This window comes from Rhinolophus sinicus, linkage group LG11 (assembly GCF_036562045.2).
Source record: "Rhinolophus sinicus isolate RSC01 linkage group LG11, ASM3656204v1, whole genome shotgun sequence".
NCBI classification, from domain to species: Eukaryota; Metazoa; Chordata; class Mammalia; order Chiroptera; family Rhinolophidae; genus Rhinolophus; species Rhinolophus sinicus.
Genome location: NC_133760.1, coordinates 4953411 through 5022526, shown reverse-complemented (window position 1 = coordinate 5022526; position 69116 = coordinate 4953411). Strand labels below are relative to the sequence as shown.

At 48.6% G+C, this 69116-nt stretch overlaps 5 protein-coding genes and 3 non-coding genes across 16 annotated transcripts in view; 4 read left to right on the top strand and 4 right to left on the bottom strand.

The window, feature by feature from the left end:
• Nucleotides 1-1737, top strand: part of CLEC11A (C-type lectin domain containing 11A) — a 2500-nt gene extending 763 nt beyond the window's left edge. Inside the window, exons 2-4 of the mRNA XM_019741546.2 lie at nucleotides 1-119; nucleotides 426-617; nucleotides 1089-1737. The exon at nucleotides 1-119 is cut by the window's left edge and continues 71 nt beyond it. Of these exons, the coding sequence (XP_019597105.1) occupies nucleotides 1-119; nucleotides 426-617; nucleotides 1089-1522 (745 nt within the window). The 3' untranslated portion in view covers nucleotides 1523-1737. The remainder of the gene's footprint in view (nucleotides 120-425; nucleotides 618-1088) is intronic.
• A 21760-nt stretch (nucleotides 1738-23497) lies between these two features.
• LOC109452496 (putative G-protein coupled receptor 32) lies at nucleotides 23498-24521 on the top strand. Its single transcript, XM_074315874.1, is given in 3 exon segments — nucleotides 23498-24109; nucleotides 24111-24191; nucleotides 24276-24521. Coding segments are annotated over 3 exon segments (939 nt in total).
• A 4617-nt stretch (nucleotides 24522-29138) lies between these two features.
• Nucleotides 29139-33042, top strand: LOC109452495 (putative G-protein coupled receptor GPR32P1). Its single transcript, XM_019741451.2, has 3 exons — nucleotides 29139-29482; nucleotides 31135-31374; nucleotides 32081-33042. Exon 3 carries the CDS (start codon nucleotides 32094-32096, stop codon nucleotides 32820-32822), a length of 729 nt encoding a protein of 242 aa, XP_019597010.2. The 5' UTR covers nucleotides 29139-29482; nucleotides 31135-31374; nucleotides 32081-32093; the 3' UTR covers nucleotides 32823-33042.
• A 7610-nt stretch (nucleotides 33043-40652) lies between these two features.
• Nucleotides 40653-44729, top strand: ACP4 (acid phosphatase 4). Its single transcript, XM_019741469.2, has 11 exons — nucleotides 40653-40763; nucleotides 40833-40937; nucleotides 41011-41097; nucleotides 41860-42006; nucleotides 42288-42386; nucleotides 42478-42573; nucleotides 43235-43367; nucleotides 43446-43528; nucleotides 43976-44100; nucleotides 44296-44474; nucleotides 44550-44729. The coding sequence occupies exons 1-11, from the start codon at nucleotides 40653-40655 to the stop codon at nucleotides 44663-44665; spliced, it is 1281 nt and encodes a 426-aa protein (XP_019597028.2). The 3' UTR covers nucleotides 44666-44729.
• Nucleotides 44730-46615: 1886 nt separating this feature from the next.
• LOC109452604 (Friend virus susceptibility protein 1) lies at nucleotides 46616-52287 on the bottom strand. 9 transcript variants are annotated; one of them, XM_074315570.1, is made up of 5 exons: nucleotides 52196-52215; nucleotides 51129-51395; nucleotides 50343-50386; nucleotides 48365-48399; nucleotides 46616-47962 (listed from the first exon to the last, which is right to left on the bottom strand). In XM_074315570.1, exons 2-5 carry the CDS (start codon nucleotides 51231-51233, stop codon nucleotides 47085-47087), a joined length of 1062 nt encoding a protein of 353 aa, XP_074171671.1. In that variant the 5' UTR covers nucleotides 51234-51395; nucleotides 52196-52215; the 3' UTR covers nucleotides 46616-47084. The 9 variants fall into 9 exon arrangements, with proteins under 9 accessions (XP_074171671.1, XP_019597238.1, XP_019597242.1 ...); XM_019741679.2 differs by lacking the exon at nucleotides 51129-51395 and having other exon boundaries at nucleotides 46616-47967; nucleotides 52196-52287; XM_019741683.2 differs by lacking the exon at nucleotides 51129-51395 and having other exon boundaries at nucleotides 52196-52287.
• Nucleotides 48080-48170, bottom strand: LOC141567785 (small nucleolar RNA SNORD88). Its single transcript, XR_012490614.1, has one exon. It is a non-coding gene; the product is annotated as a small nucleolar RNA SNORD88 (small nucleolar RNA).
• LOC141567732 (small nucleolar RNA SNORD88) lies at nucleotides 48482-48571 on the bottom strand. Its single transcript, XR_012490568.1, has one exon. It is a non-coding gene; the product is annotated as a small nucleolar RNA SNORD88 (small nucleolar RNA).
• LOC141567733 (small nucleolar RNA SNORD88) lies at nucleotides 50457-50548 on the bottom strand. The gene has a single exon (XR_012490569.1). It is a non-coding gene; the product is annotated as a small nucleolar RNA SNORD88 (small nucleolar RNA).
• Nucleotides 52288-69116: the final 16829 nt, after the last annotated feature.

Below are 69116 nucleotides of genomic sequence, written 5' to 3'. Positions count from 1 at the left end.
AGGGGCCTGGGGGACTGAGGAAAACCTTCAGGGAGAGGAAGAGGAGGAGGAAGCAACGCCTACCCTCTCCTTTAGCCCCAGCCCCTCTCCCACCCCTGAGGACCCTGTCACTTATATCCGTGAGTTATCATAAGCTCCTCCTGGCTTCCACGCCTCCGCCGTCATTTTCACAAAAAATGAACTGTCCTCTCACTGCCCGGGGGCCTTTCAAGTGCTCACCGCCCGCCTGTTGCCTCCACATCTCTAGGAGCTCAGAGTCCCCGGCCTTGCCTCCTAAGAGCCCGGGGCCACCGACCTTCTTGGACTCCCGAGTCCTTCTCCCCAACTCCGCCCCCAGAAGCCCTAGATCCCTGTGGCCCAAGACCTCCGGCCCCCCGGTTCCACCCTCAGGGCCCCGGTCCAGTGTGCGCTCTGTCCGTCCGCAGTGGGCCGCCTGGCCAGTCTAGACGCAGGTCTGCACCAGCTGCACGTCCGTCTGCACGTGTTGGACACCCGCGTGGTTGAGCTGACCCAGGGGCTGCGGCAGCTGCGAACAGCAGCGGGCGACACCCGCGACGCAGTGCAAGCCCTGCAGGAGGTGCAGAGCCGCGCTGAGCGCGAGCATGGCCGCTTAGAGGGTGAGTTCGCACTGTGCGGGGAGGGAAAAACCGGACGATCTGGGTCGGGCGGGGAACTGGTGGGAGGTGGGGGCCCGGAGAGGTCTGAGGACCCTAGGGATGAGGGGGTTCCTGGAGACTTGGGGTGTTTTGGCTGAAGGGGAGGTTAGAGTAGCCGGGAGGGTGAATGCCCAGAGCAGGCGGATGGTGGGGAACGCGCGCTCCTCACCACGTGGTGGAGTCGACCCCACTCTGGACGCGCCACGCCCCCTACAGTCGGGTCCCCAGAGTCTGGCACCGCTCTGGCGGCCCTGACTCGGCCTCGGTGCTCCCGGGGATTCTGACTCCTCCCGCCCTGCCTCTGAAGCTCTGACCGCGCCTTCTCCCGCCCCCGGAGGTCCTGACCCCGCCCACCCGGCTCTCGGAGGACCTCACCCCGCCCCCGAGGCCCTGTCCCCGCCCTCCGAGACCCTGACCCCTCCCCGCCCGCAGGCTGCTTGAAGGGGCTGCGCCTTGGCCACAAGTGCTTCCTGCTCTCGCGCGACTTCGAGGCGCAGGCCGCGGCGCAGGCGCGATGCGTGTCGCGGGGCGGGAGCCTGGCACAGCCTGCCGACCGCCAGCAGATGGAAGCGCTCACCCGCTACTTGCGCGGGGCGCTGGCTCCCTACAACTGGCCAGTGTGGGTAGGCGTGCACGACCGGCGCTCCGAGGGCCTGTACCTCTTCGAGAACGGCCAGCGCGTGTCCTTTTTCGCTTGGCACCGTGCGCCCCACCCCGAACCCAGCGCCGCGCCGCACCCGCTCAGCCCCAACCAGCCCAACGGCGGCACACTCGAGAACTGCGTGGCGCAGGCTTCGGACGACGGCTCCTGGTGGGACCACGACTGCGAGCGGCGCCTCTACTACGTCTGCGAGTTCCCCTTCTAGCGGGGCCGGTCCCCCGCCTCTCCACTCCATGCCACCACCGGCCCTTTGCCAGCGTTGTGCACTCCTACGCCCTTCCCTCCTTCCCTGGTTGGGCGATCCCTGGGGTTGGGAGGGTGGGCTCCTGAGGGGCCGGGACCCGTTCCTTGCCAGTGTTTTTTTCTGGGAGTCATGAACACCAGGTTAGTCCGGCGAAAATAAAGCCTTGTGGGATCTGACTTGAGGGGTAGTGGTGGCACTTTTGGTCTTTATCTCACTGCGTGACAGTGAGGCCTGGAAAGGCAAGACTGGCCTTTGGATGCCTGTCCTGTCCCGCTTTTACAGGTATTATTTGAACCCCGTAATCAGAGTGACGGAGAACACATGTGAATATGTATGTACACACGGTCATCCATTCCTGTACACAGATGTCTGGAGTACGTGCGTGCACACACTGCTGATGCCTTCACCCCCATCATGCCCCACTCATCGCCTTTGGAACCCAGGACCTGTCAGTCATTATCCCAGGTCTTGGTCCTGGTCAAAGAGATCTGGGAAACACAAAGGAGCTAAGGCTCTTGTTCATTGTGTCTCAAACGTGTTTCACCAGATGGTACTGTAACATGTAAAAAGATCTGGCACTGCCCCACTCCCTCTCCCCCCATCCCCAGGGACATGTGTTGAGACAAACTTGAGGACCTACCCAGCCTGGAAGTTTAGGCTCCCTCCCAATGTTTCCTACTCCTTGACTGAGGCCATGAGCCAGTTTTTCCTGCTCTGAGCCTCAGTTTCCTCATCTGAATATATGGGCACAACCAGTCCTACCTTGTATGGCTCTCGGAATGTTTAGGTGAGCCCAGATATGTGAGCACTTGGGAAACGGTGGAATATGAGCCACCCGATACATTTCCTTCCCCATCATTTTTCATACCTTTATATCCTGGGGCAATGAAGACACCCAGGAACTACCCCCAGTGTCTCCCCCAATACTGGCATGGTCCTGACACTGACACCATCGTGGAGCCCAGAAACCAAAGTGTGACCCTGTCTGTCTTTACATCTCTGCCCCTTCCCTTCCTTCAGCCATGGCACCAGCAGCCTAAAGTGTCACCGTTGGATCCACTGGTAGGAGGAACAAGCCACCTTTGTCATCTCCAAAAGGGGGGAGCACCATGTTCCCCCCCAGGAGTCATTTTGCAGCCCCAAGCCGCCATAGGAGGTGCAGAATGAGAGACTGGAGGGTGGTCTCTGTTCAGGAAGGCTTTAATCTGGACTGAAGACCTTGCTTAGAATTCTTCCCCCTGAGCTTGTTTTCCAGGGTGAATGTGGGTCAGCTGGATGTCTTATGAGAAGTAAACAGAAGGCAGATTAGGCAGACATTGATGAGTATGTGTTATTGCCCAGGCAGGGGCCACCCTCACAGACCTGACATTCTGGAAAGTAAATGGATGGGGCAGTTCAATGGTTATACCAGCCTGGATTCTGGAGCCAGATGGCCAAAGTTCTAGTCCTACCTAGGCCACTTACCTACTGGTCAAATTTGCGCAAGACCTCTTCTGACCCAGCACTGATCAACCAGACTGGGGTGGCGGGGCAGGGCTGGGTATACCTAACTCCATTTCCCCAGCATCCCCTAGCACGTGGGGACCCTTTGAATAAAGGAAGATGACTGTGTGGGGCCAGGTTGGGGACCCTGAGATGAGTTGGACCTCTAGCTGCTTCTCTTCCTCCCTGGCCTCCCCTAGGCTGCCACGGGAGTCCAGGCTTTCCCCATCACACCCTTCATCACTCTAGGTGCCATACTGTCTGGTCAATGTCTGTCATACCAGCCAAGGGACAAAGAGTTGTCGGCAGAGGTCCGAAATGGCGAGTAGACGGCATTTGCAAGGATTGTTTACGAATCAGATCAGCATTCTGGGCTGATTCCTGACTCAGGTATAGCAACCCTGCCCCCTCCTCCAAGAAGCCCTCCCAGGCCTCACAGGGGTCAGCATTTGCCTATTCTACTTCCCTGGCTCTCTGCGGAGCATCTGCGGTTTGAGAGCTCGCAGCCGCGGACCAGGAAAGCCTCAGCAGCTAGTTGGTATCGATGCGTTAATGAATCCCAGGTAAGTGGTGGAGGAAGGGTGGAAGGCCTGAGATGACCCAGCCAGAGGAACAACTACGGGCCGTGGGGGTGGGGGTGGGGTGGGGTGGACGGCGGAGAGCGCATGGACTTGCTAGGACTAAATCCCCGGCGGCTGAGCGACAGGCCCTCTATCACCTTTTCAGAACCACGTTTCCCAGCAGCCATCGGTTGTCTCACGCAGGTCCTCCCATAAGCTCCGCCTTCTCTTTCCACGTGAAGAATCGCCTACGTTTCCCAGCAAACTTGGATCCACGCCCTTCGCAAAACGACAGAGCTCAGCAGTCTCCAATCAGAGCTTAGACCCTCTTCTCCCCACCCAGCGGACGTGGACCCGAGTCACTTTGGGAAATGTAGTCCGGTCACGTGTCAACCGGTAGGAAAACCCGAAGCCACAGTCTAATATTCATTTAGGCTTATACTGTAAAAGGCGCTCAGACTTTTTCAAAATGCGGGTGAATTTCCACGGGTAGATCATAAACCATTTTTTAAAAATGTGAAATAAATTCATAGAAAATATCAGAATGCATAGAAAATCGTTAGAAATAGTTCTCAAAATTTCTAAGTGTGTACTGAATTACAGTACGAAACAACAAAAATTTTTCTTTTGCCTGCAAAAAGTTTGCTAAACACTGGTCCGAACCAACTTAACTTAAAAAAAAATCTTTATTTGGAAATAATTTCAAACTTACAGATAACTTGCACAAATACAAGTAGTATATATCCTTTACCAGGCTTATCTATTGTTAATAGTTTACCCTTTGCTTTAGCTTTATCTCCATCCATCCATCCATCCATCCATCCATCCATCCATCCATCTTCCCCACCCATTCATTTCAGTCAGGTTTACTGACCCATTGCAATGAAGGAGACCACATCTCAAAGGAGGAGCTGTGACCAAGTTATAGGATTGGTGGAAAGAGGAATTTGGGCGAAATTTAAGTGAAACAGTGTTTTGACAGCTTCAGAGCAAAGCAGAGGTGTGCATAAACGAGTCAACATCAGGTCTGGACTGCAAAATCGAATCAGGGTCCTGTTTCTTTTGAAACTACAAAGTTAAGATAAATGTGGCATGTTGTGTCCAGAAACTCTATCTAAAACTCTGCATCGGGGCTGCAAATTGAGGCTTCTTGTCTGTGTCAAAGTGCCTTAGATCTTCCAGGCAAGAACCGGATGTTTCATTCTTATGGATATAATTTCAAACAGCAAAATTTCCAAAACCCCTGATTTTAGAGAACAAAGTCTCTCAGTGAGCAAGATAACAGTAGTCGCTCACAAAAGTGGGTCGTTAGAACACATTACAGCTGTGGTGTGTTCCTGGGAAAGGTTTCCTGTTAACTTTGCAACTGGCTTTATCTGTGTCCAGAGATGGCTGGCAGGCAGATTTTTACAGTCCTAGTTGGTTATTGTTTCTCTATCTCTCTCCATATATATCAGAAGTGTCTGGACGCTGATGGTAACTACTTTGAGCACCCCTTGTAATTGCAGAAGTTGATAAAAGTGAACTAGCATCTTAGGATTAACCATAGAGCTGGGAGGACTATGGGCGGAGCTGGGTCCCTTGTCAACTCTCTAGTCCTGATTTCCTGTTAAACTTTGTGGTAACTTCCAGGGGAGGGAGGGATAGATAGATAGATAGATAGATAGATAGATAGATAGATAGATAGATAGATAGATAGATAGATAGATAGATTAGATAGATAGATAGATGCCATCTTAGGAACTCACGCTGCTCTCCTTTTGCACGTGTGCAGCCAGTTGGACCTCCTGCCTGAGGTGTGCTGTTCACACACTGCTGGGGTGGTCTGGTTTCTTTTTTCTTTTCCTGAATCAACCACTTTTTGGTGGATTTACTGGAGAATTATTTTGGCCAGTCAACAAAATAAAACATGACTTGTATTCATCTTTTGTTATTGGTATATATTAATACAGTTTTTTCCTTTCTTAAAATGTGTATACATTTTTTTGATATATGTATATTATATATATAATATTTATATAACATGTAATACCATATATATATATATATATATATATATATATATATATATATATATATATTTCTCCTGAAGCATGTAAGATGTAAGGGTTAGTTACACACATCATGGCCCTTTACCCCTAAATACTTCAGTGTGTATTTCCTAAGATTGGAGATATTCTCTTACATAACCACAATAATCAACCTCAGTAAATGTAATGTTTACATAATTCTTTTAGCTAATCTAGCAGTGATATGCCAGTTTTGTCAATTGACTCAAATGATGTCTTTCACACCTCCCTTCTCAGTTCAGAATCCAGCCCGGGGTTTGGTATCGCATTTAGTTGTCATGTCTCCTTGAATCTGGAATATTTCCATACTTATGATATTGACATTTTGGAAGAACAACTCACTGCCCCTTTTTTAGAAATAGAAGTTCCTCACTTGAGTTTGCCTGATGTGTGCTTGTGATGATTAGTTTCAGGTGACATATTCTCCACCAGAATATATGAGGTAAGGTGTGACCTTCCGCTTTAGGGTCTGTTGTACGAAACGTGTAAAGCATGGAACAGCTTTATTTTGTTGTTAAGTCATTTTTTCTGTTGTCAATAGTTCGCCTTGAACATGACTCCTTCCTGGGTTTTACAGGTTTTTCCTGTGCTAGCCCCATGTTCTTCATTCTTTCATTTGAACAACCTCTCTGCTCTGGCACCAAGCCACCACCTCCTCCTAAAATGCCAGCCTCATCATTGCTAGCAGCAACTTGCTTCTTTTCAAAGCACAGGTGTTTGTGTGAGCAGGACCCTGTGTCTGTGTGAGGACGGGTTTTGGAAATTCCTGTGGGGAAGCGAGTAACTTTCCCCTCTCAATCCCTCTTTCCACCTACTCGAAACACAACTGGACTTCGGGTTTTGACCCTGAGCAAGTGACAGCTTCTGGCAGCCTTGTGAGCAAGAAGCCACAGGTGGGGTGGAGTTCAGGGAGGTGGCAAGAAGTAGAACACCAGCTTTGCCTTAAAAACAATCTTTTTATCAATTATTAATATCTGATACATGTAAAATATGTGTAGATATTGAGGTATAAAAACACCACACATTAGCCCACCACCCTATCCAGGAATAAGGCATTACTGTTAAGTCACCCTTCCTTACCCCATTCCTCATCCTCCCTTCCTCCCCACAGCTGCCATAACAAAGGACCATAGACTGGGTCGTTTAAACAACAGACATTTATTTCTCACAGTTCTGGGGGTGGGAAGTCCGAGATGCAGGGGTCGGCAGGATTGGTTCCTTCGAGGGCCTCTTTCCTTAGCTTACAGATGGCTGCCCTCTTGCTATGTCCTCTTTCTTTATGCTTGGGCGTCCCTGGTGTCTCTCTGTGTGTCCAAATTCCCTCCTTTTATAAGGACACCAATCCGCTTGGAATAGAGCCCACCCTAATGGCTTCATTTTAACTTAATCACTTTAAAGGCCCTTTTTCCAAATACAGTCACATCCTAAAGTACTGGGGGCTAGGGCTTCAGCATATGAATTTTGGGAGGGGGCCACAACTCATCCTGTAAGTACATCTTGCTGTATGTCGTCTGCAGCTATAGCCTGACTATTAAAGTTTGTTTTTAGAGCAGTTTCAGGTTCACAACAAAATTAAGAGAAGAGTACACAGATTTCCCATATGCCCCTGCTCCCATACAGGCATAGTGTCCCCCACTGTCAACATCTCCCACAAAGTGGCACCTTTGCCACCGTTGATGAAACTATATTGATACATCATCATCACCCCAAGTTTACATAAGGGTTCTCTCTTTGTGTTGTACATTCTATGTGATTGGAAATATGTATAATTACGTGTATGCATGATGATAGTATCATACAGAGTAAAAATCCTCTGTGTACTCTCCCCCAACCCCTGGCAACTACTGATCTTTTTACTGTCTCCATAGTTATGCCTTTTCCAGAATGTCCTGTAGTTGAAATCATACAGTACGCAGCCATTTCTGACTGGCATCTTTCACTTACTCATATGCATTTCAGGTTCCTCGATGTCTTCTCATGATTTGATAGCTCAGTTCTTTTTACACTGAATAATATTCATTGTCTGGATGGACGACAGTTTATTTACCCACTCACCTCCTGAAGGACATGGCAATTATAAGTAAAGCTGATATAAACATCTGTGTACAGTTTGCAACTTGCTTTTTAAAGGAAAACTTATATTACAAAGATTCGGTCATGTTGGTGCCTGTAGCTGTAGTTCATGAGTTGTCACCGTGGTACACTGTCCTCTGGGAGAGCCTGTACTTTGTTCCTGCTGACATTTGTGCATTTCACAAATGAGCATTTGTGTTTCCATTTTCTGCTGTTGTGAACAATGCATCCTTCCAATTCTCTATGTCATTGTCAACTCTCAGTACCATCAGGTGTGAGAGCTTTGCCAGTCTGGTAAGTGGAACATGGTAGCTCAATATGGTCTTAATTTGCATGTCCCCAAACACTGATGAGGCTGGGAGTCTTTTTATCTGCCTATCTGATATTCTCATGTTCTTCTCTGAAGTACCTGTTGTAGGGTTTTACATATACAATTTTAAATACATGTGGAATTTTTTTATACTGGGTGTCTTCTTCTTGATAATTGGTAGTCTTTCTATATTCCACATATTAATACTTTGTTGGTTATGCGTTACAAATCTGTCACCTGTTCTTTTACTTTCTTGATAATGTTGTCAATTGATCAGAAGATCTTAATTTCTTTTTTACAATAATCTTTTTTTTTCTTTTTTCATTCTATTGGGGAATATTGGGGAACAGTGCGTTTCTCCAGAGCTTATCAGCTCCAAGTCATTGTCCTTCAATCTAGTTGTGGAGGGTGCAGCTCAGCTCCAAGTCCAATTGCAGTTTTCAATCTTTAGTTGCAGGGGCGCAGCCCACCAGCCAATGTGGGAATTGAATCGGCAACCCTATTGTTGAGAGCTCGTGCTCTAACCAACTGAGCTATCCAGCCACCCCCAGAAGTTCTTAATTTTAATGCAAATTTCTGAGTGTTTGTACTGGGTCCTTTTTGGGACTCATTTAAGAAATCCTCTCCCTGCCCCAAGGCTATAAAGGCATTCTCCTTCATTATCTTCTAAAAGTTTTTGAATTCCACATTTAAGTCTTTAATCCATCTGAAGTTGATTTTTGTGAGGTGAGAAGTAGAAATCCAATTTCATTTTGCCCCCCATAGGATGACCAATTATTTCAACAGCACTTGTTGAATATTTATCCTTTCCCAAGTTCTCTGTGGTCCCTGCTCTGTCATACTTTAGGATTTGTGGGTCTTTTTCAGATTTGTGGTTCTCTATTTTGCACATTAGTTTATTTGTCTAAGCCTTCACCAAGACCATACTGTCTCAGTAACCATTGCTTTATACAAAATTTCATGCACAAAAAAATTTTTGTATAAATTCTCCCAGAGATTATAAAAAGAAATAATATTCCCTAACTCATGTTATGAAGTTACTGCAATGTTAATAAAAAAAAAGTCAAGAACAGCTTACACAAGGAAAATCACAGTCTATTCTCTCATGAATAAAAAAATCCTAAATACAATATTACCATCTGATGTCATCAATATATAAAAATAGGATACTTGATGAGGTTATACCAGATATGCAAGGTTATTTAGCATTAGAAAGATCTATTAATTAATTCATCACATTAAACAGATTAATGGAGGAAAACCAGATGACAATCTTCATAGAGAAAAAACATTTGATAAAAACTTTATCCAACAATTTTTTTTTTATATAGAATGACCTATGCATCTAACTCAAATGGTTGGAAAACAGCAATAAATCAAATCCAAGAAACAAGAGCAATATAAATGATAAAAAAAAGTACGGGCAAACTAATTTTTTTTTTTAAGGTATGTGCAGAAGTCAAAGAACTGAATGGAAAAAAAGAAGATTAAAAAACCAAACAGCTATTTTTATTTTTGAAAAAGTCATTAAGATAAACTGACTTTTTTTTTTTTTAAAGATTTTATTGGGGAAGGGGAACAGGACTTTATTGGGGAACAGTGTGTACTTCCAGGACTTTTTTCTAAGTCAAGTTGTTGTCCTTTCAGTCTTAGTTGTGGAGGGCGCAGCTCAGCTCCAGGTCCAGTTGCCGTTCTCTAGTTGCAGGGGGCACAGCCCACCATCCCTTGCAGGAGTTGAGGAATCGAACTGGCAGCCTTGTGGTTGAGAGCCCACTGGCCCATGTGGGAATCGAACTGGCAGCCTTCGGAGTTAGGAGCACGGAGCTCCAACCGCCTGAGCCACCGGCCAATCCCCGATAAACTGACTTTTGAACAAAAAATAATAATAAGGAAAAAGAGAAAGACCAAGTAAACACAAACTGTAGAAATGAATAATTATAGCCAGGGCAGAGCTATAAAAAAATAATGAAATAGTATTATGATTACTTATGTGCTAACGTTAAAAAACCTAGATGAAATAGTTAAATTACGAAAAAATATATAAAATATTAAAAATTGTATAAGAATCAAAGAACTTGAATAAATCAATAAGTACTAAAGTATTTGAAGTTATAGTCAAGTATCTCCCCTCTGTCTCTTAAAAAAAATATCCACAAGTACAGATGGTTTTCTAGGTGAGTGATAACAAACACTCAAGGAATGTTTAATTCTTATCTTATACACATTGTTCCAGAAACTAGAAATCATGTAAAATCTGTCTAGCTTTCTTTTGGAAGCTAATGCAATGTTGGTTCCAAAACCAGATAAGGAACAAGAAGAGGAAATTGTAGGTCCATTTCACTGTGAATGTGGGTGTAAAACTCCTAACTCAAATAACAGCCTATGAAATCCAACATTGTGTCAGAGTTCACATGGTCAAGCAGGATTTACCCCTGTAATGCAAAATGGTTCAAAAATTTGAAAAAATGCTATTTCAACGTAATTCACCGTATTAATAGACCAAGGAAGAAAATGTAATTATTTTAATCCATGTGGAAAAGTAATTTGGTAAGGTTTTGCATCTATTCATCATTAAAAATTAAGACATGTAGTAAACTAAGAAAAAAAGGAATTTTCTTCTTAAAGCTTCCAGCAAACACCACAGAAATTTGAATGCCTTCCTTTTAAGATCAAGAATAACATCAGGGGGCCGGCCCGGTGGCTCAGGCAGTTAGAGCTCCATGCTCCTAACTCCGAAGGCTGCCGGTTCGATTCCCACATGGGCCAGTGGGCTCTCAACCACAAGGCTGCCAGTTCAACTCCTCAAGTCCCGCAAGGGATGGTGGGCAGCGCCCCCTGCAACTAAGATTGAACATGGCACCTTGAGCTGAGCTGCTGCTGAGCTCCCGGATGGCTCAGTTGGTTGGAGCGCATCCTCTCAGCCACAAGGTTGCTGGTTCAATTCCCGCAAGGGATGGTGGGCTGCGCCCCCTGCAACTAAGACTGAAAGGACAACAACTTGAAGCTGAACAGAACCCTCCACAACTAAGATTGAAAGGACAACAACTTGACTTGGAAAAAAGTCCTGGGAAAAAAACACTGTTCCCCAATAAAGTCCTATATAAAAAAAAAGAATAACATCAGGGTATCATAGCTATTGCTTAACATATATTGTACATAAATCCTGACTAATGCTTTATTAAAAAATAAAAAGAAAAGGTGTAAATACCAGAAGGGAATAGAAAAAGCTGTCATTATTTGAACATGATATAATTATATACCCAATAAGACCAATAGAATGAACGAACTATGAGAACAAATAATAAGAGATATCAGCAAGGTCCCCAGTTACAAAATTAGCCTACAAAAATCATTTTCATTTCTCTACACCAAAAGTAAACAAACAAATTGTAATTAAAAATACTATTCACAATCCCAACAAAATCTAGAAATCACCTAGGAACTAGCAAATAAGAAAACATAAGATTTTGTGGAAAAAATTTAAAGTCTAATAAAGGACCCAAAAGATGATCTGAATAAAAGAAAAGACATACTTTGCTCTTGGTTGGGGTGAGTAAATATTATACAAATGTCAATACCTCACAAATAATTTATAGATTTAATACAATTGCAAGCAAATTTCTATCTGGATTAGTTTAACAGTAAAGTGTGCAATTTAGTGGTACTTAGTATATTTGGATATGTGCAATCTTCACCACAGTCAACTGTAGAACATTTTCACCATCTCAAAAAAACTGCATGCCCTTTAGCTACCCCTATCTCCCCTTCTGACCCCAGCCCTAAGAAACCACCGATCTATTTTCTATCTCTATAGAATTGCCTATTATGGACATTTCATATGAATGGAATTATATAATATGTGGCCCTCTGTGACGGGCTTCTTTCATTTAGCATAATGTTTTCAAGGTTCATCCAGGTTGTATCAAGTATTAGTACCTTGTTCCTTTTTATGGCTGAATAACATTTCATTGTATGGATCGACCACATTTTGTTTATTCATTTGTCACTTGATGGACATTTGGGTTGTTTCCACCCTTTGAACAATGCTGCTATTTCCACCCTATGAACAATGCTGCTATGAACAAGTCTACAGGTTTTTCTGTGGACATCTGTATTAACGTCTCTTGGATATATACTTAGGAGGAGAATTGCTAGATCATGAGGTAACTCTGTCTGGGGAGCTGCTAGTCTGTTTCCCAAAGCAGCTGCCCTATTTTACATTCCTATCAGCTGTTTATGGGGGTTCTGATTTCTCTGTGTCCTCACCAACATTGTTACTATCTGACATTTTTATTCTAGCCATCCTTGTGTGTGTGAATTGGTTCCCCACTGTGGTTTTGATTTGCACTTCTCTGATGCATAATGGTGTTAATATTTTCATGAGTTTTTTTGGCCATTTGTATATCTTTTTTGGGAAATGTCTATTCAGATCCTTTGCCCATTTAAAAAACTTTTGTTTTTTGTTATTGAATTGTAAGACTTCTTTATATATTCTATTTTTTAACATTTAAAAAAATTTTTTGATTTATTTGTGTTTTTATTTATTTAAATGTGACTCCAAGTCAAGTAGTTTTTTCAACCTAGTTGTGGAGGGCGCAGCTCACAGTGGCCCATGTGGGGATCAAACCAGCAACCTTGTTGTTAAGAGCACCGCACTCTAACCATCTGAGCTAACTGGCTGCCCCTACATATTCTATTTTTTTAAAGTTGTTTCTTTGGAGCTTACATATATGTTTGAATTGAGCAGAATCAGATTCAGATTTATACTAGCTTAATTCCAACGAGATAGAAAATCCTTACTCATATATAGCTCTACTCCCTTTTCTCCCTTTCTGTGGTATTATTGTTATATATGTATTAATGTTTCAAACCCCAATACACATTATTATCATTAATACTTTACCATCTGTTGTCATTCCTTAGCCCAATACAGCTTTTCTCTCACCCACCTTCTTTGTGTTGTTATAGGTAAATATATTACAGTAAGTAATATCATTGATAGATTCTGTGACTTTAAGCCAAACAATATATAATGAAACCAATTTTGCCATAAACTAACTGATATAAAAAGAGTTAAGTTCCTATGGCATCTCATCAATGTTATAATGAATGACCTGCCGTACATGTCTACGTGTTATAGGCCCAACAACACATTTACGTATATACACACTCATATAGGGTGCCAAAAAAATGTATACACATTTTAAGAAAGGAAAACACTGTATTAATTGTAATACTCAATATATACCAATAACAAACGATGAATACAAATCATGTTTGACTTCTGCAATTACAAGAGGTGCTCAAAGCGTTTACCATCAGCATCCAGACACTTCTGATTATAGTGAACTACTGCTTGAGCATAGATAACATCTCTTAAAATGTGAATATATATTTTTTGGCACCCCCGATTTATATATAGATATATAGATATATATAGATTTATATATATATATATATATATATATATATATATATATATATATATATATATACACACACACAATTGCTTTTAAAAGTGTTAAGAGAATAAAGGGAAAAAAACTGTGCATGTATACTTTTATAATTACATAATAACCTTTGCTAGTTTTTTACTATGAATTTGCATTACCATCTGGAATCACTTTTCTTTCAGCCTGAAGAACTTCCTTTTAGTATTAGTTATAAAACAGATCAACTAGCAACAGAATCCTCTCAGTTTTTGTTTATCTGGGTATTTCTTTATTTTGCCTTCACTTTTGAACGATAGCTTTGCTAGGTATAGGATTCTTGGTCAACACTTTTCATTCTTTGAGCACTTTGAATTTGTTATACCACTGCCTTCTGGCCTCAATCTTTTCTGCTGAGAAGTCAGCTATTTATCTTATTGGGGTTTCTTTGCATGTGAAAAGTCATTTTTCTCTTTTCTGCTTTCAAGATTTTCTCTTTGTCTTTGACTCTTCAAAGATGTGTCTGGTTGTGGGTCTCTTCATATTTATTCTATTTGAGCTCATTGAGCTTCCTAGATGTGTAGGTTAGTGTAATAAATTGGGATGTTTTCAGCCATTTTTTCTTCAATTTTTTTCCTGTTCCTCCCTCTCTCTCCTCTCCTTCTGGTACTCCCATTATGCATATGTTGGTCTGCTTAATAACAGCAATAGTTGCTACCAAATGATGTATAATGAAACCAATTTTACCATAACCTTTATTTGTTAGAGACCTCCTACACATGGGTTCAATATTTAAAAATACAGAATGACTAGGAGAAAGCAGTTGCTTATTTATCATGTCAATTCTTTTAGCTTTCCTATGTTTTAAAATACTTAAAGTATAAAGGGGTGCACGGGAATTTTTGGGTTATGAACCACTCTGTGTCTTGGTTGGGATGGTGGTTATGCAATGTATGTATTTGTTAAAACCCTAGAACTGCACTGAAAAGAGTGAATTTTTTTTGTATGCAGAAATCTTAAAAATAGTTAAAGTAGTTTTTTCCTTTTTTTCTCATATTAAGGATACAGATTTGACAACCTTAAATTTAAAAGCTTTGTGTATAAAAAACAACTCACACTAAAAATAAAAGTGAAGAAATAGACTTGAGAAAAATTGTACCTCATGTGACAGAAATAGCATTAATAATGTCATCATGTAAAGTGACAGAAAAGGGAACAAAACTGTTGGGTTCCAGGAGGCAAGTAGGCAAAAGACATGAAGAGACAGTTCACAAAAGAGGGAATATATAGTAAGTAACCAACGATTCCAGGAAGATATTCTATCACACAGGAAATCAAAATCATTCCAATAAGTCAATAACCAGGGGAAATTTTTTTTAACAAGAAGAGCAAAGCTGGTGGGTGAGGCTGAGATGGATTCTCTCCTGCCCTGTTGTACGTCCTCGAATCCTCAGGGTCTTCTTTGGGGTCCACTTCTGGGAACCCAGAGAAGTAAACCTAAACATGGAAAAATAAAAGCCTTATCCCCAAAGGAGTCATTTGCAGCACTACTTATAATAATAAAACATGTGGTGGTGGCGGAACAATTTAAATTGGTCCTGAGAAGGAATTGGGTAAGTATGTCACAATTATTGTGTTAAGACACACAAACCCAGGGAAAGGCGCCGGGACTGGCAGGCAAAGATGTAAGAATGAGGCTGGCCAATCCAGTCTGGTAATTAATGGAGTTTATTAAAGGAAACTTACATATGAGGCATGTCTTGGGCAGCTGCAAGATGAAATAGATCGCACGCTGCTTAGCAGGAGATGGAGAATTACATAGGGCAAGGCGTGGTAGTCACAGGTACTAGTCCGTAAATGCCAGCAGGTACGGGAAATTACTTCACATGCTTGACCAGGTCAGGACAATGTCCAGAAACCAGTATGTAGCACAAGACAGAGGCGGGGTGCTGGTTTATGTCAGAACGAACATGACTATCATCAGACAGTCTCTAAGGGGGGTTTACAGTAAGCAATCTCCATTCTGGCCTGGGTCCAGCTCACGAGTTAGAGGCCATGTCATGGCACAGTCTCTCCTCCACATAGTGCATGGGGTACTATGATTTTTAAAGGTTGAAGAATATGTAGCAGCAGGGGAAGTACTTAATTCTAGAAATGAATTATACAAAACAAGGCTACCTGCTTGAGTATACCATTTAGGATGTCACCACTTCAAGAAGCAATCCCAATATCTAAGTAGAGCATAGCCTGGTGAGGACGTTTATCATTTTACTAGCTGCCCCCAGTATTCCCCTTAAAAAAAGGAACTGGCTTTGATAAAGGAGGGCATCAAAAAGGTAACATATTTGATTTGGTCAATTCTTAGAAGTACATTATCCCTCACCTTGACCCCTCTGAAACTGGGTGACCTCTCCCAATGGCTGGCACTGCACCAGTACCCATGGTGAAGCGTGAACACCGGCAGAGGGGGTGTCTGCAGCCTAGAAGAAAATCCTGCAGATGAGAGTGGGGTACCTTGAGTCCCTGGGAACAGACTTGGTCTGCATGCGGCGGAGGGATTAGTGGTCGATAAGTTGTGTTTAGAAATGTTCTGGAAACAGAAATCAATAATAGGCTAGGGCACGGAATTGCAACTTACTGAAGAGCCCAATCGTAATGATTTTTACTTCTCACATGTCATCTTTAAAGAAAGGCTGCCTCACCACAGCTAGATCAGGGTCTAGTTCAAGGTTGGAAAAAACATGGCACATGCCTGTTTCTGTACAGCCTCTGCATGTAAAGAATGGTTTTCACATTTTAAAGTGATTGAACAAAAATCAAAAGAACAATATTCATGATGTGTGAAAATTATATAAAATTCAAAATTCAGTGTCCATAAAGTTGTAGTGGCACACAGCCATACCCACTCACCTGTTATCTATGTAATTGCTTTCCACAATGCAGGATTGAGTAGTTACCATACAATTTGAGTGGCCCACAAAGCTGAAAATATTTATTCTCAACACTTACAGAAAAAGTTTGCACACCCCTGATCTAGATGGCACCCAGGAGGGTATTGTTTAGAAATATATGAACATCAATGATTCGGAGTCAAAAGTGATCCACCCCTCAAAACATTCTAATTTGTGGGGCTGGCCCGGTGGCTCAGGTGGTTGGAGCTCCGTGCTCCTAACTCCGAAGGCTGCCTGCCGGTTTGATTCCCACATGGGCCAGTGGGCTCTCAACCGCAAGGTTGCCAGTTCGATTTCTCAACTCCCTCAAGGGATGGTGGGCTCCGCCCCCTGAAACTAAAGATTGAACACGGCACCCTGAGCTGAGCTGCCTCCCGGATGGCTCAGTTGGTTGGAATGCGTCCTCTCAACCACAAGGTTGCCGGTTCGACTCCCACAAGGGATGGTGGGCTGCGCCCCCTGCAACTAGCAATGGCAACTGGACCTGGAGCTGAGCTGCGCCCTCCACAACTAAGACTGAAAAGGCAACAATTTGAAGCTGAACGGCACCCTCCACAACTAAGATTGAAAGGACAACAACTTGACTTGGGAAAAAAAAGTCCTGGAAGTACACACTGTTCCCCAATAAAGTCCGGTTCCCCTCCCCAATAAAATCTTAAAAAAACACACAAAAACATCCTAATTTGTAATATATATATATATATATATATATATATATATATATATATATATATAAAATAAATAAATGCATTATATAATACAATACATAATATATGAGACAATTACAAATGTAAACACTGACAGAATTTATTTTGTGTGTATTAAGGAACTATTATTTTTAGGTATGATAATGCTATTACACATTTTAAAGTTCTTTCTTTTAGAGATGTAAGTCGAAATACTGAAATAAAATGATACATCTGAAATTTGCTTCCAATTTATCTGGTTGGGGGAGAATGCGTGGGAATATAGATGAAACAGGATCGTGGAAGTTGAGTACTAGGTACATGCAAGAGTTATTACACTATTTTGACTATTTTTGTATGTGTTTGAAGAATTTTCCATAGTAAAAAAAATTTCTAACAACAAAAAAGCAACCAGGAAGAAAGTTTTCAAATACTTTAACCTATTTCACTTACATTTTCCTTTTGAGCATACACAAAATTCATCTATCGGAGATCTTTTAAATATAAAGTAAAACTCAGAGTGGTAAGAAGCATTGTGTTATGTTGTATAGGTTCTGCCTTTTCTTTCTTCGTGGTACCCATAAAAATGGTATGTCCTAGAGTCCGTGGAATGCAGCCTTTGAAACACTCTGCAGAAGAAACCATCCTGTTAAATACAAGAGCTGACCAGTTTGAGCACCTATTGTATGTCAGGCACTGTTGTAGTGCTTTGCATGTATGAACTAATTTCATCAACACAACAGCCTTGGCAATCTCAGAAAGAGAAGAGAGGGGAGTGGGGAGACAGGATTGAGGGCCCTGCATGCCAGGGACGAGCTTGGGGCTTTTTAGGAGCAGAGTCCCATGTAGTTCTCCCACAAACTGTCTTTGCAGCTCCCTACATCCTCAGTTGTATGAATCTACAGTGACCACAAATTCAAGGGCCACCAGCATGATCTGTGGGGCGATGAAGACTTTAAACATTGAGCTGGGATAGTCAAAGCTTAATTCATTACTGCCCTGTCTTAGTCCATTCGGGCTCCTACAACAGAATTCCACAGACTGGGGACTTAGAAACAACATAAATGTGTTTCCCATATTTTTGGAGACGGGCAAGTCTAGGATTAAGGCAGCTGGCAGATTAGGTGTGTGGTGAGGGAATCGAGGGGATAAAAATGTTGTATATCTTGATCATAGTGCTGGGACAGGGGTGTATAAATTGAGCAGAAACTAAATGAGTGTATGTTTAAAATGGGAAATTTTTATTACATGTAAATTATATCTCAATGAAATTGATTTTCTAAAAATTGGGGCCCTCTCAAAGCTGACTTCTTGGCTTTCTTCTGTGCAGATAAAACCATTTCACGCTCCGTGTTGTCTATTTGCTAATAATCCCTTACTGAAAACCTTCTTCCCATATTCATGAGAGCTTTACATATCTGTTGTTTTCTTTTAACGTCAACTATGGCAATTCCGGTGCTTGGTTTAGGAAATTCCAGCCATTCTAAACTGCTGGTAAAGAAGCCTCAGCAATATAAAAAGGGGGACAGGCTCTGTTGTCCCTGGCAGCTCTAGAAAAGCAGATCTGATCCTCAGGGACTTTGCACATGCCATTCCCACTCTCCGAACACTCTTGCTTTCCTCTTTGTTCAATAAACACCTGTTATCCTTCACATCTCACTTTGATTGTCGCTTCCTCAGCAAACCTGTGGCCCCGACACCTCTTCCTCTGTTGCAACTCTCATCAGACTAAGTTCCCATTCTTCAGAAGACTTAACCCCATGTGTAAATAAATACATTTATTTGTGAAGGTGTTGGTGTCCTGTCTGTCTCTCTCAGTACTCAGAGTTTCCTGCGAGCAGGGCCTGGGTCTGGGTGTGTTCTTTACCCTGTTCCCTTCAACATCCAGCCCATGTGGAAATGTGAATACTCTGGTTTTTGTGGACAGCAGTGTAGCAACATCAATTACAAACATACATCCTATTAACCCAGTAATTCCAATCCTAGAATCTAACTCTTGCATCTTAAATAAATAAATAAATAAATAAATAAATAAATAAATAAATAAGATGGTACCTGTATCAAGGAAAGCAAGCAATTTCCGGAAACTCTCCGCCTACACCTGGTTATCCAGAACTGTGTCACGTGGCCACTTCCAGCTACAAGGCAAGTTGGGAAAGCAGATCATTCTATCAGGGCCCATTGTGCCCTGAACAAAACTGGGCTTTTGATGGCAAGAAGAAGGGGAAACTGGGTAGGAAATTGGGTAGACAGCTAGCAGTGTCTGCCGGAAAAAAAGGAGGCAAATAAAAAAATGACAGAAATAGCTACATCCAGCTTAATTAAAAAACGTATTATGTGGTTCCCCTTTACGTGAGTGCTGGAGAAAACATCACCCATAGTCTGCAAACTCTTACTTGAGGACCCTTTGCTTATTTACTTATTTAACAGACACTCACAAAACATGAATTCTGTGTCGGGTAAGCTCAGAGCACAGCATAAATATGAACCCATGTTATCCATACAACAGTTATGTCTGTCTCAGTTACTGCGGTCAGAACTGTGTCCGTACCCTGAACATCCACACCCACGTCCACATAAATCCACGCCCTGGATGACGCATAGCTGACATTCACCAAGCCCAGCGCGTAAAACAAGAACTATGATTATCTGCATATCACAGGTGCAGAAACTCAGGCACAGAGTGGTTAAGTAACCCAGCCAAGGTCATAGAGCTCAAAAGAGGTGGAGCCAGGATTCCAACTCAGGTCGCCTGACTCTAACCCCTCTGCTGTGCAGTAACACACGGAAAACACATAGCAGGTGCTTAAGGAAGCTGAGCTCCTTTCTGAGATGGGGCCTGGGCCTGGGCCATGAGAAAGGATAGACAAAGAGAAGTGGAATGGCACAGAGAAACGATCTCTCTGGAGCCCCCCACCTGCCCAGCCTCTAGGCCTATCAGGACCCACATCTAGTGACACGTTACAGGTTCTGATATTGGTCTCTGGGGCCACCATGACTCTTGCTCAAGATTCTTTTCTGGACCCTTATCTGCTCTGAAACTCACTGGCCAGCTTCCTGCCATATGTCCCCAACCACAATCCATCCTCAAGGCTGGTGGCTGTCCTGGACAGACAAAGCTCCCTTGGCCTGACCCCCGCCCTCGGACACAGGACACGGTGACACTGGATGGGAATTTGATGGGAGGGGCTTCAGGGAGCTCAGAGGATGAGGGCTTGGGGGCAAGGACAGATGAAGCACCACCGGGGTGTACAAGAAGGAGGTGGCAACAGGGATGGAAAGTTCTGAACTACCTCCTCAGGATGAAGAACTTTCTCGTGCCACTCATCAGCTCCACCAGGGGAGAGATTTTTCACTATTTGACTATTTTCATCACTGTTGTATCACCAATGCTGAGGAGTGTATCTGGAAGACAGCATGGGTTCAACGCTTATTTTCAGACTACATGAATTGAATCCATCCTCCAAGTGACAAAGGGGAGACTGTCCTCTTGGACCAGTCATGTGTTAATTGTGTATTGAGTGCCTACTGTGTGCTGGGGGCTGGTGAATGAGCCACACAGTGGCCTTGCCTCTATGGAGCTCAGAGTCGAGTGGGAGAGATGGATGTGACTCAGGTCACCTAAAGAGCTCAGGGCTTAACTGCTACCTGTCACCATGCTTTCGTAGGTGAGAAGCTTCCACAGGAGAGTCTGTTTCAGTCAAGGTTGGCAGGGAAGGCTTTCGGGGAGGAAGGGAAATTTTTACTGAGATCTCAAGAATAAGTCGTTTTAGAAACAGAGGGGAAGTAAGGGTGTTCCAGACAGAGAGAGCAGCATGTGCAAAGACCCTGACGTAGGAGGGAACACAGTGAGTCTTGGCAAGGGAGACAAGAGCAGGGAAGCTGGAATGCAGTGATTGAGGGTGAGTGAGGAGCCGGAGAAGTCTAGAAGGGTTGGCAAGGGTCCCACCAGGCCTGCATCCCTCCCTTGGGTTATTGTGGCAACCTCCTCAGTGACCTTCTGCTCCCATCCTAGCCCCCTTTAGTCTAGCCTCATCCTAGAAGTTACAGTGATTGTAGTTAAGTCAGAGCCTGTCCCTTCTCTTGTCAAGAGTCTCCTGTGGCATCTACTTCATTCAGAGTGAAAGCTGGGGGAGTCCTCACTGTGACCCACTGTGACTGCACAGTTTGCTCCGATTCCTTGTCTTACCTCACCTCCAACCCCTCCCCCATCGTCCATTCTGCTCCAGCCACACTGGCCTCCTCATTGTCCCTTGGACACACTAAAAATGGTCCTACCTCAGGACCTCTGCACAAGCTGTTTCTGCTGCCTGCAGATATTTACATGGCTTACTTCCTCACATCCTTCAAATCTTTGCTCAAATGTTTTCTTGCCTTCTTCACAGTATAAGCAGCCCCTTTCTGCCTCATCCCCCACATTCCCAATCCATCTTACCTTGATTTTAAAACACTTCTGATGATCTGCATTCTTTCCTGTATAGATGAGTTACTACTTAGTGTCATTTCCTCAGCTTAAAGAACTTCCTTTAGCAATTTTTGTGGTCTGCAGGCAATAAATTATCTGAGATTTGATTTATCTGAAAATGTCCTTATTTCACTTTCTTTTTGAAGGATATTTTTACAGAATTCTGGATTGACAGATTTTTTTTCTCCTATAGGCACCTTAAAGATACTGTTCCATTGTCTTATGACATCCCCTCCACTGTGGTGAGAAGTCAGCCAATATTAATATCATTGTTCTCTTATACACAATGTGTCATTTTTCTCTGGCTGCTTTCAAGATTGTCTCTTTATATTTTAAATTTCAGCAATTTGACTATGATGTACGTGGGTGTGATTTTCTTGTTTTCATCCTGCTTGGAGTTTACTGAAATAGTTAGAACTGTAAGTTAAGGTCTTTCACCAAAATTGATAAATTTGGAACCACTATTTCTGCAAATACTTTTCTGTCCCATCCTCTTTTCCTCTCCTTCTGAAACTCCAATTACTTGTAGGGTAGACTGTCTGATATTATTCTACAGGTCTCTGAGGTGCTATTCATTTGTCTTTAATATTTTTTCTCTCTGTTCTTCAGGTTGGATGGTTTCTATTGACCTATCTCCATATTCACTAATTTTACTTCCAACCTCCTTAGAAGTCCAGCCAGTGAAATTTTTATTTCAATTGTATTTTTCAGCTCTAGAATTTCCAATTGACTTTTTTTTTAGTTTCTCTTTTCTACTAGGATCCCTCAGCTGTTTTTAAATTATGCATATCTTTCCCTTTAAATCTTTGAACATATTTGTATTAGGTGCTTTAACATCTTTGCATATTGTAATATCCATATTATCTTGGAGCTGTTATCTTTGTTTCTATTAACTGTTTCCTTTGTCGAATATGGCTCATACATTCCTGTTACGTCATGTGTTTAGTGTTTTTTAACTGGATCCTGGCTATTATGCTTAAGACATTGTAGAGACTCTGCATTGTGTTATATTTCTCTGAAGAGTGATTCTTGTTCTGGCAGGCAGTTAAGTTGGCTGAACTCCAACTCCTAACTCTGTGTATTCTCTATGGTGGGCAACAGCTGAAATCTCTGCTCAGTTCTTTCAAATTTCGGTTTTGTGGTGTTGTTTTTTTTTTTTTTTTACCAGGCATCCTGGGGCCGACAGTGAACATGAAAAACTTAGTCAGCCAAGGTTTTGGATAGATTTTTTTTATATGCAGATTCTAGAGTTTACCTTCTCTGGTGTTCCCTTCCTTCCACAATTCCTTCCCTCCTCACTATCTTTCTGGCTGCTCTGCCAGCTCCTAACTCTGTCATCTCACCTCTTAAGCCAGTGACGGTGCAGCAATCACATAGTACCCACACTGAAAATATGCAAACTCATAACTCTGACCCCCATCAACAGTAGATTCTCCCCTAGTTTATGTTTGAGTTTGATCACTCTCCAATATCTTTGCAAAGTACAGAGATTTTTACTATTTTGTCCAGATTTTATGCTTTTTTATCTGCAAAGCTATTTGTCTGACAAAATTACTCTGACATTACCAAAAATCAGAAACCCCTCTTTTTAATATTTTAATATTTTTATTTTTCCCCATAGCACTTGTAACCTTGTAAAGTAGTATATCATGGCTGTATTTGTTATATGTATTATATTTCCCTTCTGACATACCCCACTAGGATGTAAGTTCCATGAGGGCTTGTTTTGTTAAATGACTTATTTGCAGTACCTAGAGCAGTATCATAATGACATAATAAGTGCTCAATAAAAATGTACTGAATGGAGAAATAAATAAATAAATAAAGGGGTCTTAGAAGGGACCATGGGCTCTGAAAGGCAGTGAAAGGTAACCTGTGGCTCTGACATGTGGTCTTTCCTGTTCTAGAAAGATGAGCCCTACCTCTGCTCCCAAATGCCTACCTGAGGATCTGGGGTGCCTCCGCTGGCTGACCACAGGCATCTTGTCTGTGTCCTTTGCGGCTGGTATAGTGGTCAGTGGGCTGGTGCTCTGGATGACCCTTTTCCGCATGACCTGCACTGTGACTACTATCTGGATCTTCAACCTGGCCCTTGCCGACTTCACTGTCCTATTGTCTGTGCCCATAACCATATACAGCCTGGCCAGTGGTGAGTGGTTGCTCAAAGACTTGGCCTGCAAGCTCTACCTAGCCTTAGTGGCCCTCACCTTCTTTACCAGCATCTGCCTCCTGGTCCTCATCTCTGTGGACCGTTGCATCACTGTCCTCTACCCTGACTGGGCCTGAAACCACCGCACCGTGCAGCGAGCAAGGTGGCTGGCTGTTGGTGTACGGCTCCTGGCTGCTGTCACCTGCTATCCAGACCTGAAATTCCGGACTACTGGAAAATTCAAAGGATGTACGTACTGCTACTTCAAGTTTAACAGAGAGAATGAGGATTGGAATGGGATGGAGAAGCAAATGGCAGTGACCATCATTCACTTCCTGGTGGGCCTCCTGGTGCCCCTGGCCATCATCAGCACCTTGTGCCTATCTCATCCATGCCAAGCTCCAGCGGGAGGGCTGGGTCCCTGCCAGACGGCCAAAGAGGTTGCTGCTGGTGTCGGTAAGCGCCTGCTTTGTCTTCTGGTTCCCGTTTCACATGGCGCTCTTGGTCCAACTGGGGCTAGAGAAATCTCATGACCCTCAGATGCTCCTCGTCCTCTGGGCTGCATTCTCCTTGGGCGGTCTCAACCCTTTCCTCTATGCCTTTATTGGCAGAGACTTCAAAGAAAAGTTTTTCCAGTCTTTGCCTTCTGCCCTGGCCAGGGCGTTTGGTGAGGAGGGGTTTCTCAATCACCCTGTCCCTGAGATGAAGCCCCCACCGGATGATGGAAACCTTGAAGTGGAAGCTGGAAATTCCTCCTGCTTAGTTTGCAGCTTTTCCCTAGTCTGACTTCCAAGACCCTTCCAAATTCTGACTCTTCTTTCAAGAAGTCTTCCCAGCAACTCTTTATTTCAATCTCTGCATGAGAGGTATCTAGTTATTTCCTGGTATCCATTCTACTCTTCCTTTATAGGAAGACTTCTATTTGTTTTAAAGTGCCCACAGTTAGCCAGAAAAAAAGAGGACTACATTTCCCAGAGTCCTTTGCAACCAGTTATGGCCATGTGACTGCTTTCCGGCCAATAGTATGTGAGTGCAAGTAATCGATGTAACTTCCTTGAAATGCCCTTGAATGGGAGGGGCCTGCCCTATAGTCCTTCCCTTACTATGGTCTAGAACATAAATGTATCAGTTAGTTTTTGCTGCATAACAAAGCTCCCAAAACTTAGAAACTTAAAACCATAACCTTTTATGATTTCTGCGGGTCAGCAATTTGGGCTGGGCTCAGCTGAACAGTTTCTGGTTTTGGCTGCACTTCCTCATGTGGTCAGCTTAGTTACTGCTTCTGGGAGGGGTGGCTGGCTTGCAGTTGGGATGATAGGATTGACTGAGCTATGTGGTTCTCATCGTCCTGCAAGCTGACTGGGAAAGTTTCCAAGAGCAAGAGGGAAATGTGAGATGTAGACTCTGACACTGCACAATGTGACCAGGTTCAATGAGTAGGGGAATAGATTCCACCTCTCAGTGGGGAAATCTGAAAAGCGACATTGAAAAAGAGCATAGATACAGAAAAGCATGTGAAACTGGGGCCATTTGTCCAATTTGCCATAGCATTTGTGGTGGGGAGTCATGTGGAAAGCAACTATGTCCCCATCCTCACCCTGGAATGCACACACCCAGGCTGTGAAAAGACAGTTTTCAATTTCTAGCTCATTGAAGCCACTGCATTTTGTGTCTCTGTGATAGCAGCTGAATCTATACCTTAACTATCACGCTGCCAACCTCTGGAACTTGAGTGAAGCAACATAACAAACTTCCTTATTGTTGAAGCCATTTGGTGTTGGATTTTCTGCTACTTGAAACCCATAGTAGCCCTGCTGATGCGTTCAATAACCACTCCTTTCCAGACACAGAAATCCTAGTGGTCCTTGGACACAGTGGACCATTCCCTTGGTTCTAGGTAGAGGCAAATTTTTTTTTTATCCAAACCAAAAGCTATCCTGTTACTTGTTCACAATTGGAAGAGGCAACTCTGTTCCTGCTCTGATTAGCCGTGAGACCTCTCCTCTCAGAACTTCTGTTCTCTCAACTCTGTACAACAGCAGCAAATGTTTTTATATTTCATGGATGAGGGGTATTAGGAAGGATAGAGGTGCCTTAAAAATAAGCTGGGAAAAGTGGTTTATTCAAAAACAGAACTTAAAAATAACGTAGGCACGTGGTAAAAAGAAAATGATTCTTCCTGTACTTCTAAATCTTCCATTCCAACTTGTTCTCACTAGAGACTGTTTCTTGTGTGTCCTTCCATTATCCTACATCAAGACACAGAGAGAGAGAGAGAGAGAGAGAGAGAGAGAGAGAGAGAGAGAGAGAATTTCACCAATCCCTTATTGATGAGCATTTAGGTTGCTTTTGAATCAGCTGCACTGATATTTTTGAAACTTACAAATCATTCAATACAACCCACATTCCAAACAACACAAACACAGAAGTGGAGGAATTCATTGATTTATCACAGAGTGAACGCCCATGCAACTTAGCCAGCTCATGGACTAGAACAGTGCCAGCCATCCCAACTGTGCCAGCCATCTCCCCCTCCAAAGATAACCTCTACCCTAAATTTTACTGTGAGCCTATTTTGCCTGCCTTTTTACCCTCTGAAAAATTTCATTTGAAACATTTCAAACTTACAGTTACAAGAATAATACAATATGCCTTTCAATTAAATTTATTAAATGTTGGTATTTGCCCATCTCCATAGCCCATATATTTAGCCTCTTCTCTCTCTCTCTCTCTCTCTCAGGCCCATGGAGGGAGCCCCACAGCCGCTGTCATTCAATGAGTCAGTGGTCAGGGCACCTCTGGAAAATTTTGAACCTTTTGTAACTAGGTACAAACATCATATCCAACATGATTAAATTCTTTAATCTGTATTTCTTAAGAACTAGACCATTTCCCCTGCACAACCATAGTATTACCACCCTCAAGAATTTTAACATTGATATTATCTAATAAACAGTCTATATTCAAATTTCCTAGTTGTCCCAATAATGAACTCTATAGCACTTTTTAAAAATCAGGAGCCTCCATGCCCCCCCTCCCCAAAATGGACTGTGTTATTAGGTCAAATATCGTACAGGTTGATTCCCTAAAGCAGAAATAACACAGGCCACATTCAAAATGAGAAATTAATAACAAAGGATAACCGAAAACATTCAGATTGCCTTGGACATTTCCAAACACCCTTCTAAGTAACTCCTGGGTTATACAATAGAATGCAACTGAAGTGCCATTTATTTAGAAATAAGCACACTGCACATCAAAACTTGTGAGGTGGGGCCAAAGCTGCGGAAACTCTAAAGCTTTAAATGCTAATGGGGGCGGGGGAGCTCAAAAGGGGATGAGCAAAGCAAACAATTCAAGAGGCTATAAAGAGAACAATAAAATCAATGAACTAAAAGTTGAAAGAAAGCATTGACAGGTATACTAATGAGGCAACTGACGAAAAAGAAACAGTGGATAATAATAAGAAGCTGGTTCTCTCTCTTTGTTTCTCCAACAATAATATCCTTTTATATGTGTACCTACTGATGTCTTTTGGTGAACACTCCAAGAAGGGAAAATGGCATGACACTCGCTTACGGCTGGGTGACACCTGTCAAGCTGCTTCCATTCTTCGTGCCTCCGTTTCCACCTATGTGAAACAGGATAATAATTGTACCTCTCTCAAACAGTGGCTGTGCCGATTTCGTGCGTTATTGCTGGCAGCGAGGAAGTTTGATGTAACTGTTTGCTATTATTGATAGTCTCATCTGCTAGATTCCTCCTCGGGGACTGGCAGAGTCAGAGGGCGTATTCCACATGGCCAGACTCCGCCACAGGTGGGCTCCGCAAGGCTGTTTCCCACGCTTCGCCATGGCAACCGCGCTGTCAGTCTCTTTGATCTTCTCCTTCTCCGAGGAGAATAGTGGGATCCCGGTGAGGTTTTAAATTTTCATTGATTTTCTAATGAATGCGGTTAAGCAGTCTTTCAAGGAGACGCTGCGGTTTTTTGAGCGGGCTGCAGGATTCTGCAGGAGATCGCCGTGGGGGCCGGGATGGTTGATAAGCGGGTTTTGATTCCCGCCCAGACAGGGCGCAGCACCTTGGCGTGGCCCAGCGAGGGAATCAGCATTTCCTTGGACAGCCTCAGAGAGAGAGGGTTGTGGAAGATGCCCTAAGCCTCAGATTCTTACTGTGCCAAATAGGGACTTAAAATCTTTCTCTAATAAGATTTCCATGAGAACTAAAGAAGGCGATTCCGTCCTCCAGGCATCCTACAAGGACCGCTCGCAGGTATGGATTGCCTCCTGTGCCCCAGGTGCCCTGGACTCCCCAAAGCGGCATCTCATGATTATGTCCATTGTGCAGATGAGAAAATCAAAGCTCAGAGAAGTTCCTACCAAAGGTCACACAGCGCGTGAGTGGTGGTCATGACTGGAAGGGTCTGACTCCACTAATCCATTCAGTCTTGGTTATTGCGCGCTGGTCAGGTGACCGGGCTGGGTTCCAGGCACTAAGAGACAGAAAGGTGGAGACGGGCAGCCGGCTGACTCTGTTAGAGCTCAGTGCTCATAACAGCAATGTTGCCAGGTTCGATTCCCACATGGGCCAGTGAGCTGTGCCCTCCACAACCAGAGTGAAAGCAAGGCCTTGATTTGGAGCTGATGGGTCCTGGAAAAACACACTGCTCCCCAATATTCCCCAATAAATAAAAAATAATAATAATAATAAAAGGTGGAGACAGAGGTCCCTACCGTGGAGAAACTGGCATTCAAGAGGGAGGGGCTGAGATTCCAGGGGGAGGGGCTGAGATTCCAGGGGGAGGGGCTGACATCCGGGGGCGGGGGGGCTTCTTTCAGAGTCTACAGCCTCCACCGCCACGCCATACTCTGTCCCTACAAGTATTGACCGCGTACTTAGTAGGTACAAACCTCTGCCACCCCTTGGGAGTCAAGCGTTCCTGACAAGAACTCAGCCTCTGCCCTCGTGGAATTCGCAGCCTGAGGGAGAGAGCTTTGAACTAATGATCCCACAGGAAGATATTTACCTCCCAGGCAGAAGGGAGGAAGTTACGCTTTTAGTCACTACCTCTGTTTCTCTCAGCGACGAGAGAGGGGAGGCGGAGCCCCAATCTGGCCGAGTTTGAGATGCTCCCAGCCGTGGGAGACAGGCTGTCATCAAAGTCGGAAAATAGCTGTCATGAGACTCCTCACCCCATGACATCTGACACCTTTCCTTGTAACCTGAAACCCCGCACTCCGCTGCAAACTCGGAGGCTCTGTTTCCATAGACGGAGCACGCACTGCTTCCTGATCTTGGCAGCCCTCCGGGGGCAGACGTCCGGGCTCTGGCCAGGGTCACGATGTCAGGGACAGATTCCATCTCAGGACCGTGACTTACTTGTGTGCTGTGGGTCTCCTCGTTCTCATTCTGGTTCATGTGAAATAAAGTGAGGACTGGACAACGTAACAACCTTACACCCTTGTCTATTTCACTTACTTTTGTGTCCCCCACTCCTGGGACACGGCCTGTGGGACATGATGTGCTGTCTCACCCCACTGGTCTCATGCTGACCGAGATCTAGGAATACAGAGTGCTAATAATTCACTCATTTGAAAATGGGGCCTCCCATGTGCCTCCTCCTGTGGTGGGTGATGCTGGGGACCCCAAAGGAATCAGACCAGGACCCTGATCTCAAAAAGTCCACAGAGATGGACACAGACAATGAGCAACCAAGGTGGTCATGGCTGTCACAGAGCCGGTACCAGGTATGTGGGAGCCAGCGGGGAAGTGGTGGGAGGTGGATGTGGGGGCTTTGATGGGCCACAGTGCAAAGCCAGGCTGAGGAGCTGGGACTTTGTCCAGGGGCACTAGGGAGCCATGGGAGGTGTGTGAGGGGAGGAGGCAAGGTCAATACTGGGTGTAGAAAGATCCCTCTGGGACCCCATGGAGGAGTGTTGTGGACAGGAGAAGGCTAAGGTGGGAGTCCAGGGGAAGAGGAGGAAGCCTGAACAGGAACCAGGCTGTGAAGATGGAGAAGCGAGAGTGGGGGCAGGGCAGGACAGACAGACAGGGCTAGAGGGAGTGAAGGGAGGGAGAGGCTGGTACTGAGTGGCCTTTAATCCAGGATCCCTCTCCTCCTCCCTCCCCACCTTGCCCCTCCCCCAGTCTTGGGCACTCCCAGGCCCACAGTAGCCACAAGGTGAGGCCTGGCAAAGCATGGTACCCACTTCCCCTCATGACTCCCCTTCCTTCCTCTTTCCTGGATACCAGCCCCACCCCTCCCACTGCAGGCCTCTCCTTTGGCCATCTGGGTCCAGACCCTCTTCTCTCTGTGGCCTATCCCCAACTTCCTACCACCTTCTCATTCCAGAAACAAACTCAGCAACTGAGTGACAATGTGACCTTCAGAGAGCCTCTATTTGCTGGTCTATAAAATGGGTGTACTAGTTTCTGATGGCTGCTGTAACAAATTCCCACAAATTTGGTGGCTTAAAACAACATAAATTTATCTCAGGATTCTGGGAGTCAGCTGTCCTAAATGAGTCATGAGCTCTAGAAAATCCATTTCCTTTCTTTTTTCCCCCCACTTCATGGCTTACAGCCCCTTCCTCCACCTTCAAAGCCAGCAAGGTACTGTCTTCAAGTCTCTCTCTGTCTCCCTCTTCTACTTATAAGGACCCTGGTGACTACCTTGGGCTCACCTGGATAATCCAGGGTCCTCTCCCTATTTCAGGGCCATCTGCTTAGCATCCTTAAGCTGCCATCTGCACCCTTAACGCTCCTTTGCCATGAAATGTAACATACTCACAGATTCCAGGGATTAAGACGTAGCCATCTTTGGGGCCATTACTCTCCCTACCACAATGGGCAGGGGGATCCTTACTCACACCCATGTATCCATTTATTCAACAATGTTTACTGAGCACCTGCTATGTGCCAGAAACTGCTTTAGGATGAAAATTTCTACTCTTATGGAATTTCTATGTTAGAGCATCGGAAGGAGGGGTGCAGACAGACAATTAAACAATACAAAAATTAAAAATAATACATGATTGTCAGTGCTGTAGAGGGGAAAACAGGAAGGTTAAGGGGAATGCGAGTGATCAGGGGACTGGCTAAAGTGATGGGGTAAAGCAAAGTGCTCCGGGAAGAGAGTACAGCAAGGACAAATGGGTGTGTGTATGTGTGCCTATTCAAGGAACCCCAGAGCAGAAGGAAGGGAAGTGGTAAGCTGTGAGGCTGGTGATGTGGGTGGGGCCACAACAGGCAGGGCTGCAAATGCCAGGCTGAGGGGCTCAGACCTTATCCTGGGAGATGGGAAGACAGTGCCCAGGTGAATGAGCAAATCCATCAGTTCACAAGTGGGGAAACTGAGGCCCATGCTCAGACCCTGCATGGCGGCCCCTCTGATTTCTAGCCAGGCCCTGGCTCCCACTTCCTCTTCTGTCTGCTTGTGAGCTGCCCTGCTCCTCCCCATCCTGAGTCCTCACAAGGAGACCCAGCCCCCAGCTCCTGCTCAAACGTCCTGGAAGACACTTCTCCGCACCTGCTGGAGAGTTCAGGACGAGGGAACAGAGTGGGTAAACTGAGGCCCATGAACAGAGCAGGACCTGCCGATCTCCCGACTTAACATCCAGGCCTCTGAGGTCACACAGACGTGAGTTCAAATCTGGAATCGGTCTCTCCTTTGTCTGCTTTGATTTTGAGCAAGTGAGTCTGTTCCTGGCCTGTTTCCCCACCTGAAAGGCGGTGCTGTTAAGAGCAGCCACCTTGTAGGGCTGGCCACAGCAAGGATCCTGCAGTACTTGAAGGATTCAGGTTTCCTGAGGGAATGGAGGAGGACGGCAGGAGTGAAGGGCATGAGACTGGAGGAGCACTGACTCCGTGAAGTGGGCAGATTTGATGCAATAAGGACAGGAGAAGGGCTGCAGGGGATGATGAGGCCAGAGCCAGACCACCCAGGGTTTCACCCCGGACTGAATTGAAGGGCTAGGACTTTATGCTGAGGCACTGGGGAGCCATGGGAGGCCTGTGAGCAGGGGAGGGGCAGGTCAGCTCTAGATCCATGTGGCGGCTGGACTGGAGGGGGAGACTGGAGGCTGGGAGGTCAGGGAGGAGGCTGGGGTGAGTCCACAGGTGAGATGGAGGCCTGAGCTGGGCCAGTGCACTGGTGACAGAGCAGAGGGGACAGTGTGGAGAGAATCAGAGTGAGATTGACTGTGAGTGCTTAGGGGAGGAAAGGGGGAGAAGTCAGCGTGCCAGGTCTGGGTGGATGGTAAGGCCGTCCTTGAGATGGGGACCTGGGGAAGTTTGGGGAGACGGGTGTGGAACGTGCTAACATGGACACCTGTGGGTCCTGACAGCACCGTGCAGCCCATGGAGGACCCTTCAGAGACTCGGCAGCCAGCAGCCCCCGGAATCCCGTGCCCACCGGAGGCTGTCCTCTTTTTCTTCTACTCTCTGGCTGCCCTTGCCTCCTACCTGCTGGACGTGGTCAGCCACAGCCTGGTTATCCGAGCAGCAGGGCCCCTCCTGCCTCCCCTGCTGTCAGCCGCCTGGTTTGGCTACCAGGCTGCAACCGATGTCGCCTTCACTGTCCTCCTGCCACTGACCCTCATCTGGACACGCTCCAGCTGGCCCCTGGGTGGCACCTCCTGTCCCCTGGACCCTGGCCTGGCTTTCCTGACCTTCTACGCCAGTGGCCGCCTGCTGGCCCGCACAGCCGCTGACCATTGCGCCTCCGTGCTCTGGCCAGTCTGGGCGCTCAACCACCGCGCAGCCCGAAGGGTGGTTCTCTGGGCCAGCGGCTTCTGGCTCCTGGTGCTGGTCCTGGGAACGCCAATGCTGCGAGCCCTGGTGAACCGAGCCCAGCCGTATAATAGGACGCCCGCTGGGGAACAACCCCACTGCTCCTCCAATTCCACACTGAATCAGCTGGTGTTTGGCTTTGGGGTGCCTTTGGGGGTTTTGAGTGCCTTTCACAGCCTCCTGAAGGCCAAGCTGCAGCTGGCAAGGCTCACGGGCAGGCCCCCGCTGCTGGGGATGCCCTGGGCCTCAGGGACCATGTTATTTGCTGGTTCCCCTTCCACCTGCTACTTCTGCTGAGGCTGGTGGGAATGTGGGAGGCCAGGCTGGACATGGAGGAGGTTTGGGTGCTGCTCAGACCCCTGGGGCTCACCCTGGTGGGGGCCAGTGGCTGCCTCAACCCTCTGCTCTACGCATGTGGGGACCAGGCCTTCAGGAGGCAGCTATGCCAGGCCATCTGGCCCTGCCCAGGGGGAGGGTATGAGGAGGACACAGGTGGGGTTGGGCACTGGGGATGGAGGCCCAGCCTTCCTTCAAGGACCTGAAGGGAAATTCCTAGGGAGTTGGGGACAGTGTGGGGCAGGGGAAAGGGAGGGGGTGGGGCTTGCCATCTCTTCAACCTCCAGAATGTGATACACTGAGATGCAGTGAGAGACGGTGAGCAGAATGGGCGGTCACAGAGAGAGATGTAGAGAGGGGCCAGAGACCCAGAAAGAAAGGACAGAGACCCAGAGAGAAGGGGACAGGGACCCACAGAGAAAGCAGGCGAGTGCAAGAAGAGATGCTCAGAGGGAGAAATGGGTGCAACCCAGACACAATAAGATGGCATAGACAGCGGCAGATGGGGCCCAAGGCAGGGAGAGGATGAGACAGACAGGTCAGGCTGCTGGGAGGGCCCAAGTGGGAGACGAAACAGAAAAAGATATGGAGACGAAGACCCAGTGAGAGACAGGAACACGGAGAGCTCTAGGGAGAGATGGAAATAGAACTGGCGTCAGACTGAAGGAGAAGGGAATGAGTGGGGAGAGAGACGGTCGGACAGGGACAGACAGGCAGAGAGAAACAGAGAGATGTGGGCCTGGATCTAAAGACAGGACTAAGACACAGGATAGGGATTTGGAACTAGGATGACTTACCAACTCGGTATTCCTGTGACAGCAATTCCCGGGACATGGGGCTTTCAGGGCTAAAACTGGGAATGTCCCATACACAGAGGGGGCACATTGGTCCCACAGATGGAGCGGGTAACACAGGACAGCACTGAGTTGCCAGATTTCCTGGGTCCTTAGGGCCTTAGTTATCATTCTTCACTTGCTGCATTTGAAATACCCATGGTGGTGGTGGTGATGGTGGTGGTGGGGGACTCACAATGGAGGGGGCTGCTAACCGTCCCTCCAGTGTCTCCGCCCTGGGAACCATGTTGCTTGCCAGTCTTTCGAGTTCAAACTCCCAACGGTTTTCAAACTAAAGGTTAATTTTTGCTCCACGCGGAGTCTTACGTTGTGCCCACAAGGCTACCTCAGAAATGCACTGAGCTCCAGGGGGAAAATCTATCTCTTTCCGTCTTTGAAAAACTAATTAGTGATGCCTCTTGACCCCATCTGTACATTCTAATAGCCGGGGGAGCTTTTAAAATCCAGTCAGTGTCCAGGCCCCATCCCCAAGCGTTGTGGTTTAAGTGGGCCATGGTGGAGTTGGGCTTGGGAGTTTCAAAAGCTCCCCAGGGAAACCCACGTGTGGTGCCACTGGGCTGAGCCCCATCCATCTCCAAGTGCCTGTGGTTGTGAAAATGCACCCTCATTGCTCCCAGAGGACTGAAAAACCCGGCACTAAGTGGTTGAAAACCCTGGGGGATGCAAAGACCAACTTCTTTGTCAATAAATTGCTTGTTTTACAAGCATCGACAGCCAAGACCCACGCTGGGGGCCAGCAGTAGTCAGATCCTACTCTGGATGCACCCCCCCACCCTCAAGTTCCCAGTTACAGCTACCAAGAATGGAAGGGTAGAGTAGTGGGGGGAGGGAGGGAAGGGCGGAAGGCAGATCAACTCACTCTGATAAGGAGGGATTTCCAGGAAGCCTTCCAAAAGGGCTGACACAAAACAGAGGTGGGAAAGGGCACTCCAGGCAGAAGGCACAGCATGTGAAAAGGTACTGGGTCATGGCTTCCCCTTCCCCTTCCCCTTCCCCTTCCCCTTCCCCTTCCCCTTCCCCTTCCCCTTCCCCTTCCCCTTCCCCTTCCCCTTCCCCTTCCCCATCTCCATCTCCATCTCCATCTCTGAGTTATATGTGGTTAAGAATATTCTGGGGTGGGGGCGCATAGCAGGTGGGTGAAATTTTTTTAAAAAAAGAAAGACTGGAGGGAGCCAGGCCACACAGCCTCTAACGCCAGGCTGAGGGGTTGGGACTCTTCTCAAAGGCGGGCTGTAGAGCAATGGGAGGTCTGTGAGTAGGGAGGGAGAGGGTTAATTTTCGGTTTAGAAAGACCCTTGTATGGGCTGGAGGAGAGAGATAGGGGGTGGGGCGAGGGTCCAAAGAGACAGGAAGCTCAGGCAGAGAGGCAGGAAAAAGCAGCGAAGACTCCCTCCCTCGCCTGGTCTCAGAATTATGGTTTTTCGGAAATCCACTTCCCTCCTTGAGCTGGTTAGCTTCTGGCTGGGAAAATAGTCCAACACCGCCCCGGTGTGGCTTTTTGGAGTATTGCAACCAAGGACTCTTAAAAGTAAGGCTATCCTTCAAATCAGAACGCTTGAGAATTAAAGAGGGCGCGATTACCAATTATGCCACAACTGGCCCAAAGTTTTTGTAATCCCTGAGCCAAAATGATAGTGAGATTATGATTCCATTCCTGATTAGAATTTTCTAGGCCTTTCCCGGTAAACCCAAGATGTTTAGTCACCCTATTCAGAAGCTGCCTTCTCAGATCTTGGGCTGAAATGAAATTATTTCTCATCAGATGAGAAAGTGGCTGAAGCTCAGCCAAAGGCTAGGGTGTCACCCATGACATTCCACCTGTGGGGGATGGAGTCAGGGAGTGGGGAGGAGGTTAGTGAGGAGCTGGTAACAGACTCTCTGTCTAGGGCTGTGGACACCTATGGAAGGGGCATTGACAGTGGGTGTTGATGGTTGAATAGGAGTTTGCTAAGAAAAGAAAAAGATGTGTTGATACACTATAATGAAAAAATATGATAACTACAGACCCTTTTCAACTTGCAAAGTCGATTCTTGTCTTTGATCCCAGGCCATCCTTGCTGTGGTTTTCTGGGGTCCATTGGACAAAGATTTTTATCTTTGTTTGATAAGAAAACCAGGGCTCAGAGAAAAGAAATAAATCTGATGTATATAGCAGTTTGTTTTGGCACCAGGTGGTGAATCAGCCCTGCTCTTTCTCTCCTCTGTGCCCTTGCATCCAAAGTTGGAATACCCTTTCACCTCTTGTACACCTCTAAATACTCCTGAAAGACTCCTACTCATCCCTCAAAACTCAGCTTAGATTCTGTGCCCCTCACCTCAAACCTGGGAGTCTGGACCCCCAGCCCCTCCTCCCTCAGACCCAGGAGTCCAGGCCCCCGCCCCTCCTCCCTCAGACCCAGGGGTCTAGGCCCTCCTCCCTCTTACCCAGAGGTGTGAACCTCAAACAGAGTGGCCAGGGTGGTGGCATGGAGCAATATGTGCTGATTCTGTCACATTTATTTGGTCTCAGGCCAGAGTCATGGTTGGGGCAGAGGAAAGGCCTCTTGGATTAGGCTGTCCTGTGTCTTCTCATTGCTGAGCCTAGGAGAGGAAGAGAGACAGCGATACCCAGATACATGGGACAGAAAAAGAAGTCAAGATAACAAAATGGGAACCAAAGAGACAGAGATCCAGCCCGCCACCTCCACCCTCTTCCTGCTCACCTTGTTGAAGAAGTAGATAGAGGCGAGGATGGTGAACATGGCTATGGCCAATGTTACATTCTGGGGGAAGGGAGTCAGAGGTCAGGACCCAACCCCTCCCCCCCAAACCTCCCTTTCCTCACCAGAGCCCTCCTCACTTCTTGAAAGTTCATTGCCATGAGGCCTCAGCTGCACAGTCGCTTGATCTCCCTTTCCTTTTCTTGGGCCTCTGAGAGGGGCATTCAGCCACTGGAACCTGAGAGAGAGTTGTCTGGGAGACCAGAATGGTGGCCATAGTGATGGAGAAGGGCATTCTGGGTAGAGGGGACACTGGGGCAGAGGCTTGGGGAACAGGGGGATTTGGGTGCAGAATGTCCCATGCAGTATTTAAACTTAGAATCTGGACATTTGAGATCAAAGAGCCAGACCCCCAACACAACCCTGAGGTGTTTGTTCCCCTGTAGAGAAGCCATGGGAGGGACAGGGTCAGCCCTGGTGACCAGAAGTATACGGGAGCAGGAGGAGCTGGAAGCCAGGAGAGAAAGTGAGGTGGCCCAGGCACGATTTCCTCTGGCAGTGTCTGCCAAACACAAGGCCAAGAGAAACAGCAGTGGTTAACTGGACATTCCAGAGCCTGGTCACCAGGTTTGGGGGTGAGAGTGGCAATTATAATGGTAGAAATCACGGTGGTGGCAGCAGCTTCCCCACCTCTGGGTCACCCAGATGGTGACGGGCCCATGGCTCTCACAGCGCACCGACTGCCCCTGATTTTTACTCCGCCAGCCCACCTGCTACTTTTGTGGATACATAACTCCTTTTTTTTTTTTCCATCATGCCTTTAGAACTAACTTCCAGAAATACAAAGGAGAAACAGGGCAAGCAATCGTCATTACCCACGGAGATATATATGTATTTCCCCTAGAAGCAGTGATTCAGTATTTGATAATTCAGCATCCCTGGTGACTTTTTACGACATAACTACTGGGAATTATAAGAATCAGCTATAAAATGATATATCAGGACACCAACCAGAAAATTCCAGAAGGCAAGACATTCTACAGGGCAACTGGCATGGTCTCTCCAACAAGACCACATCACAAAACAAAACAAAACAAAGCTAGTGGACTTTCTATATTTTGTAAGGGACTGTTAGCATAAGGACTGCCGCTTTACGGTTAAGATAGGGTTAACAGCCCTGGCAGACCTGGGCTCAAGAACTGTTACTTTAAAGTCAGAGTAAGATTAACAGCCTAACAGCCTTGAGCGTAAAACAACCTAATGGCCTAATTGTTAGTTCCAGGATGTGGGCATAGAGACCAGATGTTTTATCTCCTGATGTGGAAGATTTTGAAACGTATCTATTGTAAACCCTTTGAAGCATAGCACAACCTGCACTCCCTAAGACTTTAGAAATTACAGAATGTCTTAGTTATGTGAGAATTGAAGTCCATACTGTACTCCCTAAGACTTTAGTGATTACTAAGCACCTTAGAACTGCTATAAAAACCCTTAGCTTTGTAGGCTAGGGGTCCTTTGTTGAAACCCGCTGCGTCGGGCAGAGACGGGGACCCCAGCTAGCTGGAAATAAACCTCGCTGTGTGACTTGCATTGTCGTGTGTGTCTCTGTCTTTCTGAGGGGTGAAAGATTCCCGGACTTAACAATTTAAAAAAACCGTAGGAGACATATGACCAGATGGGGTGGGTAATCCTGACTTGGGTTTTGCTTTGGATAAAGCTGCTGTAAGTGATTTTTTTTTTGAGGGGGTTGGTGGGGATTAGGGACATTTGAAAGGAAAGTGAGTATTTGATGAGATGCAAATGTTATTGACACGAAAAGGAGAATGTTAACTGAAAAACACAGGTTACAACATTGCATGTCTGGTATGATCTCATTTTGGTAAAAAGTACGTATGTGAAAAAAAGTGCATTGAAAAATCTGGAAGAATGCCATGTCTCATTGTTGCAGCGGAAAGCAGGAGGCACAACTCCAAAGGGTTTAACTGGAGAGAATTTCATGCAGGGACCATGTTCAGAGATGGCAGGAGGGGACAGCACACCAGCTTAGCAAAAGCAGGGACCTGCTACCACCCTGTGGGGGTGAACTGTGTCCCCCAAAAGGCTTGTTCAAGTCCTCACCCCTAGGACCTGTGAATGTGACTTTGTTTGGAAATAGGGTCTTTACAGATGCAATGAAGTTGCAACCAGTGCCCTTATAAGAAGCGACCCAGAGACAGCCACCCCCATAGAACACCACATGACGAAGGAGGCAGAGAGCTAAGGGTCTGCAGGTCAAGGAACACCAAGGGTTGCCAGCAACGCCATACACTAGGGGAGAGGCCTGGGACACACCCTTCCTGACAGTCCTCAGAAGAAACCATCCCTGCCGGCACCTTGATTTTGGACTTTTGGACTTCTGATTTCCAGAACTGTGAGAGAATACATTTGTGGTGTCTAAGCCACCCAGTTTGTGGTCATTTCTTATGGCAGCCCTCACCAACTAATACACAATTTCAGGGGTCGAGGGGCAGGAGAGGGACCCATGTCACCTGAGCCCCTAGAGACAGGGGGCCCGCGATGGGAACTACAGGAGGAGCCAGCACCACATGCCCTCAGAGCTCCTGCTCCCCTTAATGACTGTCCCCAACTGGAATCCAGAGGGCAGGGGCCAGGACAGAGCTGAAGACGGAGACCCATCTTGAGGGCGCAGAGCAGGATGGGGAAGGGCAGGAAGTGGGTCAGAGGGCCGGGCAGACGCAGGGTACAACCAGGCTGTTTCCCGTATTTACCTGTGCGATGGGCTGAATAATGGCGCCTGTGATGCCCACATCCTGACCCCCAGAACCTGTGAACACGTTCCCTCACATGGCTAGAGGGCCTTTGCAGAGGTGACTATGTGAAGGATCTTGAGATGGGTTGTGTCTTAGTCCATTAAAGCTGCTCTAACAGAATACGAGACTCAGGGTTTCTAAACAACAGAAATGTGTTTTCACAGTGCGGGAGGCTGCAAACCCAAGATCAAGGCTCAGGCCAATTAGATGTGTGATGAGAGCCCACTTCCTGGTTCATAGGTGGCCAACTTCTCCCTGTGTCCTTACATGGCGGAAGTGGGGAGGGGGCTCTCTGGGGTCCCTTTTATAAGGGCACTGATGCCATTCATGAGGGCCCCACCCTCATGACCTAACCATGTCCCAAAGGCACCCCCTCCTAATACCATCACCTCATGGGGGGTTAGGATTTCAACCTGTGGAGTTTGGGGGGGGCACAGGAAGCAGGCTGAAGAGGCATCTTTATTTATTTAAAGAACGTTACCCAGGAGCTAGCCTCCAAGGTATCTAGGGTATCTATGGAGTCTCACCTCCTGGCGTCCCGGCTGACAGCTTGACTGCAACCTCATGAGACACCCTGAGCCAGAATCACCCAGCTAAGCCACTGTCCAATCCCTGATCCACAAGAACTGTGAGAGAGATTAAATGGCTATTGTCTTAAGCCACTAAGTTTTAGGGTAATTTGTTACCAAGCAATAAACAACGACCACTATTTAGCAGTTACTCCTCAAAATCCTGTTCTAAGTGCTGTGTATATTAGAACGTTCAAGTCTCAAGGCAATAGATTGTGCTTGTTCCCATTTTATGAATGAGGAAACTAAGCACAGAGAGGAGAGGTAACTTGCCCAAAGCCACACAGCTTGTAAATTATGAAGTTGAGGTTTGAACCCAGCCTGTCCAACTCCAGGATCTGTGTGTTTAGCCACTTGTCCATGCTGGCTTTGGCCAGCTATGGGTGGCGCCGGAGAAAGTGAAATCAAGAATCCTAAGAAAGCCTCAAAGAGCCCCAACATTTAAAGGGTGAGAAAAGGAAGAACAGACTGGGGTGAGGAAGGGAGCAGAGAATGTGTGAGTCTAGAATGTGAGGTGGGACGGTGGTTTCTCTTTCTGCTTCTGTGCCCAGCTTAAGAGCACTTGGGTTCAAATCCCAGTTTTGCCCACCACTCACTAGCTGTTTTCCCTCAGTTAAATTACTTAATCCTTCTGTGCCTCAGTTTCCCCATCTGCACCAATGGATTTAGTGAAAGCTGTATCAACCCCTCCTGGGGTTGTGGTAAAGATGAAATGGGTTAGCCCACAGGTTAATCCGAAGAGAGAGCTGCCGGGGAAGCATGCTGGGACCTGCTCCCCTGGGGGTGCTGGGGAGAGGAAATGAGCAGGTGAGGCTGAGGCACAGACAGCAGGATGAGCTCAGCGTCTGGCGGTGCGGACATGGCTGGGTCAGGGTTCCAGGGCCACCCCGCGGCCGGATCTCTCCTGCTCCTGCTGATGTTCCTGCCCCAGGCCCTGATGGAAGAAGGACCCCTGGTGTTCGTGGCTGTGGTGAGGTGTCCCCACCCCAGCCTGGCTTCTCATCTCCCCAGGCCGGCCCTGACCCAGTCCCCTCCCTAGGTGTTCCGCCATGGTGACCGGGCCCCGCTGGCCTCCTACCCCAAGGACCCACACAAGGAGGCTGTTTCCACCCTGTGGCCACGTGGTCTGGGCCAGTTGACCTCGGTGAGAAGCTGGGGGTGGGTGCAAGGGGTGGGGCACAGTGGGGAGGGGTCTGCTGAGCCTGCTCTGTCCCTAGGAGGGGGTTCTCCAGCAGCTGGAGTTGGGCCGCTTCCTGAGGAGTCGCTATGAGGCTTTTCTGAGCCCCAAGTACCAGCGGGAGGAGGTACTGCCACCTTGACCTTCACCCAGCCTCCTGACCTTCAACCTCTGACCTCCACTGACTCCAACACTCTCTTTGGGCCTCCACCTCTGGTTTTTGACCCCATCAAAAACCCTATGATTTATACCCTATGTCTGATCTCTGACCCTGACTCATCGATTAACCCACACCCACCTCTGGCCCCATCTCAACCTGAGTAATATCTTGACCTTTGACCTCTGACACCAAAACTTGATTGATTTTGTCTTTGACCATCATTGAATCAACTTGCCCTCCTGACCTCTTATCTTTGACCTCTACCCTTGATCATCAAATCTGACTTTCCTTTCCTATCTCCTCCTCTGTCTTCTGACATCACTCCATTAGGATCATTCTTCCTGACCTCCGACCTCTGATTCTTAATAGACATGCATTGAACTCTGACCCCACGTCTTCCAACTGCCTGTCTAATCTTGGCCTCCAGCTTCCAGCCATTCTGATCTTCTTTTCTGACTTTCATTGACTCAACTGACCACCTTAACCCTACATGCATACCTAACATTTGACCTCCAACCCGACAGTTCCTGATATTCACCTCTGACCCTTGATCCCACCTTTCTACACAGGCCAGACACTCAAACTTTCCCTGAGTTTTGACTCCCAACCCCTGACCTTTGACCCCAAAATGAATCCAAAGCGTTTGGTTTGTCACTGCAGCTGACCTCTGACCCCGACTGTGGTCCTCTGGTAACTGTGGTCCCCTCGCCTGTGCTCTCCCCACCTCAGGTGTACGTTCGCAGCACAGACTTTGACCGGACGCTGGAGAGTGCTCAGGCCAACCTCGCAGGGCTGTTCCCCGAGGCTGCCCCGGGGCGCCCTGAGGCGGCCTGGAGGCCCATCCCTGTGCACACGGTGCCCGTCACTGAGGACAAGGTCAGGGGGCCTGTCAGGGCCAGTGGGAGAGGGATGGAGAGAGGCAGAGCCCCGAGGAGAGGGCCAGAGGCTTGCAGAGGTGGCGCTGGGTCTGGCTGGGTGGCTCCCGGGAGTCTGAGCCAGCTCAGAGCAGAAAGACCTTCCGGGGTCACAGCTGTGCAGACTGGTGAGCCACCAACCCCACGCTGTGCAGCCAGATCTGGGAGAGACAGGGCCCCACAGCCCCGACTCCTCGGGCCCCCGTCACACTGCTATCCCCTCTGAGCTTCATTTCCTCCCAGCTGCTGAGGTTCCCCACGCGCAGTTGTCCCCGATACCACGAGCTGCTGCGCGAGGCCACCGAGGCTGCTGAATACCAGACAGCCCTGGAGGGCTGGACGGTGAGCAGGGCAGGGAAGACCAGGCTGCTGGGAGCCGGCTGGCGGGCGGGGCCTGGCGATTTTCAGACTCACCCCGCCCCCATGCATCCAGGGCTTCCTGACGCACCTGGAGAACTTCACAGGGCTGTCATTGGTCGGGGAGCCGCTCCGCAGGGCGTGGAAAGTTCTGGACACACTGATGTGCCAGGTGAGGCCCCACCCCACCCAGCCAGCCAAGTGGTTCAAATCTCAGCTTTGCTGCTCACTACCAGTGTTCCCTCAGGCGTCATTTAACATTTAGTACCTTGGTTTCCCATGTGCACAATGGGCTGGTGACACCTATAGCAACACCACCTGGGGTTGCTGTGAAGCCTGAAACGGGTTCATCCATGCGATGCACTTAGAATAGCACCTGGCATGTGGGTTTGAGGCTATGTGTTTGCAATTCCTTTCCCGAGGATCCGTTCTCTGAAAATTGCCCCAAACCAAACTTTGGGCAGCCAGAGCTGACCTGAAATGGCACGGTGCTTTCCATAGTTCTTGCTTCCCCCACATTGTGGGAATGTTCTTAATTGCACAGTGGGAATAGCAATGTGTGTGATTTAGGGGCTACACCTCTGGCCCTAAGGGCGTCTGGACTGTGGAATGATGGTCATTACCATTGTTAATTAATAATTGTTACTGCGCACACCATAACTTCCTGAAGGGACTCAGCCCATCAGGGGTTCAGATGAGAGGTAGAGAGAGGACTGCAGGTAATGGGACAGCACAGACACAGGGTGGGGGGGGGACTAAGGGGAGGAAGGGAGCATGAAAAGCTCAGGACATCCGTTACTCTGTCCTCTCTCCCTCTCTCCCTCTCTCTCCAGCGAGCCCACGGTCTTCCCCTCCCATCCTGGGCCTCCCCGGATGTCCTGCGGACGCTAGCCCAGATTTCAGCTTTGGATATTGGGGCCCATGTGGGTCCACCCCGGGCAGCAGAGAAGGCCCAGCTGACAGGGGGTGAGGTGCGGGGTTGGGAGGCTGGGAGGCCGAGGGGCCTTCCTCTGGGGTCCTCAGCACCCTGTCTTGCCCTCTCAGGGATCCTTCTGGATGCCATCCTTGCCAACTTCTCTCGGGTCCAGCGCCTGGGGCTGCCCCTCAAGATGGTTATGTACTCAGCTGTGAGTGTTTGGGAAGGGAGGCTGTGAGCGCCACGGGGCACAGGGATGAGGGGATGGCGGTCTGGGTGAGGAACCGCCGGTGGTCTCAATGGAGCCTCAGCCCACAGCCCTGGGTAACTCTTATCTCCAAACCATACTCTCAGACCATACAGCACTAGAGGCATTGAGTCTGGAAGGTGGGGGGAGATGGTGTTCAGAGAGAAAGAATTTAGCTCTTCTAGGAGGACAGGCTGTTTAATTGAGCTGTCCAACCATATTTTGCATCTATTTGACCAATCTTTGTTAAATGATTATCTGTAACTGATATAATCAGGGTGAGTCGATTTGGGAGGGGGTTCTAGGGGTTCTGGGGGACACGTGGGAGGCAGCTGGATGCACGAGTCTAGAGTTCAGGGGAGAGAGGACACCAGGAGAGGAGTCCGTCTCAGTCCCGGGATCCGCCTGCAGCACGACAGCACTCTGCTGGCCCTCCAGGGGGCCCTGGGTCTCTACGATGGGCACACCCCACCGTATGCTGCCTGCCTCGGCTTCGAGTTCCGGAAGCACCTTGGGGACCCGGAGGAAGATGCAGGGTGAGGAGGGGGAGGCGCCGGGAATGGGCTGGACAGAACTCTCAAGAGGCAGGACGTGGTGGCGGGCAGAGGTGCTGGGACGGCATTAGGAGGTTGGTAGGAAGGGGTCAGGGGCTTTCAGCTGCTCTTCTGATTTAAGGTGTCAGGGGAGGCGAGGGGAACGCCTGGGCGCCACGGCCTCCTGTCTCCCTACAGGAACATCACCGTCTCCCTCTTCTACCGCAACGACTCCGCTGGCCTGCCCCTGAGCCTCAGTCTCCCTGGGTGCCCGGCCCCCTGCCCATTAGGCCGCTTCCGCCAGCTGACCGCCCAGGCCCGGCCTCCCGTTCATGGGGTCCCCTGTCATGGCTCCCATGAACCTGCCCCACCCACAGGTGAGGCCCTCGGTGTTGGAGTGGGAGTGTGGGGGGTCCAAAGCCCTGAGACTCACCCCCACGTTGTCCCCACAGCCACCATGGTGCCCCTGCTGGCCGGGGCTGTGGCCTTGCTGGTGGCACTCAGCGTGGGGCTGGGCCTGCTGGCCTGGAGACCCGGCTGCCTACGGGCCTGGGGAGACCCGGTGTGAAACGAGAAACGGGGCACCCTTCCCCCACTGTTGATCCTGGATCCCAACATGTCTGCTCACCTGCTGCACTGGCCTCCGTGACTGTGTGCCTATGCGCGTGGGGGATGTGGGAGGACCCTGGGCCCAGAAGCTGCAAGTGGATGTGTGCACACGTGTGCGTGGGTGCGTGGAGGGCTGTCTATGTGGTTCAAGTGTAGACATTGGGGTTTCTGCACTGAAGACGTGCAGTGTCTACACTGACAGGCTCCTGTGCATGTGTGCCTGTTACGTGTGGGGGATGTGTATGGGCATTTCTATTTAGCGTGTTTCTCAACAGGCATGGGAGCATGTGGTGAGGACCCGCGGGGGCCTGTATGTGGACGTGTAGCACTTGCAATGTGTGCACCTGGCGATGTAGTGCGCGTGATACGCAACAGTTGCACCTGCATGGGCCCATCTGTGGGTCATGCACTATTGACTCTCAATGCCCTAAAGAGCGATGAGGGCGGTTTTAATGCTCTCCACTGGGGGGGGGGGGGGGGGCAGATGGGGCTCAGGTCTATCTAGTGGAGGGAATTCAAGGCCTGGCTCAAAGGCTGGTCAGTAATAATCGGGAGGCTGTGTGGCTCTGGACAAGTGACTGGCCTCTCTGTGCTCCCATCTCATTTGGCACAAGACTCAAATTCATTGGACCTCACTACCCCTGAAATTAACCTCCTGGGACCAGCACAGCAGGTGTGACCGGTACCATTTTCTCAGGGCTGCGCCTAATACTACTGGCTGCCATGTGGCCAGTTAAGTTAAATAAAATGTCAACTTCAGGTCCCACTTGCATGGCCACATTTCAAGCCGTCAGCCACATGTGGCTGTCCTACTGGACAGTGCTTAAACCTACAGCACATCCAATACAAACAGCAGACCCTGTGGGGCACTGGGAGTGGGCCAGGCACGGCTCTAAGCTGGACCCGGGCTCCTGAATTCAGCCCCTCTACCCAGGAGGGGAGGCTGCACCCTCCTGGTCATGCAACACCAGGCAAACACCCCACAGAACACTGGTGAGGAAGCCAGGTGTGGAGGGGGTGCTACTAGCCACTTGGTGCCCATTAGATCAGGTAGTTAAGAGGATCAGAGGCGAGGGGGGTTGTGGCCAGAACCAAGTTACTCCCAGACACTAGGACCCTCCAAAGATCCCCTGGGTGAAACGGGGTGCAGAACCTCCCTTCTAGGCTGTGGGAGGAAAAGGGTTGGGGCTACTAGCCCTTGTCCTCACAGCCAGAGGAGCTGGGAGACGCCTCCTCCCTTAGGGCCACCAGCACAGCTTCCCGTCCACCGGGTCCCAGCATTGTGGGGCAGGGGAGTCCTGCCTGGGCCCACCAGGTAGTCTCATCAGGAACACCCATCCCTGGGGAGCCCGCAGACCCGCCCAATCCCACCCACCGTTGCCCATGGAGGCACCAGTGGTCGCAGGACCTCAAGTGGACAATAGCCACGCCCCAGAACGCCCTCTGTACTTCTTGGTCCTGGGAGGACGCCCAGCTTCTGGCTTAGAGATCCAGGGAAGACGCAAGTTCTAGCAGGTTCCCCTCTCCTGCTGCTGTGAGTGGCTCCCACAGGCCGACAAGAGCCTCCCCGGGGCTTCCATGAATGTCTCCTGCCCTGTGCCCTGGGAGGGTTCTGGGTTCAGCTCCGCACAGGGAGCTCGCCAAACACCAGTGCACATGCAGTGATGCACGCGCTGTTTAACAGGCACCCATGTGCCCAGTGCTGCGATCCAGCCTCATGAAGCTGATTCTCAGCCCCAACACCTTTCATCCAGATGTGACACAGACACTGGCCAGAGGCCACACACGCCACTAGAGAAACCAGACGGGACTGGCCATCCCTTCCCCAGGTGAGCAGACCGCAAAAGTCCCACTTTACAGGGACACGCATTGCAAAATCGTCGTTAACAGACAGACCACGACAACAGCATCCCTAAAACAACAGCGCTGTATATGCTTAAAGCATTAAGTAAAAACATTGCATTTTTTAAAAAACTGTAAGAAAAAGGGCACAAACTTCCAGATGCCTTCACGTTGTGGGCCGTGCAGGGGGTCTCCCCACTTGGCCTGTAGTGCTTTGGGGACCTGTGGGGCACAGGGGGTGGGTGCCGACCCCACCATGCCAATGGGGCTGAAATGTAACAGACTGAAACGTAACAGGCCGTGTGCTTGGGGGAGCGCTAAGGAGCTGCCATGTGCCCAGCTAGCTCACGCCCCTCCGCCAGCTGTGGCTGGTGACGCCTATGCGGTGGCCTGCCCACAGGAGGCTCAAGAGCAGAAGAGGGGTGCTTCAGCCCTCCTGGGGAGGCGCAGGGGACACTGGCCAAGGCTCTGCATCTCCACTCCCAGGTGCCGGGTGCCCTGGAGGGGTATCTAGCCTCCTCCCCGCTCCTAGGATCCTAGTCGTGGTGCATGGGCAGCTCCTCCCCACAGGCCTGGTCAGAATAGGGGGGCGGCGGGGGCTGCTCCTCCCCCAGCATGTAGGCTGGGTGGCAACGGCTGCGCTTGGCCTCTTTGATGTACAGCTCCAGGAGGACCTTGGTGGGCTGCTTGTCCACCCTCTCCTTGGGCACGCCGTGGCTCAGGAGCCAGCCCATGAGGTCCTTGCGCGTCGGATTGGGCCCCAGCATGAGCTTGGCACGGCCTGGCTGGCTGTGGCGCCAGAGCAGGCCGACGTCGGCAATGGTCTGGATCTCTATCACCGCCTCCAGCACTGTCATGCCTTTGACCAGCAGGCTGACCAGCGACAGCCGCAGCTCGGAGGGCGCAGCTGTCAGCAGGCGCCGCTGCAGGCCCTGTGTGAAGGGCATGTCCTCTGGTGCCGGCAAGGGTGCCTGCTCCGGCACGGGAGGTGAGGCCGGCTCGCGATAGATCCACTCGAGCATGCCCAGCTCGCGCACCAGCCGGATGCCCTCCTCCATGGTGGTCCAGGGCCGGAAAGGCAGCTCAGTGGCCTCGAAGTGCACGAAAGACTCCCAGCGCTGACGCCAGGCCAGCAGCAGCCAGCTGAGCAGCGTCTTGCAGCCGCCCCGCAGGCCCTTGCAGTGGTAGTTGAAGATGGCGTCGCCTGTCAGGTCGCCCAGCAGCGCCAGCTCCCCAGAATTCAGGGCCAGGGCCGAGCCCCCCTGGTCATACACCCGCAGGATCCAGCTGATCATGAGCTCATTGGGGTTCTGCTTGAAGCGCCGCGAGATGGCCAGGAGCTCGGTGTACGTGTAGTAGCGGTCGCCCCGCCCCATCGGGTTGAGCGCCAGGGCTCTCTCGGCCATGGTGATGGCTGCCCTGGCAGGGAACAGGAGGAAGGCTGAGGGGTGCTGCCTCAGCAGCTACAGGGAAGGACACAGAGGCAGCAGGTGGGGGAGACAGCTACACGACCCCAGCACCTCCCCAGTAGGGGCCCCTCAGACCCCCGGGTGTCAAAGGTCCCGGGGGGCACCGTGTCCTCATGGGAGATCAGAGCCCAGTGCTGGACATCATGGGGGCCCCAAGTACGTCCCTTTTAGGACCGCTGACACAGGATGTCTCACTGCAAACCCCCCAGCTCCTCCTTTATCCCCCCCACCCCCTCACTCCACAGGGCTACTGTAAAGGCTCAGCCTGTACTCAGCACCTGCCTTTCCATGATTACCGTAACCCACACGTTCTGTAACTATAAATGGGGCACCTCTTCTCTTCTTACCGAGGGATGGGGCTGTTGACACGTGGAGGCTCCACCTGCAGACAGGGAGGAGGGGAAGGGAAGGTTGGTGGGGTGCAGGGCAACCACAGCGCCGCCATCCCTCCCTCCACAGAGCCAGGGCCCCTCAGACCCCCGGGTGTCAAAGGTCCCGGGGGGCACCGTGTCCTCAGGGAGATCAGAGCCCAGTGCTGGACATCATGGGGGCCCTGGCAGCCTTGCGCACCTTCCCCAGGACCCAGAATCACTGGCCTGCAGTCCTAAGGGAGGTGACCCAGACAAGAACCGAAACTCCAGGCAGGAGAAACAAGCACTACGTGGCCCCTGGGCTGCCAAGAGGCAAGCTCCCACTGCCTGCCTTCTGCCAACACCCCCCTCCCCGCCAGCTCCCCACGGCCACCCCTCAGCGCTTGTCCCTTCTTGTATGAGCTGCAGCAACTGACCTAAGCCTCCACACCGGAAATTGGGAAGATTCACCAGGCAGACAGGCTGTTAGCAGGATCCAAGGTGAAGAAGGGCCCCCTACTTCCGTTCAGCTCCAAGGCACAGCCCTGCACCTGCTCTGCAGGTGCCCCAGGCCCTCTCCACCCCTGCAACTCTCCAAAGCCTCCAGCTCTGCCCGAGCTCTGGAGTCCAACTGCCGGGGCACGAGTCCTGTCACTACTCCTTGTTCTGTCATCCGGCTGCACCAGAACCTTCTGTGAACTAGGGAAAGGTCATACACCTGTCCTCGGACCGGGGGAGGGTTTGGCATGTTAATCCTCCCAGTACTTAGATGTGACGAGCATTCCCTAGCTGAGCTACTATGTAATAAGCAGAAACCCTTAAATCGAACTATTTAAATTTAAATAAAATTTAAGAATCCAGTTCCATTGCCCTTGCCACATTTCAAGTACTTGAGAGCCACACATGGCCAGTGGCTACCAGACTGGACAATGCAGAAGGGACCGTTTCCATCTTGGCAGTTCTGTTGGACCAGGCCGCCTTAGAAATCAATAGATGTTCTGTGGCCCTTAGGTCTTCCACAGCCTGCCATCAACTTTCTGCCCTCTTCTCACCACCCTCACAGCCCTGCCCACCAGGCACCTTCCCTCTCAGATGAACAGGAACGTCCAGAACCCTGCAGAGGACGCCCTGGGCAAAGAGCATCAGCCCCTCAGAAAGCCTCAGGTGACCCGAAATCTCACTCCCCCTCTACGGAAAGCAGCTTCTCCCAAAAGGGCTTCTCAGCAAGAGCGGAAACCACCGAGAATCCCAGAGAACACACTTTCCGTCCCATTTTACGCAGCCACTGTTCTGTTTCTGACATCCAGGGAACAGAGAAAAACCCTCCTAGAGGTGGACATGTATCCAGGCCCATTTTCTGATTTAGGTTTTTGAAACACTTGTGAAACCTTCTCCAGATATAATGTGTTATTTTTAACAAGGGCTATTGTGTCAATGAATGGTAGCTTTCATAACTGTATCAGTTTATATGCACATGATTCATGGGACGCTGTCTCAGCTTTGCTGAGACAGTGAATGTATCCAGTCTACAAAATCTGCAGTGAGTGACAATGCTGCCAGCCACTCTCTTTTCTTCCGAGTTTGAAAATTAGACTTCTGATTAGTCCTTTCCTCTGAAACCCAAATTGACGTCGATGTCTTCCTTTCACAGCCTGTGTATTCCATTTTAGTCAACCCTTCCTTCCCTTTGAAGGCAGGAAACATCACGCCCCCCACCCAACTGTGCAGAGGACTCCTACTCACTTGCTCCTGATGTGTTGTGCCTGCTCTAGACACAAAAACAGGCTCAGGAGTGCAACCACCAGACTGACGCCTCCAAGCCCACAAACAGCAGAGCTGGGATTTATATCTAAACCCCAAGCACACCGTCGGCATATAAATAAGGTCCCAGGGATATGTGATGCGACGTCACTCAAAACGTGGGTGTGAGATTCTAGACTTGGGTGGGTCAGCGAGTGGGAGAAAAGGTTCTTACCAAGATGGGGTGGTAGTGGGTGGCCCCTTGGCTTGAAGAGACACCTGTAACACAGGAAGGACTTGGTGAGGGTGGGCGAAGAAACAGTCTGGGGGTCCAGAGAACATCAAACCAGGACCCCTCAGGCCCCCAAGTATCACAAGGTCCTGGGAAGCACTGCATTCTCAGGGTTGATTGGAGCCCAGTGCTGGACACCATAGGAGCCCCAGTCCCTCTGCAAGCAGGTCCCAAGGCCACTCACCCTCAGGGACAGAGGCCAAGCTAACAGCACTTAGAGACTGGAAAACATTAGGGTGACAGTAGCATTGTCATTAAGAAGAAAATGTTATTTTAGGAACATAAACAGTAACTATTTTGGCTCAAATAAATTTACTTTCAAAACACTAAACGCAAAGACAGCAAGCAAGGTGAAATGCTACAACTATTAAGCTTATGTCTATTTCCTGTATGTTTGAAGATTTCAGTAATAAAAAGTAAAAAGGGGCATGAAGAAAATACATGGGGCAATGATGAAAGAGAACGTGTCAATTATGAATGGATGTGGAAAAAATCCTTCCCCTTTGACATGGCAACAGTGAGGACGAAGTCAATGGTTTTGCAGGTGGTTGCCTGAAGGAATTCAACTAGAGGTGATTCTAGATGGGTCGTAGTGGGGAGACGGGAAATAAGCTCAATGCCTACAGGCGGGGCTCCTTTACAGGGGAGTAGCACTGCTCAGCAGCCAGGCAACCGAAGTCCTAGGAGACTTGAAGCACCGATTAACCCAGAAGTAACGTTTAACGTAACTGATATTTGGAGTGACGGTGTCAAAAATGACTCCTGAAGGGCAGCCGATGGCTCAGTTGGTTGGAGCTCGAGCTCTGAACAAGGTTGCCAGTTTGATTCCCACATGGGCCAGTGAGCTACACCCTCCACAACTAGATTGAAGACAATGAGCTGCCGCTGAGCTCCCGGTGGGGTGGCTGGATGGCTCAGTTGGTTAGAGCGTGAGCTCTTAACAACAAGGTTGCAGGTTCAATTCCCGCATGGGATGGTGGGCTGCGCCCCCTGCAACTAAAGATTGAAAAAAAACGGTGACTGGACGTGGAGCTGAGCTGCGCTCTCCACAACTACACTGAAGGACAACGACTTGGAGCGGATGGGCCCTGGAGAAACACAGTTCTCCAATATTCCCCAATAAAACAAAACAAACAAAAAAAATGATTCCTGAAGGTGAACAAAGTCCCACGTTTACTTTCTCCTAAGACCATTCCTATCTGCTTCTCAGAAACAACCCAGTAATTCACTTGAGACCCCACTCCTACTTATTCCTTGGTGACTCCTGAGACCTTGTCGCTACCTCCCCCAGAGTCTGTGCTCTAGGTTGCAAAAAATGCCAGCCGCCTAGAATTGAAGAAACAAGAGCGATGTCCTAAGGAAAGCATGTGTAGCTAGCTTCTGGTGGAAAATCTCTGAAAAAAATGTCACACGCGCCCTCCCCACCCCGCCCACCAAGAAAGATGGACAAAATGGCGGAGGTCTGCGACGTAGGCAGCAGAAATGGCGCAGCCTGTGCAGACAAAGAAGGGCTAGGACAGCCCCAGCGGCCCCCGTTCGCTCCAGCGGCAGGAGCCCTCCCAACCCTGAGGACTCCCAAAGAGCCAACACCCTCTGCAGCCGCCAGCCCGGCCTAGCGGGAAACCCCCAGGCTCGCCTCCTCCGAGCGGGCGCCGGGCCTTTACAAAGGCCGTGACCCCATCCACGCGACAACGTGGCCGCTGCCATATCCCCCGGCACCTCATCACACGCGCGGCCCACATCTCAAAGCCCCATCACACAGACAGAAAGAAGCCAAACGGCTGAGAAGAACTCACCACACCCTCACTCCCTCCAAAGCTTGCGCGGGTTGCCTCGCGTCCTATTTTATACCGCGCGCCGCTCGCAAGGCCCGCCCTCCGCCAGTCCGGGCTCCGCCCCGAGACATCTATTATACGCGCCAATTCTGGAAACCCAGCTTTGGCGCTTGGGAAAGGGAATAATGCCTGGTCCCATTAAATCTTCCTGAACAGGCAAAGAGACATTGTCCCTGAGGGAGGAGAAAAGGAAGCAAGGAAATACAGTGTCCGTTGTCCTATCATGCGCGTCAGGCAATTCTGTGGATGGCCCCAAAGGCGGGCAGTGAAGGGGAAGGACCCCGAGTGGGGGCGTGGCCAGAAAGGGAAGCAACCGGAATTGCCAGCGCGGCAGCCGCTGGAGCTGTGGCTGAAGGGGCGGGGCCGACCCAGACGAAGTCCCAGCTGCAGAGTGAGAGGCGGGGCCAGAGCTGACATTGACAGGCGGTGTTCTAGGAAAGCGCCCGCGCGGCGCAGAATTGGAGGCCGAACCTCCGCGGTGAGAGGCGGGACCGGAGCCTAGAGTCCCGGCGGGAAGGCTGGTCTTTGGTTCTGGCGGAGGCGGGGGCTGGGGGGCCTGAACTATGGGGTTCAAGAGAGGCGGGGCTGGGGACAGGAATCCTGGGGCTGAGGGAGGACTGGATTTGAGGCTCACTTTCTGGTTTAGATTGTGGAGGACCTGGGGGCTTAGGTTCTTGGTAGGGTTGGAGATCTAAGGTGTGTCTTTCAATTGTCATGATGGTAAAAAATTTTTTCAAATATAAAAAACACACGTCTCTATTCCAAACGTACTCACCAGAGGTTGCCACTGTCAACCGTATTTGGTGTGAACTCTGTCAAGCGATGGCTGTTGGTGCTAGTTCAACGCCAACAGGAATCCCCAATTTGGGATGCATTGAAGAAGGAAACTTTATTCAGTGTAAACAGCTCAACTGTGATACAGCACGGCTATGAGAACAGCACGGCTGTGGAATAGCTCAGTAGTGTTAACGCTCAATTATGAAGCAGCACGGCTGTGAGACAGCAGAGCTGTGAGGTGGCCCTGGGGCCAGGCCCCTCTCCTGCCAGGCAGCTCTGCTCTGCTTTGGTCTGGCCAGACGTCTCTGGTGTTTCAACTCCCGGCTTTCAGCTCCAGCTAATGTGAAAAGGGAAAGTGTGAGCCTGTTTCTGTTCCATTACAGAGAACAAACTGATGGTTGTCAGATGGAAGGAGGGTTGGGGGGCTGTGTGTAGGGAAGATGTTGAAGAAAATTTGCCTTCATTGGCTGATGTGAACTTTTGTCTGTTAGTTTTTGTTCCTTTGTTCCCCCACATGAGAGACTGCATGTGGGGTTCCCTCCTGTCAGAGAGTGCACGTGAGGTATTGGTTAGCTTAGGGTTAAGAAAATTTCCCCCTCGTCTTGTTCAGTAGGAGAGATATAGGAGGGTGTTGCTTTCTGTCTGTTTTGTCCACATCAGCAGATGAGGTGGACAAGTAACTAAGTTATATCAGACTGATGTGACAGGCACGTTGCCAGGCTTTGGAAGGCCTTGGGGGGATAGTCCCAGGCGAGAACAGCAGGTGTTGTTTGTCTGAATGAACTGGCCCTTCAGCCGGATAAGCAATGGATAAGCAATATTCTTATCACAGTCACTGCTGGACCCTCCCAGAACTGGCCATTCCCTGAGGGGGAGGCAGGAACAAAGAGCTTGGCTCTAAGGTACATCTGAAAAAATATGTAAGACAGACCTCAGTTGGCAGTGAAAAAAAAAATTTCATCTTTTGTCATTGGTGATTCTTCATTCTAACATTTTTGGAAACTTCCAGCAATGTGCAGCTTACACCACCAGGAGATGCCGTGACTTCCAACCACAGACCTGGTGAGGTCTGGCTGGTTCCCGACCTCTCCAGTGTTGTTCCACACCAGTGTTGTTCCCCATGGTTAGCATTCTTGAGAACTTGTTAGCATTTTGGAAACTTGTATGCAGCTTGCAGCTTGCAGCAGTGGGAGACACCTAAGCTCTCCCAGCCGAAGACCTGGCAAGGTTTTCATACCTGACCTTTCCACTGTTGTTTCCCCACAGTTTGGTGAGCTTGTGGCATCTACTGTAATAGTTACTATCCTATAGAGTTTATTACTTCATTTAAATACTCCTTATTGATGTTGTTTGTGTATTTAGCCAAGTGATTTTTGATCAATAGTAAACATATGTTGAGATCTCTTAAATTTATATATGTGTATATTCCTTTAGCATGACATTGTTATCAATGTATATAGTTTAGTCTTAACAGCCTTTCTGGCATTAGCACATTCTATTAATTGCCTTTGTCTTTTGCTATTGCATATTGCTAAATAAATTGATTAGATATTGCTAAATAAATTCATTAGTCCCACTGTAGCGTGTCCTCCTCTTTCTTTTCCCCACTGGTCATTACACTGGGCAAAAAAGGTGAAGGGCTTAATAAGTACAAATTGGAAGTTACAGAATAGTGACGGAGATGTAAAGTACAGCATAGGGAATACAGTCAATAATATTGTAGTAACTATTTATGCTGCTGGGGGGTATTAGACTAATCAGGGGATCACTTTGTAAATTATATGAATGTCTAACTACTGTGCTGTATACCTGAAACTAATATAAAATAATATTGAATGTCAACTATAATTGAAAAAAATTTAAAAAGTATTAGGTTGGTGCAAAAGTAATTGTGGTTTTTGCAATTATTTTTAAACTTTTAAACCACAATTACTTTTTTTAAAATAATTTGGAATGTTTTATTTTAAACTTTGTATAGATGGTGTCATACAGTATTTGATATTTTTTAAATGTGTTTTTTCCAGGACCTATCAGCTCCAAATCAAGTAGTTGTTTCAACTTAGTTGTGGGGGACGCAGCTCACAGTGGCCCATGTGGGGATCGAACCAGCAAACTTGGTATTATGAGCACCACGCTCTAACCAATTGAGCTAACCAGCCAGTCCCCACAATTACTTTTGCACCAACCTAATAAAAGTTCAAAAATGAGAAAAGGGAAAGTGTGTTCTCTGAGCTAGAGGAGAGCTGACTTATAGAGACAGAAGTTCCTGCCCCGGTCTCTGATTGGCCTGTCCTCATGCAACTGAGGACCCCAAATCCTTACAGTTTGATTGTGCCAAAAGGCACTATCCTGATTGGGCAATGAAGATGATGGCGCTATAGCTGCGCAGCTCTGATAGGACAGGGAAAGCCTCAGTCCTGTTGGTTGAAATACAATTCCAGGAACTCCTCTTTATAAGGGTTCACTCAGATGACAGAAACACAATGGAGGCAGGCAGTTCAGTGTGGGAGGCATGCAATTCAGTGCAGGCTTTTCTCTGAAGTGCAGTTTGTGTTAGAGGCCCCTGTTTAGAAACAGCTGCTAGTTTCTGCTTTTAAATTTGAGCCCACTTAGCTACCAGGAGCCCTTCTCAGTAGTATCTTCTTTCTCAGGGTTCACAATTCTTTACTTTATGGCTACACACACACACACACACACACACACACACACACACACACACACTTGTATTCCCCTGTGTGGATAGAACACTTTTTGTTTAGCTGGCTCCCCTGGTCATTTGGGTTGTTTTTCTTCCTTCTCGTGGGAGCCTCCTCCCGTGAAGGCTGTGGTTTGAAGTGAAAGGAAGAGATGCAAACTCCTCTCTTAAGAAAATTAAGCATTTCCTACCCTGTCTTCATGCTGAGTAAAGCCAAGTCCTCACTGTGGCCGCATGGCCGAGAGTGATCTGGCTCCTGTTCCCTCGCCTTCCTCTCTCTCTCCCTTGCTCAGTCTACACTGGCACGTTGGTTTCCCTGGTCTTCCTGGAACCTGCCAAGGTCATTTGTACTTCAGGACTTTTGCATTTGTTGTTCCTTCTACCTGGAACTCTTCCCACAATTTAACTCCATGGCTGTCTTCCTCTCTTTAGTCCTGTCTCTGCTCAGATCTCACCTTAGCATAGAGCCCCACCCCTTCGTTCTATTTAACAGGCACCCTCCTTCCTAGACTAGTCTCCCTTACCCCCTTCATTTCTCTTCATAGCACTTATCCCTTAACACAGCTCTTTGCTTGGGAGCGCATTTTTTTTATCTCTTGGCTGAAGTGTCAGTTCCATAAAAACAAGGATTTGTGTCCAGTTTAATCACTGCTATAGATCCAGTGTCTGGCACATAGTTGCAGCTCAATCTGTGTTAAAAATGAACAAATTTGAGGGCCTTTTGTGGGAGACAAAAGGAATGATTATAGTAGCAACACTTAAAGAGCACATACTATGGACCAGGTGTTATGTTAAACTCTGTCTAGATTGAAGTACTGTCATTATCTCCATTGTACAGATGAGGACACTAAAAGCCGGATGAGTTCAACACCTTGCCACAGGTCACAGAGCTAGTAAGTGGCTGAGCCTAGACTCAAAACCTGGCAGCTTAACCACTGTGTGAGAGGGAGATAGATGGCACCTCCAGGTTGGGGCACTGCAGGGGGGCCCAGGCAATGATATGACATTGTACTTGAGTTTCGAACCTACTCTAGGCAGTAAATGACGCTCTGTTAGCCCTAACTCATCTGCAAAAGTCTGCTACTGGGGGACTTTGGGGAGAAGAAAGAAGTGGTGGTGGCAGGAGCTTCTGGTCAGGGCAGGAGGTGAAGTGTGGGTGCAAGGGCAAGTTTGCCTCAGAAGGCAAAATATTGGGCAGGGCTCAAAAGTAAAGGATGAAGCTCAAAGTGCTTGGGGGAGAACCAGCTATTCGATAAACATTTCTTGAGCACCATCTGTATGCCAAGACCACTGTGCTTTGAGTCTGTTTCCCTCGAGTCCCTTCCCTCACCGATCCCTCAACACCGGAGAGCCCAACGGATGGCCCCAAAGAGGGATGGCAGTTCCACAGAACACTTACAAGGTACTGAACTAACAGAATATTCTGGGCAAAAACACAGATTATTTAAAAATACAGATGATTAATCTGAATGGGGGGAATTCAGAGGGGACTGAAAAAGGACTGACTCTTGTGGGTGTGGGCGCTGGAGAGCCGGGTTGTCAGAGCTGTGGGAGCAGTCCAGAGGAAGAGTCATTCCCGTGTTCTAAGTCCAGATGGCCTGGACCGCCAGGATGGACCAGAAATTCATGTAGTTAAGGTAGGAAAAGAAACCTGGGGGGAGGAAGAGAGCAGAGGGGGTGAGACGCAGAGTTCACCATCTCATCCCATTCCTCTCCCCAAGCCCAACCACATCCCCTACCCTGTCCCCAAACCCATCCCTAAACCAAATTCAACCCTATTCCCTACTCTGTCCCCAACCCATTTCCTAACTCAAACCCAACTCTTTCCACAATTCCATCTCATCCCCTACCCTGTCCCCAAACCCAACACCATTCCCTTCACTGCCCCCACCCCATTTCCTGACCCAACCCCAACCCCATCCTCATCTCAGACCAGTCATCAGGAAGAAGAAGCTGCCAATCCATGCCAGGTAGAAGCTGTGCCCCAGGCTGTAGGTCATGCCTTCCTGTAGGAACTCTTGGGCCTGCATCAGGTAGAACAGGACACCCAGGATCATGTTGGCCCCTGCATGAGAACAGGTGTTAGCAGGCTGGGCAGCCGGTGTGTGAAGACCCCTGGCCATATTTGTGTGGCTGCCTGGCTCTTACTCAGTATTTTCCCACTTTCTTTCACCTCCCTCTACCTCTGCTCACAAGCAGGATAATAGGCTCCTGACAACATCATGGTAGACAAGGTTGGAAGTGCAAGTCTTGATCTTTGACTAGGCAACAGTGGTGTCTAAAGCCACAGGCTTTGGGGCCAACCAACTGGAGCTCCTGCCTCTGCCTCCCACATTAGGGCAGCCACCTCACCTCTCTGAGCCTCAGTTCCCTCATCTGTAAAGTGGGCACAATCATAGGAACCATCTCTTTGGGCTGTCATGAGTTACTGAGATTGGCACATTTCCTGGCACACAGTGAGCCCTTGAGAATCGAGATTGATTATTATCATTATATTGCATCCTTAATTTAGGGCTTCTGGAGCAGTGGATAAGGAAATCAGTCATTCTGGATATTTTAACTGTATGTTGAAATGACATGAATTAAAAATAATTTGTGGAAAGGAAAATACTTTTTTTTTTCAGGTAGTGAAGTATTGCATAATTTTTGCTTTATGTTATTGAAAAATAGGAAGTGTTTTCCATTTAATTAAAAAGGAGAGTGGGCAGAAACGATTTTCTTATAGAAAAATGGCCTAGTTTAGATGACATAAAACTGAGGTGTTTTCTACCCTATGTACCTAAACAATCAGGAAGAACTAACAGACAAACTGAGCAAATATCATTTACTAACAAGGAAATAGGAAATTGAGTGGTCTCTCTTCTTGGCCTTACTCTCACTCTCCAAGAATTTTCTCTTGATGCAACTGAGAGTTGTGGTCGATTACTACAAGAGGACATGATATCCTTCAGGTCCAAATTAAAGTGCCCTCCACTGCCTCCTTTTCTAAGAAGTGTGATTTGGATTGCAAATGGAAAACCGAACCATTCTAATCAGAATACGTAGATTTTGAGTTATGGGGGCGGGAGTATGACGATTATCATGGTATGGACATGTGCAAAGTTAGCTACCATCGAGTACCGACGTTTTCTTATTCAATCCTCATAATATCTCCACGCGGTAGGAAATTTTACCCCCACCCTATAGATGAGAAAACTGTGGCTCAGAAAGATTAAGTAGCTTGAACAAAATCACAGAGCCAGTGGGGGTGGGGAGAGGATTCGGGATGGGGCTAGAACTGGAGATGGAGTTGGGTACTGGGTAGAAGTTGAAGTTTGAGTGACAAGGAGGGAGGTTGAGGTTGAAGCTGGTGTTGGGTTGTGGCTGGGGAGGAGGATGATTGAAGATTGGTAAGAGGGTGGAGTTGGGAATGGATTAGCTTGAGTTTGAGAGTGAGGTTCACGGGTGATAGGGATGGGGTTGCAGTTAGGGTTGGGCATGAGGTCAGGTTTGAGAAGAAGATGGGGTTGGAGATGGATTGGGATTGAGTTTGAGTTTGAGGTTCACAGGTGATAGGGTTGGGTTGGATTTGGAGAATGAGTGTTGAGGAGGGTAAGGCATGGGGTTGAGTTGGGTGCAGAGATTTGTAAAGGGTTTGGGGATGGTTTGGAATTAGAGAGAAGATAGAACTGGAATGGAGGGGGAATGGGGAGGACATTATGGAAGGAGATGTGGATGAACTTGAGATTTGTTGATGATAAAGATGGGAGGTGAAATTGGGGCTGGTTTGGGGGCTGGAGATGGGGTTAGATTGGAAGCTGGTATTTTTTATTGGAATGGTTGGAGATTTGGAGGGAGATCGGTTTAGGATTGGGGCCGAAGGTGTGCAATGGGATGGGATTGGAATGTAGTGGGGAGGAGATTGGGCATCATGACAGGCACTGGGCAAGGTGTGCCTGGCTTCGGTGTTCCTGAAGGAAGGATCTCAGCGCCATGCCTGTCAAGATGCTGAGGATGACGTTGGAGAAGTCCAGCATGGGCAGGTTGGAGCTGGTGAAGAAGATGATGTTGATGAGCATCATGAGAAGGCAGACGCTGGTGATGCTGGCAAAGAGGAGGAAGGCCCAGGCAAAGTCCAACAAATCTGTGGGAAGGAAGGATAGCATGTAGGTGAGGATGAGCATAAGGCAGTGAGGATGGTCCTGGGGCAGTGAGGACCATTCTGGGGAAGGGAGGAGGATCCAAGTGTAGTGAGGACCATCGCGGAGATGAGAGGACAAACCCCGGGGCAGTCAGGACCACCCAAGGGAAGGCAGGAAGGGGTCCCTAGGACAGAGGAGAGGTGAATCCCAGGAAAGGTGACCCTAGGGCAGGCCTTACAAGCGTTCCGGTCGTACTCATATAGGCAGGAGATGTCACGGCACCGCACAAAGAAGATGGTGTCGATGGGGATGTTCCGAGGGCCAGCAGGGTCTCCAGGGGCTGTCAGTGGCACGTGGAAGTGGATCCAGGACTGGCCCAGACAGATGAGACCGATGATCACCATGCCAACTACACTCAGCAGGAGGCTCAGCTTTCGGCTGATCTTCTTGGCCTGGTACAGCAGCTGCCAGCCCACGGGCAGCCGTGCAAGTCTGCGTCTACACCTGCGGCAGATCGCCCACCACCACTGTCAACACTGAGTCCAGCCGCCCAGCCCAGTCACCCCAGCTCCAGCTGCCAAACCCTGTCCCAATCTAGGCTTCAGACTCTTTTTTATGTCCATCTTCCATGCCCTGTATCCCCCAGGCCCTGCCACCCCCAAATTTAGTCCCCAGGTGGAGTCACATGTCCAACCTCTGTGCCACTCAGGGCCAGCCTTCAGGTCCAGCTTCCAAGCCCTATCACAGCTAGGTCCAGCCTCCACACTTTGATATACCAGCCATGTTTCTGGTCCCTGACCTTTGACAGCTGCCTCTCCCCCAAAATTCTAGCCCAGAATCTGTCCTCTTGCCTGGACCCCTGCCTCTCACCTGATAGAATCAGCTTCCACTGAGTTGCCTGACTGTATGCTGTCTGCAGTATACTCATTGAGTTGGGAGCTGTCCAAAGACCTTTTGAAATTATCAGAAGTCCAGATAACTGTTTCAGAGCTTTTGGAGCTTTTGTTACTGGCCTCAGGGCTGTGAGAAGTTGCAGAGGGGACACCGACTTTGGCCCGGATTGGTGACTTAGTGGTTAAGTATTGGTGAACACTTAAGTGGTGACTCCAAGTTTTTGGTAGTTGGTCTTGGAAACTAAAGTGACTAGTAGAGGCAACTGATTCTATATTAATCAGGGGGATGTGAGTAAATAATGGAGGACTTTGGACATTAAAGTGGCGAGTTTTGAAAATTGATGAAACATCTCGGGTACCGAAATGGCAACTGTAGGTAGCTGAGGATGTGTCTTGGCTACTGGCCAAGTGACTGCTGATAATGGATGATGTATCCTCAGGGCTGACCTGGAGGTAGCTGTTAATGGATGGTATCTCTTGGATACTAAGTAGGTGGCTGTTGCTACTGGATGGTATCTCTTGGATACTCACCCGGCGAGTGTGGATAACGGGTGGTTCTTGGATACTCTCCCGGCGAGTGTGGATAACAGGTGGTTCTTGGATACTCTCCCGGCGAGTGTGGATAACGGGTGGTTCTTGGATACTCACCCGGCGAGTGTGGCTAATGGGTGGTTCTTGGATACTCACCCGGCGAGTGTGGCTAATGGGTGGTTCTTGGATACTCACCCGGTGACTGTGGATAATGGGTGGAGGGTCTTGGACACTGACCCTGGGCCTGTCGGTAACTGTCAAATGGTCTTGAGTCTTCTTTTGAGTGTTGTTTTTGGGAGCTTCTGGAAGGAAATCTGACTGGGTGCTCTTATGGTCAGATGCGGACATCTGGGACACGTGGAGGTACAGGGCAATGTCAGTCCCCAGAGGCACTCAATGGCCTGCCAATTGCCTCAGCCTTTCTTTCCAGGTATCTCTATGGCCACTTAGAAGTACTATGGTCTCTCTCCGGGGTTCAGCTCTGTCTCTTGGGGTCTGGATTTCTCTGTCCCGTCTTCAGTGTTTCTGGATCCCCCCTACTGTCCACAGGCAGGCCTCAGGGCTTCAGTCTGGCCTGCAGCTGGGGCCAGGGAAAGGTTCTATGACAGTTAGAGAGGTTCCAGGAAGTTGGGACGTTGGCCATGGACTCATACTCCACACTAGATCTGTGTGAGTGACATGGGGGTTGGGGCTGTGTCCAGGTGGGTTCAGTGTTGGGGTTGGACAGGGTCAGGATTGGGTCAAGAGGTCATGGCTGGGTCAGAGAGGTGTCAAGACAGAGCCAGGGTGGAATGGGGGGTAGGGAGCAATTTCAGGACAGAGACAACAGGGTCAGAGAGGGGCCAGAATAGGGTCAGGACTAGGCAGGGCTGAGTCACCAGCATCTCTGAGATCAGTTCTTACAGTTTCTGGAGGACCTGATATTTGAATTTATAATTTCTTTTTCCTACTTGCCCCATAACCCTGCCAGAGCCATCTCTGAATCCAATTCATCCCTTTATTGCCTTTTCAAGTTCCATGTCTCGTGTCTGCTTTCTCTCTCTCTCTCTCTCTCTCTCTCTCCCTCCTTCCTTCCCTCCCTTTCTCTGAGGCTACAATCCACAGCTTGAGAAGGATGAGGGAAACAGCAGTTTGAAAGTCCGTACTCCTGACAGGAAAAGATGCAACAGAATGATGCCAGTGGACCCAGGTCCCCAGAACTCTATTCTTTCCCAGCGGGCCTGAACTATACCTGGGAGGAGGACAGAAAGTTCATCCTGCGAGGCTGGTCTCTTGTCTTCAGCATCCTGGCCACCGTGATGGTGCTCAGTGTGGTGGATGGGCGCATGGCCTATGTGCAGGGTTCCTACACTGGCTACGTGGGCATCTGGACTGACTGCAGGAAGCACAAGTGCGCCAGCCTGGGCCAAGTCACCGGTCAGTAGGGTCTTGAACAGGCCACGGGGCTCTCTGGAGGGGGGTCTCTGGAGTGTGTCAGAGGCAGGAATCTTTAGGTTCTTGGGGGGATCTTTACAATTCTTGAGAAAGGGTCTCTGGAGGCTTTGGCAAATGTTCTCCTAGAATCCTTTTTGGCTTATACGGAACTAGGACAATCATATGCAAGGCAAGAAGAGCATGACATTTGAGCGAAAACCAAGCTGCCTCATGATTATATGACGAAAGATTCTCTCCCTCCCCCCTCCTTAAAATTTTTTCCCCCCAGAAAAGGTGGTAAGAGGCTTTCAGCTCTGTGCATTTCCATTGCTTTTGAGTATTGCAGCAAGAGGCAACCCAGAGCCTGGAGCCAGAGTGCCTGGGTTCGAATTCTGGCTCAACCACTTGGGAGCTGGGTGATCTTGGGCACATTCCTTCACCTCTCTGTGCCTCAGTTTCCTCATTGGTAAAATGGCAGTGACAATAGTACCAATTCATAGGCTGTCAGAGGGATACATGAGGTAAAACACATAAAGGAATTAGAACACTACCTGGCACATATGAAGTGCTACACCAGGCTTAGCTATTATTAGGACACTTTTGTTTTCAGCCAACGCACCTACCTTCATTTTAAATCTCAAAGAAACACTTCTGAAATTTCCGGAACACTGTGTAGTCTTATTTTTTTATTTTGAATATCTCTTTCTTTTATACCTCCCAAACTCAAGCTGACTTAAGTAAAATGAACATGTAATTTATGGTTTCAAATTATGGAAAAGTCCAGCAGCACAGCTCTACCTGGTTGAGGTACGGCTGCGGATCCAGGTGCCATTAGGGATCTGTCTGTCTCTTGCCGTCTCTCAGTGCAGGCTTCTGCTCTGCTGGGCCCTCAGAAGAGCTGTGGCCATATGGTGGCAATGGGGCTGTCAGCAGTTCAGCAGCTCCTGGAGTCTCTTCTCTCTGAGGAACATGAGGAAAAGAAAATAAGTTGCCCTCAGAGGTCTCAGGATGGCTCTGATGGGTTCAGATTTCCTTCCCTGGGATTTCTTGCTCCTCCCCAACCAGTCGTTGTGGTCGGGAGGATGTCATGCTGTAATTGACAGGGTCTGGAGCACACGCTTTTCTTGAGTCAATGGAGGGCCGGCCCGGTGGCTCAGGTGGTTGGAGCTCCATGCTCCTAACTCCGAAGGCTGTCGGTTCAATTCTCCCACATGGGCCAGTGGGCTCTCAACCACAAGGTTGCTGGTTCAACTCCTCGAGTCCTACAAGGGATGATAGCACCCCCTGCAACTAGCAACGGGAGCTGACACAACTAAGACGGAAAGGACAACTTGACTTGGAAAAAAATTCCTGGAAGTACACACTGTTCCCCCAATAAAGTTCTGTTTCCCTTCCCCAATCAAAAAATAAATAAATCTTTAATTAAAAAAAAAAAAAAAGAGTCAATGGAGGGGTCATTTCTGTCAGAAGCACAAGGACAGAGGGTAGGCAGAGAGGTCCTCTTAATAAAATCAAGTTGCTGTTGCCAGAAGAATGGGAATACGTGCTGAATGAGCAAAGCAACTGTGCACATATTCTCTGCGTACATGAGAAAACAGCTATATGTTTATACACACATATGCATATATACGTATGCATACATATAGAGGTATGTGTATACACTGTTTGTTTATTTAATTCTTTCTCATTTAAGAAACACAGATGGCGGCGGCCAGTTGGCTCAGTTGGTTAGAGCGCAGAGCTCATATCACCAAGGTCGCCGGTTCAATTTCTACGTGGGCCAGTGAGCTGCGTCCTCCACAACTAGGTTAAAAATGACTTGACTTGGAGCTGATGGGTCCTGGAAAAACACACTGTTCCCCAATCAAATTTAAAAAAATAAAAATAAAAAAACACACATGGCAGTATTTCAGTTCTTTTAAAGTTAAGTCACCATTTATTGAATACTAATAAGAATGTACAAAGCTTTATAGTCAGCATAAAGAAATAACATACAGGTTTTGAAAGTTTTTTTTTTTTTTAAAGACTTTATTGGGGAAGGGGAACAGGACTTTTATTGGGGAACAGTGTGTACTTCCAGGACTTTTTTTCCAAGTCAAGTTGTTGTCCCTTCAATCTTAGTTGTGAAGGGTGCCATTTAGCTTCAAGTTGTTGTCCTTTCAGTCTTAGTTGTGGAGGGCGCAGCTCAGCTCCAGGTCCAGTTGCCATTGCTAGCTGCAGGGGGCACAGCCCACCATCCCTTGTGGGAGTCGAGGAATTGAACTGGCAACCTTGTGGTTGAGAGGATGCGCTCCAACCAACTGAGCCATCCGGGAGCTCAGCGGCAGCTCAGCGGCAGCTCAGCTCAAGGTGCTGTGTTCAATCTTAGTTGCAGGGGGCGCTGCCCACCATCCCTTGCGGGACTCGAGGAATTGAACTGGCAACCTTGTGGTTGAGAGCCCACTGGCCCATGTGGGAATCGAACCGGCAGCCTTCGGAGTTAGGAGCATGGAGCTCTAACCACCTGAGCCACAGGGCCGGCCCAAAGTTTTATTTTTTTAAGGTACAGAAATTCAGAATTTGTATGTAGTTTAGTTTTCCCCCGCTTGCCTCTGTGGCTTTACTGATTGCTTCTCAGCTTCAGGAAGTTCTTCTCCCTCTAGGTTTTTGGTGACCATTCAATTCTGTTTTGTTTTTTTCTTTTTGGGGGAGGGCGGTGTGTAATTTTGGTGGGTGGTATGTAGGCAGCTTTGAATCCTGTGCTTCTTGCCGAACTATGGAAGGACCTGAATCAGTCAGGAGTCTTTGGGTCACAAGTGACAGAAACTAACTTGAACTAGCTTGAGTGAAATAATTTATGGGCTCATCTATGTGAAAAAGGGTGAGGGTAGCAATGCTTTTAGACATGGCTGAATTCAGGGGTCCATGTGATAATATTTGACATTATTGTCTGTTTCTTGGCTACTTGAATTGGCTTTATTCTCAAAGCTCCATGGAGTAGCCATCAGGACCTAGTTAGGAAAATAAATCATTCTAGATGCTTCAGAGGGAAGTAAACATAGGGAATTGGTTTCATAGGTAACAGAAAAGCTGAGGAACCATGTAGGGTATGGTGAGACAAGACAAAGCAGGGATTAGCAACTCAGGAAGCTGCCTACACCCCTAAGCCTGAAGGACAAAGGGAGGAGATGGTATTACCAGAACTCAGAAGCTGGAGCCATCAGGAAGGCATAGACTCATGGTGGGATTTGCTTAGAAGTGGTTACAAGCACAGAAGAAATGCAGCTACTGATGAAGACACCAACTGAGGCAGAGAGAGGTGGGGATAAATACTCTGGTTTGCCCGCTCCTCCCAGAGCCAGTCGTCTGCCAGTGCCTCCCATTAGCCAAACACACCGATAAGCCAGTGAGCAAAGGAGGCTGGGAAATGAAGTCCTCGCAATACAGAACAGGGAAAGGTGGGGAATGAACCTGAGAGCAGACAGGAGAATGAGTGGCAGAATGGCTAACAACGTGGGCCTCAAGTCCAGCAGGAAAGAATACCAAAAGTTGCTGTGTGGCCTGGGTCACATGGATATCCCAAACCAAGCATGGTAGCCAGAGCAATGCCATGCACTGATTGGCTTATAACTGGGCTGAGAGTGGGGAATGGGTAGGAGGGTGAAATGCATGGTGGGGAGGTAAGCTGCAAACATCCGCTCCTTCTGACCAAACCAGAGTGGGCTGGTCTCTGGGATGACGAGGGCCAGAGACTTTAGTGTCATCTCAACTCTCTTTCTTTCCTTCTTTTGTCTGCTTTCCCTTTTAGTTTTACTCTCTCAGGTCTCCTGTCCCCCAAGAGGCTGGGTCCCGGGCTCAGGCAGCTCCAGACTCATAATCCTATTGACTAGAGGAGGGAAAGCTCCTCTCTGACAGCTTCAGTACGAAAAATTCACAGAGCAGAGCTTGATTAGTTGGCTTTGGTCATGTGCCCGTCTTTGGGCCAATCACCACGGTCTGGGGTATGTGGCACTGTGATTGGCTCAGCCAGAGTCACATGACTACCTCTGTGGCCTCAGAGGGCAGGGTATATGTCATGAGAAGCCCTCAACCAGGATTTTGTGATTCTGTATATAGAATCTGTATTCTGTGTATAGAATCTGTATAAAGAATCTGCTATTCTGTATATGGGACTAACCCTTAGCTTGTTGGTTAGATGTTACAGATGTGCAGTTTGCCAGAAACAAAGCAGATGGAGTCTTAGCTCATTTGGCTGAAACAGCCTTGCACTGTTCAAAAGTAGGCAAAGTAGGAAAGGGCTAAAAGGAGGAGATGTAATTCTCAGAAGGAGCTGAAACTTGTCACACTGCAGTGTAAATTGGATAAATATCAAGTCTAAAGTGAGTGTGATGACGTCCTTCAGGTATGCTGGTTTTAGGGTATTTGGAAGTTTTTCTTGTATGTACTCCTACGTCTGTTTGTGCTCTGGGGAATGGGGGCAGTGACGTGAATGTCTGTGGGGGGCTCTGGAGTGTGGATGAGGGTGACATTGGGGGAGTCTGGGGATGTGGATGAGGTCACTAGGGGCCTTTCGGGTGTGAGTGGGAGAGAAGTAGGGTGACTCTGAAGATAACTAAAGTGACTAAAGTGTCTTGGATAACTTTGAGGATGTAATTGGGAGTGTCTTGGAGTGATATTAAGGGTATTAATGTGAGTTGCTATGGGACACCTTCTGGGAGTGTGAGTAAGGTGATTTTGGGGGTGTCTGTAGGAGCGACTCTAGAAATGGTCGACCCTGAGGATGTGAGTGGGGTGACTCATGGGTCATCTGTGGGGTGACCTTGGTGGTATGGGTGGTTGATTATGAGGGTGTCTGGGGGATGACTTTGGGGTAAATGGGACAACTGTGAGGGTATGAGTGGGGATGATTTTGAGTTTACAGGTGCCTGGGGGTGACGTGAGAGTGGGAGTTCATTTTGGGGTTTCTAGGAAGTGACTTTGGCAATGGGAGTGGGGGTGACTTTGAGGGTGTCTGTAGTGAAATATTGGGGGGCTTTGTTGGGGATGCTGCATGTCAGTTGGGATGAACTTGGAGGTTGACTTTGGAGAATGTCTGGGGTTGACTCTGGGGCATTTCCTCCCCTCCCCCCAGTTCTCATCCATATGAGCATGGGCTTCATGATACTCGCCCTGACCCTGTGTCTCCTCCTCCTCTCCACCATGGGCCTCTCCTTCCGGCCAGTCTTCCGCCGCCTTACCAAGATTGACCTTGTCTTCAGTTTCCTCAGCTTCGGCATCGGTGAGTGTCGGCTTGGGAAGGGGTGTTCTCCCCACCCCAGCATCTTTCCTCCAGGCTCTCCTTCTGGCTTTGAGGTGAAGCTCAGAGTTTCTGTCCTGCTGTCAGCTGGGTCTGTCTTTGAATGTCTCTGGGAATCTCTGCCCCATTCTTTCTGTGTGCATCTTATTTCTCTTTTTTCTGTCTTTCTCAGTCAGGGTAAGTCTGCGGGCTAATTTCTGGGTATCCCTCTGTGGTGTGTGTGTGTGTGTGTGTGTGTGTGTGTGTGTGTGCTTGTCATGGAGGGTGAGAGAGGATGTCCTGTCTCTCTTCCTTTTCTGGGGGTCCCGGGTCCCTGTTCAGCCTCGTGTCTGTCTCTGGCCCCACACAAGCGCAGGGCTCCTGATTGTCCTCAGCCTGACACTCTTTGTAGTCAACTGTGAGACGCTGCGACCGAGGCCGCGGGTATCCTACCTGGTGACAACCTACCTGTGCTGGGGCTCTGGTGCCTTGATGCTATGGGCAGGTGAGGGCGGGGCCTTGGGAAGAAGGGGTGGGCCCTCAGTAGGGCAGACCGCGGAGCCCGGGGGAGAATTCGAGACATGGCCTCCGGAGGGATGGGGCAGACCGACCTGGAGGTCACCCTCCAGGGATGGGGCGGGACGTAGAGCGGGGCTCAGAGTCCAACAGCCTACCTACCCCCCACCCGCAGGAGCCCTGAGTTACTTAAACCATGCAGGCATGTGGAGCAAAAGAACCGTCTCCTTGGATTGGCAGGTGAGCTATCGCAGGTGGACCTTGCAGCAGAACTCCTTGAGAAGCATGTTCAAACAGCAGTCAGACACAGACCCGAACCACACCGTGGACTGTCCCAGCTCATCCACACCTTAGGGGCACCCCTGGCCAAGCCTCTCTAAGCAATTGTTTCTCAGGACACTGACTGGTAACCGTGGCCGTGTGAGGTCCGCCCCCCTTACTGTGGCCTTGGACCTGAGATTAGACCTTCCTTGAGGCCCCATTTCCTAAGAACAGGCCACACCCTCCGAGGACAGGGGACAAAGCCCCGCCCCTCAAGCTAGGACCCACCCTTTGTGGCTCTGTTCCCTCCCCCTGAGTCTTCACGCTGCCCCTACCTCGGAAGTCCGACACCACCTCCTCCCGGTTCTTTGCTATGCGCAGCCCTCCTAGTGTGGCCTTTGGGTGTGGCCCTGCCCCCGAG

Bases quoted from the DNA above. Each gene is read 5' to 3' on its own strand.
- LOC109452495 (XM_019741451.2), top strand. From the start codon at position 32,094: ATGGAGGACCCTTCAGAGACTCGGCAGCCAGCAGCCCCCGGAATCCCG.
- ACP4 (XM_019741469.2), top strand. From the start codon at position 40,653: ATGGCTGGGTCAGGGTTCCAGGGCCACCCCGCGGCCGGATCTCTCCTG. The intron at 40,938-41,010 runs GTGAGAAGCTGG...CTCTGTCCCTAG, and splicing joins GTCTGGGCCAGTTGACCTCG to GAGGGGGTTCTCCAGCAGCT. The intron at 43,368-43,445 runs GTGAGGTGCGGG...TTGCCCTCTCAG, and splicing joins GAAGGCCCAGCTGACAGGGG to GGATCCTTCTGGATGCCATC.
- LOC109452604 (XM_074315570.1), bottom strand. From the start codon at position 51,233: ATGTGGGAATCAAACTGGCAACCTTGTTCAGAGCTCGAGCTCCAACCA. The intron at 50,387-51,128 runs GTTACGTTAAAC...CCTGTGTTACAG, and splicing joins CACCGTCACTCCAAATATCA to GTGTCTCTTCAAGCCAAGGG. The intron at 47,963-48,364 runs GTAAGAAGAGAA...CTGCCAGGGCAG, and splicing joins GTCAACAGCCCCATCCCTCG to CCATCACCATGGCCGAGAGA.